The sequence below is a fragment of the Xenopus laevis genome, chromosome 9_10L (assembly GCF_017654675.1).
Source record: "Xenopus laevis strain J_2021 chromosome 9_10L, Xenopus_laevis_v10.1, whole genome shotgun sequence".
Taxonomy (NCBI): domain Eukaryota; kingdom Metazoa; phylum Chordata; class Amphibia; order Anura; family Pipidae; genus Xenopus; species Xenopus laevis.
The window spans coordinates 37,660,628-37,732,716 of NC_054387.1; the positions used below are offsets into that span (position 1 = coordinate 37,660,628).

The window sequence follows — 72,089 nt, forward strand, 5'->3', positions numbered from 1 at the left end:
TTATAGTTTTATAGTTATTTGTCTTTTTCTTCTGATTCTTTGCAGCTTTTAAATGGGCGTCGCTGTCCCCATTCTAAAAAACAAATGCTCTGTAAGGCTTCTTATGTATTGTTATTGCTACTCATAACTACCGATCCTTCTATTCAGACTCTCTCCTATTCATAATCCAGTCTCATATTCAAATCAATGCATGGTTGCTAGGGTAATTTGGGCCCTATTTATTAATTTGCTTAAAATGCAAATTGAAGAGCCACTGAATAAAAAGCTAAATAACTCAAAAACCTTCAATAATAAAAAAAAAATTAAAAATTGCAAATTATCTCAGAATATCACTCTTTACATCATACTAAAAGTTCTCAAAAGTGAACAACCCCTTTAAGTAAGATGCTGGAAAGTGGGGGAACAGTAGTTTTGATATATTTAGATTTTTTCAAAGCATTTAATGCAGTGCCCCACAAACGACTGCTTTCTAATCTAAGGCTTAATGAAGTCGTTTGCACATGGATAGGAAACTGGCTACAGGATCGGGTACAGAGGGTGGTTGTAAATGGGACATTCTCTGCTTGGAGTAAAGTTCTTAGTGGGGTCCCTCAGGTCTCTGTATTGGGTCCATTTTTATTTAACATTAATAACTTGAAATGGTATTGCAAGTAATGTATTAGTACTAACAACAATTTCCAAATGCTAACAAACCCTACCAGGCTCATGTTCCACATGTATCACAGGGCAAGCAGAATAAGGCACATACAGAGAGCATAGGGCATGCAGAGTATGGCATATGCAGAGCATAGGGCAGGCAGAGTATGGCATATGCAGAGCATAGGGCAGGCAGAGTATGGCACACACAAGGAGCACAGGCCAGGCAGAGTAGGGCACACAGGGAACATTGTGCAGGCATAGCACATCACACACAGGGATCATAGGGCAGGCAAAGTAGGGCACACAGGGAACATTGGGCAGGCATAGTACAGCACACACAGGGAGCATATGGCAGGCAGAGTAGGGCACACACAGAGAGCATAGGGCAGGCAGAGTATGGCACACACAGAAAGAATAGGGCAGGCAGAGTATGGCACACACGGGGAGCATAGGGAAGGCAAAGTATGGCACAAAAGGGAGCATAGGGAAGGCAAAGTATGGCATATGCAGAGCATAGGGCAGGCAGAGTATGGCATATGCAGAGCATAGGGCAGGCAGATTATGGCACACACAAGGAGCACAGGCCAGGCAGAGTAGGGCACACAGGGAACATTGTGCAGGCATAGCACATCACACACAGGGATCATAGGGCAGGCAAAGTAGGGCACACAGGGAACATTGGGCAGGCATAGTACAGCACACACAGGGAGCATATGGCAGGCAGAGTAGGGCACACACAGAGAGCATAGGGCAGGCAGAGTATGGCACACACAGAAAGAATAGGGCAGGCAGAGTATGGCACACACGGGGAGCATAGGGAAGGCAAAGTATGGCACAAAAGGGAGCATAGGGAAGGCAAAGTATGGCACACACAGGGAGCATAGGGAGGGCAAAGTATAGCACACACAGAGAGCATAGGGAAGGGAGAATACAGTAGGAGACATCAGGACCACTCTAAGATTAACAGTTCATACTGAGATATAGAGTGACAATGCTGGTGCCCCTCTATCAGTTTGTATAAGATGTGAACAGGTGAACAGTATGGGCACTTTCAGTCTAGGTCTGAGATGTGAACAGTACAGGGCTTTAGGGGTGTGAACAGCAGGGGTGTGAACAGCAGAGGTGTGACAGGTGTGATCAGTGCAGGTGGGATACCAGATGTGAACACTGCATAAGCTTACATTCTGAATATTAGATGTAAACAATGCAAGGGCCAGTTACTCTCAGTACTGATATATTTTAAAGCTTACACAAGGTAAGCAGTCACAGCAGGCAAACTTTCATGTGGGGGGCCACACAAGGTGGGGCTTGCAGGCCACAAGTTGGATGGCTTTGATATATATTTTGTTATATATTGTTTGTGTGAGTGTATGGAGGGGTCAGTGTGATTGTGTGTGTGCTGGGTTTCATTTGGAGGGGTTGAACTTGTTGGTCTTCTTCTACCCAACTATGTAAGTGGCAAGAGCAGTTCTATGCTCCACCAAGGAGTGTGGGGTTAATTCCTGAGGGTAATTGCCAAGAGTAGGGCTCAAATTGATAGAGACCAAGGTTATATTTATTGACAGGAGGCTTCCATGGAGGTGACCAGAAAACAGAGCTATCATACCTGTAGAGAAGACTACACTTCCATCTTGCTTCCAACGGTCACATTACTTTGCTGGATCATGTTTTGCCTCATCAGTATTGTACTACAGAAGGATTTTTCCTTTACTTTGTTTGGAGTTCAAAAAATCTTCACTTAAGAACAACTGTCGCCATTTTCTTCTATTATTTCTACTAGCACAGTATCAAAAGTCAGTTGAGAAAGAGGGTCACAAAGCAACAATGAACTGCTGTCCAGTGGCTGTGGTCAAAAGTAAAAACATTTGAAGGCCCCTTTTATCAGGTATCTCAGCAGTGGGAGTATGGTATGGTAAAGCAGTATATAAAAACAGTGGAATTGCTTGAGCAGAGCTGTAGAACATCAGGGTTAGAGCATTTTAGAAAAAAACAGTAAGTACATAAGCAGGTTTCTTACCTTTTACAGAAGGCAGGCAGGTTTTTCCACCGTTATATAAGCAGCACTTGGATCCCTTAGGGCATTCACTGTCTGAGGTGCAGAAATCAGAGTGTGGCACGTGCATCAGGGAGACAGGTGCCGACCTCTCTATCAGTTACACATAGAGAGAGAAGTTAGTGATTTTTGGGAGGTTACATTCACTGTCTCGATCATAGAGAATTCACTCAAACTGTACTGCAAATTTAGATTACCACTGAGAGTGACAAGTTGCTCTTATTCTAATGAGTAGTCTCCCCATGTAATGATGCAACCCACATGTGAGACTACGTGTTACCACTGTGTTCTAGGGATTATTAGAGAGCAGACGCCTGTGGCCATTTGCAGAATGTATTGTGCAAAGTGCAAACTGAATTCTACATTTTGAATAATCCCATTATATGCACACTAGTTTTCTCTTTTAAGTTTTTAAGTCAAAATTTACCACATTTACCACCAAATTTGTCATATATGTTCTTCCCTTGATGCTGGGGGGAAAATATATTGATGCCCTCAAGCCAAGACTCAATTTCCCACAAAGACTTGCACGCTTCTATGATTCCATTGTTACACATCTTGTACTTACTTAACATGCACAGTAATGTGGGAATTGTAGACTTCTCTGGAGGGATGCCAACTAGTTCAGATGTTACATAGTTGCATAGGTACATGTAGTCAGAAACAGCAGTGCGGTGAAGACAAAGGACAGACCATGTGCTGCATTCAGCAGTACTGCAACACAACATTGTTGTTGTACCATAGGAGGCAGTACATGGACAGCTTTCCAGGTCCAGCAGGTGAAGAAGAGATGCACTTCAGGAAAAGACCCCACCAACTCACCTTGTGCTGGAGGTTTGCAGAATTTTTCACCATTGACCATGCAACATTTCTTGTTTCCCTCACATTTATAGTCAGGTTCATAGCTATTAGCTTTGGAGAAACCTATATCTACTAAAAACCTCTCAGATGGGCATCCTCCTGATCTGCCTGCTGTTACAAATACACATAATATATATTATTAGAAAAAGCACCATGTCACCAGAAGCTAATGTATTACCAATTGCAATGGTTAATACTCTACTTCTGTGAAAATTGAACCAACTACCGCTCTGTTTCCTATGTGGGTACAAAACCGATTCCTAGAGGCTGTACAACTTTGAAGGTGGCGGCAAAAAGGCACCAAAGAAAAGATTTTTCATCACAAACGAAAATACATCACCTATTTTAGGAAGGAAAGCATGCGTAGATTAATGGCTCATTCAGAGAAAAGATACGGTGAACATAAATTCACCTGAAACTAAAAAAGACTTAACAAAATACCCTGAAGTTTTCAAAGGACTTGGTTGTGTTCCAGGAAAACATCATACATATGTAGACTCTACAGTGCAACCTGTCATAGATCATGTAGGAAAATTCCCTATGCCATCATAGACAGATTTAAGCAAACGCTTTCAGAACTTAAAGAGATAGGAGTTGTGAGTTCAACCCTGGGTGAACAGTCTTGTAACAACAAAAAAGAAAAATGTAAACCTCAGAGTCTGCTTGGATCCCAGAGATCTTAAAGGGGAACTCCACAAAAACATAAGCTGTTTGAAAAATAAACATAATTTCAAGCAACTTTGCAATATATATCATTTAAAAAATATGCAGACTTTTCATGATTTTTAATGGTGTCTGACAGTTCCCTAAGCCTAGCCCCGTGCACTTCTGCTAATCACTCTGACTACTTTGCTGAGCTGGCTGACTACCGTTACTTTGTATCAACAGCAATCTGTCCTCAGCCTGCATCCTCCAAACCCCACAATTCCCTGCACACAGTTACATAGTTAAATCGGGTTGAAAAAAGACAAAGTCCATCAATTACAACCCCTCCAAATGAAAACCCAGCATCCATACACACACCCCTCCCTACTTTCACACAAATTATATGTACCCATACCTATACTAACTATAGAGTTTAGTATCACAATACAAATCATACTTGCTTGTATAGTAGAATCAGCTCCCAGACTTTCTTAATTTGTGGGTCCTGCACATACCCTGACTGGCCACCTTCCAATATTTTCACAAGTATTGATTGAAGTACAGCACCACAATTTTTTTTCTACAGATAAAAATTCCTTTATTGGAACACTGGCAGGACCTGGATAAGCGACGTTTCAGGCTACACAGAGCCTTTTTTCTAGCTCTGTGTAGCCTGAAACATCGCTTATCCAGGTCCTGCCAGTGTTCCAATAAAGGCATTTTTATCTATAGAAAAAAAATTGTGGTGCTGTACTTCAATCAATACTTGTCCAAGAAATCATCCAAGCCATTCTTAAATAGAGATGGCGCGAACTGTTCGCCGGCGAACTTGTTCGCGCGAACATCGGGTGTTCGCGCTCGCCGGAAGTTCGCGAACGTCGCGCGACGTTCGCCATTTTGGGTTCGCCATTGTTGGCGCTTTTTTTTGCCCTCTCACCCCAGACCAGCAGGTACATGGCAGCCAATCAGGAAGCTCTCCCCTGGACCACTCCCCTTCCCTATAAAAACCGAAGCCCTGCAGCGTTTTTTCACTCTGCCTGTGTGTGCTGAAGAGATAGTGTAGGGAGAGAGCTGCTGCCTGTTAGTGATTTCAGGGACAGTTGAAAGTTTGCTGGCTAGTAATCGTTTTGATACTGCTCTGTTATTGGAGGGACAGAAGTCTGCAGGGGTTTGAGGGACATTTAAGCTTAGGTAGCTTTGCTGGCTAGTAATCTACCTTCTACTGCAGTGCTCTGTATGTAGCTGCAGTGGGCAGCTGTCCTGCTTCTGATCTCATCTGCTGACTGCTGCAATAACAGTAGTCCTTGTAAGGACTGCTTTTATTTATTTTTTTGTTGTTTTACTACTACTACTACTACTACTATAAGAGCCCAGTGCTATTAGTCTAGCAGTGTTGGGGAGTGGGACTGGTGTGCTAATCTGCTGCTCCTAGTAGTTCAGCAGCAACAACTTTAATTTTTTTTTTTTAATATTCATTTTTTTTTATTTTACTTTTTTTTATTTTACTACCGCTGTAGTAGTGTATAAGTTGACCTTTTAGGCATTATTTGCCCTGTAGGCATTTTTTGCCCAGTGTGTTATTCAACCAACTGCCATCTAGCTGTGTGACCTTGTTCACATTCTGTCTAAATATCCATAATATTACCGTCTCCAGAAAAAACACCGGAGTGACTTTTTTCAAGCAGCCATAATATATTTTACGTAATCCGTATCCATCGCTGTATTAGTGTATAAATTGACCTTTAGGCATTATTTGCCCTGTAGGCATTTTTTGCCCAGTGTGTTATTCAACCAACTGCCATCTAGCTGTGTGACCTTGTTCACATTCTGTCTAAATATCCATAATATTACCGTCTCCAGAAAAAACACCGGAGTGACTTTTTTCAAGCAGCATTCATATATTTTACGTAATCCGTATCCACCGCTGTAGTAGTGTATACGTTGATCTTGTGGGCAGTATTTGCACAGTGTTTTCTTCAAACCGCCATCTAGCTGTGTGAGCTTGTTCACATTTTGTCTAAATATTGATAATATTATCGTCTCTAGAAAAACCACTTGAGTTACTTTTTTTCAAGCAGCATTCATATATTTTACGTAATCCGTATCCACCGCTGTAGTAGTGTATACGTTGACCTTGTAGGCATTATTTGCACAGTGTTTTCTTCAAACCGCCATCTAGCTGTGTGAGCTTGTTCACATTTTGTCTAAATATTGATAATATTATCGTCTCTAGAAAAACCACTTGAGTTACTTTTTTTCAAGCAGCATTCATATATTTTACGTAATCCGTATCCACCGCTGTAGTAGTGTATACGTTGACCTTGTAGGCATTATTTGCACAGTGTTTTCTTCAAACCGCCATCTAGCTGTGTGAGCTTGTTCACATTTTGTCTAAATATTGATAATATTATCGTCTCTAGAAAAACCACTTGAGTTACTTTTTTTCAAGCAGCATTCATATATTTTACGTAATCCGTATCCACCGCTGTAGTAGTGTATACGTTGACCTTGTAGGCATTATTTGCACAGTGTTTTCTTCAAACCGCCATCTAGCTGTGTGAGCTTGTTCACATTTTGTCTAAATATTGATAATATTATCGTCTCTAGAAAAACCACTTGAGTTACTTTTTTTCAAGCAGCATTCATATATTTTACGTAATCCGTATCCACCGCTGTAGTAGTGTATACGTTGACCTTGTAGGCATTATTTGCACAGTGTTTTCTTCAAACCGCCATCTAGCTGTGTGAGCTTGTTCACATTTTGTCTAAATATTGATAATATTATCGTCTCTAGAAAAACCACTTGAGTTACTTTTTTTCAAGCAGCATTCATATATTTTACGTAATCCGTATCCACCGCTGTAGTAGTGTATACGTTGATCTTGTAGGCATTATTTGCACACTGTTTTCTTCAAACTGCCATCTAGCTGTGTGTATTATCGTTTCCAGAAAAACCAACTGAGTTTTTGTTGTTGTTGTTTTTTTAAAAATAATGCCAGGCAAAGGCAGGCCGCCACGCAGAGGCCGTGCTAGGGGCCGTGCTGCTATGCAATCCTGTGGCCCTAGCAAATTGCCCAGTTTTAAAAAGCCAATGACCCTGAACTCCCAAAATGCTCAAGAGGTAGTTGACTGGCTTACACAGCACACCCCATCCTCTACCGTTTCTAACTTTACCACAACATCCTCCTCATCCTCCACTGCTATGGCCACCCCACGTAACACTTCCTCCACCACCGGTGCCCCTTCTTCACTGGAGTCAGAGGAGTTATTTTCCCATGAGTTTCTTGAACTGAGTAATGCGCAACCATTATTGCCAGAAGAAGATGAAGGAGATGAGGACGTTACACCAGATTTAATTCTGGCAGAGAACACGATAGAGATGGACATAATGAGTGATGAGGAGGAGGTCCCCGCTGCTGCTTCCTTCTGTGATGTGTCAGAAGAAATTGATGCATCTGAGGAGAATGATGATGAGGAGATTGATGTTTGTGGGTGCCTAGTAGAAGAGAGCAAGAGGAGGGTAGTTCAGATGGAGAGACGGAGAGTCAGAGAGGCAGTAGGAGAATAAGACTTAGAAGAAGCAGGGAGGACAGCCCGCAGGGATCAGTAGGGCAACAACATGTATCGGCACCTGTGTTCAGCCGGCCAACGCACCCGCCATTGCCGCCAATGCCGCCAACTTCTACTGTTACCGCCAGATCGCACACTTCCAAAAAGTCAGCAGTGTGGGATTTTTTTAATGTGTGTGCCTCTGACAAAAGCATTGTAATTTGCAATGAGTGCAGTCAGAAACTGAGCCTTGGTAAGCCCAACAGCCACATAGGTACAACTTCTATGCGAAGGCACATGAGCGGCAAGCACAAAGCACTTTGGGAGCAACACCTCAAAGGCAACAGGCAAACTAAAAGCCACACTCCTTCTGGTCCAGCATCTTACTGCTCTACCTCTGCTCTCCTTGACCCGTCTGAACCACCCTCCACTCCGCCTTCCACCTTGACCACCTGTTCCCATTCCCAGTCATCTGCCACCAGCCAAGTTTCTGTGAAGGCCATGTTTGAGCGTAAGAAGCCAATGTCTGACTGTCACCCCCTTGCCCGGCGTCTGACAGCTGGCTTGTCTGCACTCTTAGCCCGCCAGCTTTTACCATACCAGCTGGTGGACTCTGAGGCCTTCCGCAAATTTGTAGCAATTGGGACACCGCAGTGGAAGGTACCCAGCCGCAATTTTTTTTCTAAAAAGGGAATACCACACCTGTACCAACATGTGCAGAGCCAAGTTACCGCATCTCTGTCACTTAGTGTTGGGCCAAAGGTCCATATGACTACTGACGCATGGTCCTCCAAGCATGGTCAGGGCAGGTATGTCACCTACACTGCCCACTGGGTGAACTTGGTAATGGCTGGGAAGCAGGAAATGGGTAGCTCAACAACAACAGTGGAGTTGGTGTCACCGCCACGGATTGCACGCGGTTCTGCCACCACCTCTACTCCTCCATCGCTCTCTACCTCGTCTTCTTCCTCTTCTTCTTCTTACTCTGCTGCTGGGTCCTCCTTCTCCTCCTCCACACCTGTGCACCCCCAGCTCCCCCTAGGCTATTCGACGTGCCAGGTACGCCGTTGTCACGCTGTCTTGGGGATGACGTGCCTGGAAAGCAAAAACCATACCGGATCTGTACTCCTGTCATCTCTGCAGTCACAGGCCGATCGGTGGCTGACCCCACACCAACTGCAGATCGGAAAAGTGGTGTGTGACAATGGAAGCAATCTGTTGGCAGCGTTGAGACTGGGCAATTTAACACATGTGCCCTGCATGGCACATGTGTTAAATTTAATAGTCCAACGTTTTGTCTCCAAGTACCCAGGATTCCAGGACGTTCTCACCCAGTCCAGAAAGGTGTCGGCCCATTTCAGACGTTCCTACACAGCCATGGCACGCCTTGCTGACATTCAGCAGCGCTACAACATGCCAGTCAGGCGTTTGATTTCTGACAGCCAGACTCGCTGGAATTCAACGCTCCTTATGTTGGAACGTCTGCTGCAACAACAAAGGGCCGTCAACGAGTACCTTTTTGAACTGGGTGGTAGGACTGGATCTGCACAGCTGGGGATTTTTTTCCCCCGTTACTGGGTGCTTATGCGCGATGCCTGCAGGCTCATGCGACCTTTTGAAGAGGTGACAAATATGGTCAGTCGCACCGAAGGCACCATCAGCGACCTAATACCCTTCGCTTTCTTCCTGGAGCGTGCCGTGCGACGAGTGACAGATGAGGCTGTAGACCAGCGTGACGAGGAGCTGGAAGCGCGCGATTTCTGGTCGGAATCACCAGAACGAACCCAGGCACCTGCTGCAACGCAGGGAGAGGTGCCAGAAGTGGAGTCAGAGGAGGAAGGTGGCTTTGTGGAGGAGGAGGAGGAGGACCAACAGGAGCAGGCTTCCCAGGGGGCTAGTGGTGACCTTTTGGGGACCCCTGGTCTTGTACGTGGCTGGGGGGAGGAGACCGTGGATGATGCAGTCCTTGATAATGAGGAAGCGGAGATGGATAGCTCTGCATCCAACCTTGTGAGAATGGGGTCTTTCATGCTGTCATGCCTGTTGAAGGACCCCCGTATCAAGAGGCTTAAGGAGAAGGACCTGTACTGGGTCGCAACGCTACTAGACCCTCGGTACAAGCATAAAGTGTCAGAAATGTTACCAACATACCACAAGTCCGAAAAGATGCGGCATTTACAAACCAGCCTGCAAAACATGTTGTACAATGCTTTTAAGGGTGATGTCACTTCAGGAACTCATCAACATTCCAGGGGCAGAGGTGCCAGTAATCCTGCCACGAGCACACCTGCAAGGACAAAGCCCTTTGGCCAGTCTGTAACGTCAGACATGCAAATGTTTTTCTGTCCAAGGCAGCGCCACAACCCTTCTGGATCCACCCTCAAAGAACGCCTCGACCGGCAGGTAGAGGACTACCTGGCATTAACTGCAGATATCGACACTCTGAGGAGCGATGAACCCCTGGACTACTGGGTGTGCAGGCTTGATCTGTGGCCAGAGCTGTCACAATTTGCCATGAACCTCTTGTCTTGCCCAGCCTCAAGTGTGCTCTCAGAAAGGACCTTCAGTGCAGCAGGAGGGATTGTAACTGAGAAGAGAACTCGCCTAGGTCACAAAAGTGTCGATTACCTGACCTTTATTAAAATGAATGAGGGGTGGATCTCGGAGGGTTACTGCACGCCGGAAGACTTGTTCTGACTTCTATGCAGCTGTCCTTCTCTTCATGCCTCATGACTCCACACACAGCTGTCCTTTAGCGTCCTCCTCCCTCCGCCACCGTTACAAACTAGGGTGCAAACCCTACTGGTTTAATTTTTTCTGGCCTCTGTGCTTCAGTGGCTGCAACCAAAAAAACTGGGCAAACAATGTCTACAAGGTCAACGTATGGCAAAAAATGACTATTTTCAGCATTTATATGGCATATTTTTTCTGGCAACTGTGCTTCAGTGGCTGCGTCCAAAAAAATGCATATTTTCTGCATTTATATGGCATAATTTTTCTGGCCTCTGTGCTTCAGTGGCTGCAACCAAAAAAATGCATATTTTCAGCATTTATATGGCATAATTTTTCTGGCCTCTGTGCTTCAGTGGCTGCAACCAAAAAAATTTATATTTTCAGCATTTATATGGCATAATTTTTCTGGCCTCTGTGCTTCAGTGGCTGCAACCAAAAAAATTTATATTTTCAGCATTTATATGGCATAATTTTTCTGGCAACTGTGCTTCAGTGGCTGCGACCAAAAAAATGACTATTTTCAGCATTTATATGGCATATTTTTTCTGGCCTCTGTGCTTCAGTGGCTGCGTCCAAAAAAACTGGGCAAACAATGCCTACAAGGTCAACGTATGGCAGTTGTTTAAAGAGAACAGTAGATTACTAGCCAGCAAAGCTACCTAAGCTAAAATGTCCCTCAAATCCCTGCAGACTTCTGTCCCTCCAATACAGAGCAGTATCAAGCAGATTACTAGCCAGCAAACTTACTATCATCTGTCCCTGAAATCACTAACAGCTCTCCCCCTACACTATCTCTTCCAAGCACACACAGGCAGATTTTTCAGATACATTTTTGCCCTTGATCCCCCTCTGGCATGCCACTGTCCAGGTCGTTGCACCCTTTAAACAACTTTAAAATCATTTTTCTGGCCAGAAATGTCTTTTTTAGATGTTAAAGTTCGCCTTCCCATTGAAGTCTATGGGGTTCGCGAACCGTTCGCGAACCGCTCGCATTTTTGCGCAAGTTCGCGAATATGTTCGCGAACTTTTTTTCCGACGTTCGCTACATCCCTATTCTTAAAGGCATTAACTGAATCAGCCATCAGAACATCACCCAGCAGTGCATTCCACAACCTCACTGACCTGACTGTGAAGAACCCCCTACGTTGCTTCAAATGAAAGTTCTTTTCTTCTAGTCTAAAGGGGTGGCTTCTGGTAGGGTGATCCACTTTATGGGTAAAAAGGTCCCCTGCTATTTGTCTATAATGTCCTCTAATGTACTTGTAAAGTGTAATCATGTCCCCTCGCAAGCACCTTTTTTCCCAGAGAAAACAACCCCAACCTTGACAGTCTATCCTCATAATTTAAGTCTTTCACACCTCTAACAAGTTTAGTTGCACGTCTCTGCACTCTCTCCAGCTCATTATACCCTCTTAAGGACTAGTGATTTCAATAAGGAAAGGAACAGTGCAACACATTTTGGCTTACTGTATGTAGTTCCTGCATGCTCTCTGTAAGCTGTGGAGTACAAGTTGTTACAGTGTTTTAGTCCCCCTGCCAGGATCTCAAATGATGTCAAAAGAGAATAAAGCTCCCCATAGATGCATTTTTGAGAAGTCCGACCAATCCTTCGAAATTATCATGCGGTTAGTGGGATTCGAATGATCCTACATCAGTCAGGAAATTGATCGGCCAGGTTAAAAAATCTTTGTCGGTCCCAGTGCAATCTATTTATGTTTGCAGGGCAGCAAGCAGGCAGCTACCCTTTGTTTTCCTGGCAAATTGGTCTTTTTAGTTGATGGACAAAAAAAAGACCAAAATCTCAACATCTATGGCCAGCTGAACTGTTAAACAGCTGGATTCAGCATAGAAAATGGCATTTGTTCATACTTTTTGAAGAAATAGGTAACTGATGGATATATTAGGGGTTTGTGTGTTATGTGGGCCTCTTTATCAAATTTTGGTTTGGAAGCCAGAGTTCCCCTTTAAATACATGGGCCACAACATAACTTCAGATGGCGTCAACCCTGATGATCGCAAAATCTCAGTGATACTAAATATGCCTCCACCACATGATAAGAAAAGTCTAATGCAATCGCATTGGCATGACTAGGTATTTAACACAATACATTCCTCAAGAAGCATCCTTGACTGCACCTTTGAGAATGCTCCTCAATAAAGATATTGTGTGACAATGGGGGCCAGAGCAGGACAAAGCCCTAAATTCACTAAAGAGCAGCCTGACACAAGCTCCAGCTCTCACCTACTTTGAGCCAAACAACTGGAAATACAAGCTGATGCATCAAAAGATGGACTCGGAGCATGCCTCATGCCAAAACGAAAACCAGTCATTTATGCAACCAGAGCACTATCATATGCAGAACAAAATTATGCACAAATTGAAAAAGAACTGCTAGCAATTGTGCTTGCAACAAAGAAATCTCATTAGTAAATCTATGGGGCCAATGTGAAAGTATGTTAGTGCAGTTGTAAAAATATAACATATCTGTATCATACACTAGCAAAACTGATGGCTATTGCTGACACACTATCCAGAGCAGTTGATACCAAAAGTACAGATAATGGAGAGGAACTTTTTTATGAAAAAGTTATTTACTCAATGCAGTCCATAAAAGCATTAAGTCCCGAGCTGCTACAAATACTAAAGTTGGAAGCACAAGAGGATGATACCATGAAAGCAGATAAAGACATGCTTATGCAAGGTTGGCCACAGTAAAAGAAACAAATGCAATCAATCCTATATAAATATTGGCAATTGGTCATACATTTTCAGTAGTTGATGATCTTCTTATGTCTGGACTCTGGAGACAGAGTTGTGATACCAAAAGGCTCTCGAGCAGAAATGCTAAAACAAATTCATAGTGCACACCAAGACATACAACACTCCAAAGCAAGAATGATCATGTGTTGGCCCAGTATGTCCAAGGACATTGAACAGATACTGTGCAGTCTGTCAAGAAAATAGACCACCCAACCAAAAATACTTTATCACATTTTTTTATTTGAATGTGGACTATTTTCCCAAATATCCAGAAATCACAAAACTTCCGGATAAAACTTCACACTCCATCATTGCAAAACTGAAATCTGTGTTTGCCAGACATGGCATCCCAAGGGAGATGGTTTCAGACAACATGCCTTTCTCCAGCAGAGAGATACATAATTTTGCATCCCAGTGGGGAATTCAACTGACTCACTCTAGTCCTGGACATCTAAAGGTCAAGCTGAGAGCTGAGAAACTGTTTTATTTTTCAAAAAATCGTTCAGCACTGGAGCTGATCCACATTTAGCACTTCTATATTTAAGGAATACTCCTATTTCAGGTACCAACATCACTCCTGCTCAACTACTAATGGGAAAAGTCCCTGAGAAAGCTCACAAAAAAGAAGCTACAAAAATCTCAAGGACAATACAATAACAGAAATGCTAAAGATTTATCAATCTTTCAGAGGGGAGAGTGTATGGGGTGCCGTTTGTCCCAAATACATTCTGTATACAAAACTATCCCTAATACACAGAATTAATGTCTCTCATGGTATATAAGTGTGAAAATACACAGAGAAAAAAATATACAAAAGACTTATTTCTATTAAAGAATGAAAACAAAATCTGGTTAGTGCACAAAAGGATGTCATTATATCATAAACTCCATTCTGTACAGTTTAACAAGCAATCTGTCACACAAATGTATAATCTCCATGTAACGGACGCACTTATGTGCAAAGTTACTTACAGAATGAATTATGTAAAAACAAAGTTGGACATAATATATACAGTAATAGTGTAACTAACTAGTGCTTGTCAAGCTAGATTTGACTGACAAAATAGATATCTGTGACAGAAAGCAAGATTTTATAGTACAGAATTCATTCTTTCCACAAAATGACAGTTTTGTTTCACAAAACAGATAAAATAACCATTCTGTGAAGCAACACTGTCAGTCACATTCCTGAACCAATAAGAACAAAGCTTATTGCCATATACAAACAAGATGAGAAGTGGCCAGCTCTGCTCCACATGGCTAAGGCAAAGTATCTGGCCTGCTATAGACAGGAAGAGGAACAGGAGTGAGTCATAAGATAATGGCAAAACAGCAGGAATGCCCTTAACCAAAATGGCCACACAAGCAGGTTATTACAATAAGAATAGCCATATCACCTAAAATGATCATATTTATATAAGTTTTGCATACTTTTCTTTCTCTACAATCATTATAAGTGCAGCATTATATTTCTCAGCCATTTGTAAAAACTTCCATTTATGAACCTGTAGTGTTTAACAGCAGCTCTTTCAGGAAAGGTTTGTTCATGTTTATTACTATGCAGCACAGGGGACATTAGAGGGCACCCTCTATAGCAGGCCAGATACTTTGCCTTAGCCATGTGGAGCAGAGCTGGCCACAGCTCTGCTCCAATAAGCTTTATTCTTATTGGTTCAGGAATGTGACTGACAGCGTTGCTTCACAGAATGGTTATTTTATCTGTTTTGTGAAACAAAACTGTCATTTTGTGGAAAGAATGAATTCCGTACTATAAAATCTTGCTTTCTGTCACAGATATCTATTTTGTCAGTCAAATCTAGCTTGACATGCACTAGTTAGTTACACTATTATATATTATGTCCAACTTTGTTTTTACATAATTCATTCTGTAAGTAACTTTGCACATAATTGAGTCCGTTACATGGAGATTATACATTTGTGCTACAGATTGATTGTTAAACTGTACAGAATGGAGTTTGTGATATAATGACATCCTTTTGTGCACTAACCAGATTTTGTTTTCATTCTTTAATAGAAATAAGTCTTTTGTATATTTATTTTCTCTGTGTATGGTCACAAATACTTATATAAAATGAGAGACATTCATTCTGTGTATTAGGGATAGTTTTGTATACAGAATGTATTTGGGACAAACAGGATTCAGACTTCCTAAAGTTCCTAAGGATGGAAACCGACAGTCATTGTGAAGCCCACAGCAGAATCAAGATCATATACGGTAATGACACCAGGCGAAGCTCGATTCCGCAGAAATAGACATTATTTGAGAGGTGACACTACTATTCCAATAGCTGAAGATGAGGTGCATCTACAGGCAGATATGAACAATACATTTGCCGTAAATCCAGTGGAATCTCAAATAGCACCAACTGTGACTGATGTCTCTACAGCTAATGAGCCAATCTCATCAGGTCACCAGCCAACAGGAGAACAAAGAAGCACTCACTTTGGAAGGACTGTAATAAAGCCTGTTAAGTTACAGGACTATTTTCTGAGTTAGAGTTCCCTAGCAAAGTCCTTTACAACAATCATTTTATAATAAAGATATAGATTGTATTCTCACATGTTCTCTCTTCTTCCTGTTCCTGTACTGAGAGTGTGTTGAAGACTAAGCCACCATTTTGCAGTGTGCAGTTATATGTTGCTGCGTTAACCCTTAGTAAAAGTTATTCTCTACAAGACCAGTTCATGTGTGTGCCTGTGCTCTGGTTCACGGTCTTATCCACATGCTTCAGAGTTTCCTGCAAAGCCAGTGTAAGGAGCCTGAACAGATTTAATGAGGGACAAGACATAGAAGAAAGAACCCGGCCTCTTACTCTATGCGCTATAGTCCTGCAGCGGGTCGGGTCCCCGCGGGATACCTGCAAAAACCTGCGGAACCACGCGGGTTGCATGTAGGAGTTCCCGGGTGTGGGTATAGACGCGGGTCGGCGGTTCGGCGGTTCTGCGGGTCTTCTCAAAAGAGATTTTTACTTCTGTTTTCTGATCACGCCTACTTCCGATGATGTCACTTCCGGTTTACGACAGCACTTCCTGATTCTTGATGGTCAGCGGGTCGCGGATAAGGTACTTGCAGGTCGGGTCGGGTAGCGGGTCCAAGTGGGTAAAAATGCGGGTTGTGGGTCCGGGTTGCGGATTACAGGTTGCGGGTTCCAAAAAATGGACCCGTGCAGGATTCTAGCACGCGCACTGGCCAGGGGCCAAACCCAAGGCCTAAGAAAACAAATAAGATCAAGATGTGGCGTTCCTATAGAAGCATCCAAACCAGCGCAGTTTTCAGCTATCAAGAGCACCAGCCCGAAGTCTCCTATGTGATTATAATCACTGGGGAGTGCCTAACCCTTTGGCACCTCACAATAATTATAACTATTATTTTATCAGTAGCAAAGTTATGTTTTCTCTCTATTGATATTTATCTTAGCATTGAACATAAGCATCTAGCTCCTGGCCCAGGCTGGTTGTACATACCTGGTACTGATGTGATTAATACAGCTGTGCAGAGCAGCAGCCCAAAAACACAGATTTGTGATGTGATCATCAGGAGATCAGTCTGTGCTGCACTAGGATGGTTCAACTTAATTTATATCCCAGTTCTAAACAGTACATTAAGCAAGAGCTATGAATTGTACTATACGCCCAGGCCTAACTTCACTCCACAGGGTCCTAGTGCCTGCCAACTTCAAGCGCAATGCCCTGCCCCCCCCCAGGATTGTGCGCATGCTTAGAATGAGCTTCTGGCAGGACGCCACGAAACGCGTTAAGCGGGCAGCCAGGGCTCACTGCTACTGTAATTTGTTTTTATATGTATACTAAATAAAATTTCATTTGTTATACTTTTACTGGACTCCACGGTGCTCCGCTGTTTTTGCTTTTTCTTGGAATGAATTGACCGCATGGGATGGCGGCAGGGTGTGCAGCACGATGAGTCCAGTGTCCGGTAAGTGCTCCCTCTAAACTACAACAATTTTTCTGGAATGCTTAGAATGTGGCTGGACAGCATGCTGCCACAAATCCCAGCCTGTATTCGCCAAAAACAATCATAAAGCTTGTACCAAAATAAAAATTCCAAGGTTGCATCTTTATTGATTGGTTTTAAAGGGCTTTCAAACTAAAATTTGATAAAGAGGCCCACATCCCACAGAAACCCCTAATATACCCATCACGTTTCGTCAAAAAGTATGAATAAATGCAATTTTTCTATGCTGAAAACAGTTCTTCTCTTTCTGCATCATTTGAAATCCTGGCAGGGAATGAGGGACTAAGACACTGATGATACAAATTGTAACAACTACTCAACAGCTTACAGACAGCATGCAGGAACTACATAACCCACAATGCATTGCACTGTGATGGTTCAATCCATGTTGAAATCACGTGTGAAAGGAATTGTGGGGTTTGGAGGATGCAGGTTGAGGACAGCTGGCTGTTGATACAAAGTAGCAATAGTCAGTCAGCTCAGCAAAGTAGTCAGAGATCAGCAGGAGAGCAGGAGGCTAGTCTTAACTGTCAGAAACCATTAAAAATCACGAAAAGTCTGCATATTTTTTGATTGATGTATGTTGCATGTATGTTGCAAAGTTGCTTAAAATTATGTTTACTTTTAAAAAAAGCCTAAGTTATGTTTTTGTGGCGTTTCCCTTTAAGCAATCTTAGGTAAATCAGGTAACCTTAGGTAAATCAGCAACCTACTGCTTTGAAGTCACCTGGTGAATGCAAGAAAAGGACAGGAGCATCTAATTTTGAGTTTGGAAATCTAATTGCTCCCTAATGGGACCAAACCTCTGTGTTTTATAATATTGTAGCAGTCATATCTTTAATTGTGTTAGCTTATTCTTCCCTACAGCTGATATTAATAGTGGCTGTTTGTGTTAGCAGTAGATTTTAAAGTGGTTCCCAAACTATCCAGGCCATTGCTCGGTGAATCAAGGCTAAATGCCTTGGTAGAAGATATTTTGGCAAATGTATATTTTTTGGGGGGTGTTATAGTGAGACAGGGAGTGCTGATTGGCCAATGTACTTTGCCAGTCCCAATATGACCGACTTGTGATGTCACAGACTGTAGGTCTAGATTAGAGATCATAATATTTGTATCATGTTAAACTCCCATGTTACACATTTATTTGTGCACGTGGGTACTATTCATACTAGTTGTGGTTCAGCATTATTGGTTCTCATATTGAAATATTAGTGGTGTTTGGATTAATTCCTAGCAGCTCGAATATTATCACAGTTACTGTATATGTAGTCTTCAGGAAAATGTGGCTGGCAATGTTTTGATGAATTGGTAGTATTTAATCAAAGCCTTTTTAACGTTACAATTTTTTAGGATTTGTTACTGTTTTGACTATTCAAATTCTGTCAATTCCTTGGGAAGCTCAAGTTTAGTTTCTTTTGGACTGTTTGTGAGCACGGCTGTCCGCAGAAAATTTTCCAGGGTTGGGGTAAGTAATCTAATATTACATGGGGTAGCATCCCACTGAAGATTATTCTATTCATGACAATGCAGTAGATATTCTAATACCGTAATATGGTAATAAATGAATACACTCCTAGCTAAATTAATTTTCATTTATGAAAACATTGATTATTGTTATTTAATGCTACTCTGCACTACTCCACATTGGTGGCAGACTCCGTTTTAATTAGTCACACACTTCCTCCATCCTAAGCCCTCCCACAAACAAGGGAGCCGACAATGAACACTCCCTACTGCCTGTATGTCCTAAGCTCAGCCAATCCAAATGCTAAAAGTAAGCTGTTGCCTAGCAATTAACTTTATCACTGGAACTGCAGGTTTCCCATGAAATCCTCCTTAGTCCCTTCTGATATCAATGTGTGAATAAAATATGATTAAGGCTTGCCTTGGGGTGGAAATTATAAAAACACTTTTGTGTTGTCGGGAATCAAATTTACAAACAATTTCTTGGAACTAGCTGTAGAAGTCATTATGGGTCAAGTACCCCCCTCTTGCCCCCTTATGAAAACCCCCCGGTTTGTCAGGCTCTGGGCCAAGTAGTATTGATGTCCACAGAAAAACTACTAGACCTCTTGCTTTGCCTGCCCTGCTGCTTCATAAGGTTGAATCTCTACCACATGCAAAGCTTGTGCCCCATTATCTCTATACGCATGAACCCCCATGCTGCTTCTCCCACACCTTTCCCATCCAACTGCACCTCCCGAGTCATTGATCCTCTGTTACAAACAGTAGGATCCATTAGCTGTAAATCTATTACCTGGAAAGCTTGGGACCTGGGGTTTACAGGATAAGGGGTTTGTTGACAAGGATGTAATAGAATTAAAACATTAGGAAGCAGGGACTCAAAGGCAATCTTCCACCAGGCAGATAAATTCAAAGTGAAACGTTTATTGGGTCCACAGCCTTATGCTTTTCGTGATAAACACTAAATCAAAAGCCCAAAGTGTTTATCACGAAACGTGTAAGGCTGTGGACACACTAAACCTTTCACTTTAAATTTATCTGGTGGAAGATTGCCTTCATTGAGTGCCTGCTTCCTAAAAGTTTTTCTGGTTTGTCCGCTCCCCGTGCTGAGGGCTCAGGGAGGTGCACCTGGGCCTCTTCCACAGTGTGGTGAGTAATCAATTTCTACTTGCAGACCCTAAACTACAGATTTACTATAAAAATTAAAACTTTAAAGTTATCTGCTCTGGAAATTTGTCACCTTTGTTGGGGAATATGACCAATAATGTATAAATGTTTTTAGATTTGTTTAAGAACTGAAGTGGGACCCTAACATTTTTTTTTATTTCTACTTTACAGAGTACAAAATATTTAGTTTTTCACGTAATAAGCCAGAGAACTTCTTGTTTACACTTCACCACTTTATTTTTCATTGGCGTACCCCCAAGCGCAGAATAATACATATGGGGACTGTAAGTGTACCCAGAAACCCACAGAAGCAAGAACTTTACAACATGTAAATGCACCCACAGAAACATCCTTTATATGTGATCAGTGACATGATTCTTATTACAAGAACTAGATCATGTTCTAGAGGCAAGTAAAAAGATGGATATTCTGGTGTTATTATACCGCTTTCTAGAAGGAAAAGAAAGAAAAGAACACAATAATGAACATCTACATATTTCTGTGTAGTATGCGTCTAGGTAATAGAGATATATTTCCTTTACATAAATGACATCTTATTCCTATTACATATACATCATGACTACTGCCAAAATTAGCCTTATTTATCCTTTTATTGTCCTCTGGATTTTTGATCTGGGGCACAAATGCTTGTTAAGGGAGCACTAAAGGGTGTGCGCTTAAATCCCAGGGAATGAAAAATTACCTCTGTAATCCTTAAAAGTTGGAGCTCAGACATATTCTTTAATAAACTGCCAACGAGTGCTATTTTCCATATATTTTGTAATACTGTATAGCTGATTAACCGTACCCTTGTTGGTGTTCTTGTCAGGACTTCTTTACAAACACAAAAGTATGCCATCTCATATTTCTAACACTGTGTATCATAGACTTTTGTGGAATGCCAGGAGGTGACGCTAGTATACAGACAACAAGTATAGTTCTGTGTGCCACTCTCATTTCTATAATGGTTACTCTACCACTGGTAGGCATTATTATACATATAACCCTATCATGCACATTATCTAACAGCAGTAAGGTCTAGTCTGGGTCAGAGGAGGCAGAATTAATACACCGAGTGATGTGCCATCATGGCATGCTGCACAACATTTATATATGAGCCCCTACGTTTCCTATATGATCTTTACTGAAGTATGCATTCACTTTATTTTATTCTTCCATCTGAACTACATACCAGGCATTCTCTGTGACATCCAGATGGACAGCATTTATAATCTCCAGGACACGTGGAGTCAGATGTACAAGTGTTCCTCACCGGAACAAAGCAATAGATTATATTTCTAGGAGGACAGGAGCCCATCTTTTCTGCAATACATTAATGGATGTAAGAAAGGCAGTGAATATAAAAGGCAAAGTAATTCAGAGAAGAAGGCATAGCCTATAAAGGGGAATTAACTGAATGATCGCAGATATTTAAATCAATACTGGGACCCTTCAGAGCCTATATATCTATTATATGTCTATATCTATTCATATAGTAAAACAAAAACCAGCAACAAGGGTGCTTTGTTTTATCAAAAAGCAAAATATTGTTACATAGTATGTACAACCGACGTTTCAACGGGGAAAAAACATCGGTTGTACATATTATGTAACAATACATTCTCTTTTTTTTGATATAGAAAGACCATTGGTTCTGGTGTTTTATTTTTGTGTACATTGGATTTCCATGCACAGGGAGCGCGTGTGTGTGTTTGTGTGTTTGTGCGTGCGTGTGTGTGTATAACAAACAAGGGAAAGTTGTGTCACCACTAATTTTTAAAACCATTAGGTGGGGGTGCAATGAGGCCGTGACCACAAAATACATATAGACAAGAAGTCCTCTGCACTCAACCCATTATCAATATATTTAAGACAGAGACATTTTGTGCATACTGCTACTGAAAAATGCCTTATCCTTTAAACAAAACAGGGATTGTTTGTCCATATATTGCAATATATTTAAGCTGGCCAACTACGTCAAAGTCATCCCATATCTGGCAAGTGCTACGTTCAATGGGGGGGGGTGTGGAATGGACTGTATAATGGAAGTGCTAGTTTTAATGCACATTCCCTGGTCCCCTGTCTCAAAAGTAAGTTTACAAAACAGGGGTTTTTAGTTGCAAAGTTATGATCATAAAGTTGAAAAGCCACCATACCACGTCAAGGTAAACCCTTGACGTGGTATTCCAACTTTATGATCGTAACTTTGTAACTAAAAACTCCTGTTTTGTAAACTTACTTTTGAGACAGGGGACCAGGGAATGTGCACATCCCCCCCATTTTTGTACATTACCTGCTGCTTTCATAGTAAAACTCCCACATCTGGTAAGGGCAATTGAGGTGAGAATCATTTTTGTTTAAAGCATTTTTAGGTTTCTTACCTTTTACAAAAGGCAGACAGGTCTTTCCACCATCATTGAAGCAGCATTTGGATCCATCAGCGCATTCACTGTCTGAGGTACAGAAATCAGTAGCACGTGGCAGATTTGTACCATAGGGACAGGTGCCAGGCCTCTCTGTCAGTTACACATGGACAGTTAGTGACTTTGGGGAAGCTGCACTGGCTGTTTGTGACACAGTCATAGAGAATTAATGCAAATTGTACTGCAAATTTAGATTATCACTGACAATGACTAGTTGCTCTTATTCTTATGAGCAGTCTTCCAATGTAATGACACAACTCACACAAGACTGTAATTAATGGGGCATCTACAGCCGACATTTGTACCCCAGGGCATGCTGCTCTCTGCACCAAGTGGAGAATCAAAAATCCAGTACTGTACAGGTATGGGATGTGTTATCTGGAAACCCATTATCCAGAAAGCTCCACAGTATAGAAAAACTGCCTCCCATAGACTGCATTTTATACAAATTTTTAAAAGTGATTTATTTTTTCTCTGTAATAATAAAACAGCACTGTACCTTATATTTGATCCAAACCAAGATCCAATGAATACTTATTGGAAGCAAAGCCAGCCTATTGGATGTAATAATACATGTTTGTCTAGTAGACTTAAGGCATGAAGACACAAATTATGGAAAAACCTTATCTGGCAAACTCCAGGTCCCGACCATTTTGGATAACGGGGCCCATACCTGTACAATCTTCTGCAGAGAGCAGCATTAGGAGTTACAGCACAGCTTTGTCCTTATAGAAGGAGAGGGCCCTGGTAGGTTGTGTCACATGAAGCTCCACAACTTGCATGTCAAAATGGAGCACAGTTAAGTGTACATGTAGTGCATTGGCAGCAGCAGGAGAGGGGGGCTACATGCAAGGCTCAGTTTCCCACAATGGCTTGCAGCAAGACGCAATTTCCCACAATGGCTTCCACACTTCTGTGACTCCTGTTGTCACAGGTGCTGTACTCACAGAACATGCTTAGTAATATGGAAATTGGAATCTTCTCTGGAGTGATGCCGACTAGCGCTACATTGTTCCATTGGTACATGTGGTCAGGAACAGCAATGGAAAAAACCTATACTGTATTCAACAGAAGTAACATTTGGTTTAAATGCTAGACAGGAATATAAACCTATGGTCTACTTTTTAGGGTCAATGATAATAGCAACCATGTATCAGTTTGAATATGACTAATGCACATCACCTAATAATGGATCTCAGGCTGCAGAAGCTCTTCTGGTCCCAAAGCAGTAAAAACTCTTATAATCCTAGCCACAGGTGGCTGCTTTGATTGCTTTAAAGCCATAAAAAGAGGTCCATAGCAAGCAGTCTCTAGATAAAGTGAAGAAACCTCTACAATACGGACGGATACATTTTTATCGTGCCAAGGTTCTCAGTAGTTGGAAACTCCCTGCAAATCTCCCAAAGTGAGTTACCGTATATACTCGAGTATAAGCCGTCCCGGGTATAAGCCGAGGTACCTAATTTTACCTCCAAAAACTGGGAAAGCTTATTGACTCGAGTATAAGCCTAGGGTGAGAAATGCAGCAGCTTCTGGTAAGTTTCAATCAAAAAATTGAGGGTTTCTGCTCCCATTGGAGGTGCCAGCGTCTCGTTTTTGGATGCCGGCGACCATTCTTGGATGCCGGCGAATATTCTTGGAGACTATTCTTGGATGCCGGCGACTATTCTTGGACGCCGGCGACTATTCTTAGATGCCGGTGACCGTTTTTGCGCATGACCCGAGTATAAGCCGAGATAGAGTTTTTCAGCATATTTTGGGGGCTGAAAAACTCGGCTTATACTCGAGTATATACGGTACTCCTGAGCAAGCCTCTAAGAAGGAAAAAATCAGGGGGACATGTCTGTAGGTCCAGCAGGTGAAGAAAAGATGCACTGCAGGAAAATTCCCCAAAGACTTTCTATATGCCACAAACTTACCTTGTGCTGGAGATTTGCAGAATGTATCACCATTGTCCATGCAACATTTCTGGTTTCCCTCACAATTACTATCAGATTCACATCTTATCCCGGAGTAAAATGTTTCTGCCAAGAACCTCTCAGGTGGGCATTGTCCTGGTTTACCTGCTGTTACAAATTTACATATTATAAATGCACCATAAATGCTCTGTAAAATATATTTTTGGTGCTGTCTAAACTGTGCTTAGTAAGGTCACCAAGGTCAGTAATGCTCTTGAATTCCAATATCTCCGTATTTTAATCTTCGTATTTTATGAGTACCTCAGTACCACCACCACCACATTTTAACCCTTTAAGTGCCAGCAGAATTTCACATTTTGGTTAAGCGAAATGCCAGCCGTTTTTGAAACATTTTGTGCTCTCTCACTTTAGGGGCATTTTCTGAGGGGAAACCTATAGTTTACCTAGGAAAACTATACATTGTTTTTTTCGGTAGAAACTGAGCTTTCTAAATCTGCCTGAGTTTTCATGTATTTCCACCTGTGCAAAAAAATTTATAGTGCTAAATACCAAAAAAAATGAAAAATTACCATTTTTCATCGTATATCAATTTATACCAGAAAAATATTTCATTTTAGGGATGAAAATCCAACTGATTTGGAAAGCCTTATGTCTCTCGAACGTGCCAATACCAGATATGTATAGTTTTAGGGAGATTTAGGACTTCTGTACAGCAAAAACTCCCGGCAGTATAGTACCGAATTTTGAAAGCACTAAGGCAGAAAACGGCATGCTTTAGATTCCAAGGCAAAAAATCCTGAAACCGTAGGTTTACCCCAGAAAACCATGTCTGAACATAGCTGTTTTTCAAAAAAAAAAATTCTGAAAAATCATTTCAAAGGTTTTATTTTGCTGCTCCGCATATCCCAAACTATATTAGGTACCAAGAAAAAGCACCTGAAATATGATTGCCAGGGGTCCACTGAACAGTTTGATACCCATTATGCATAGGTTTACCAAAGTATCTGGCATTTACAGACACCAATATGAAGTTAGCACATCCAAATTGTTCAGGACTTTACTTCAGCTACTGAGAAATCAACACATTGACTGCATTTTTTGTGGGGTAAAAACACAGAAATATATGTTTACCCCCCAAAACCATATATTTTTGGAAAGTACACATTCTACAGAATCTAAAATGGGTACCCATGCCTTTCTGCTCCAAACTACGGAGTCGCAAGGCTTTCCCACAATTGTCGGTTTTGGTGAAATATCTGAAAATTGCCTCAAACCTTCAACTTCCCAGCACCATATCACCCATGTATCGTTACGCACCAAGAAAAAGCACCCTAAATATGATTGCCAGGGTTCCTCCAAACAGTTTGTTGGCCATTGTTCATAGGTTTACAAAAGTATCCGGCATTTAGAGGCCTCAAAATGAAGTTAGCGCATACAAATAGTCCTGTGGGTAACTTCAGCTAATGAAAAATCAACACATTGACTGCATTTTTGTGGGGTAAAAACACAGAAATATAGGTTTACCCCCCAAACCCATATATTTTTGGAAAGTACACATTCTACAGAATCTAAAATGGGTACCCATGCCTTTCTGCTCCAAACTACTGAGTCGCAAGGCTTTGCCAAATTTGGCGGTTTTGGTGAAATATCTGAAAATTGCCTCAAAACTTCAACTTTCCAGCATCGTATTGTCCATGTATCATTACCAGCATAAAGCATCCTAAATATAAACATAGTGGTCTATTAAACAGTTTGATGCCCAATGTGCATAGATAAACCAAACTATGTGGTGCACAGAGACTCCCAAATGACAATATGTATAGACATTTTCACGGCTGACGCGCTGGCTGCTGCAATATAAGCACCTGGTGTGTGTATTATGTGACATTAGACCCCCCTAACAGTACAGAGACCCCAGAAAACCATATATTTTCAGAAAGTACACATTCTGACGAATCCAATATGGGTAAATATGTGTTTCTACTGCAAACTGCCAAACTGCAAAGCAATGCTGAACATAACGGTTTTTATCAAATTTCTGAAAATCGTCAGAAAGCTTGAATGTTACCCCATTATATGCCCCACATTTCGTAACGTATCAGCATAAAACATCCTAAATATGAACCCAGGGGTCTACTGAACACTTTGATGCCCAATATGCATAGATATACCAAACTATGTGGCGCACAGAGACCCCCCAAATGGATATATAGTAGATAAAAATTACAAGGCAAAACAAAATAAGGCAGTAAAGAGTGAAATGCAAAAAAATCCAATAAAACCACAAAAATCAATGTTTTTTTTCCAGACTAGTGTTATCGGCCGTCAGAATCACAGTTTGAATATTTTAGCTGGGCCAAACAGGTTATACGGCTAGAAACAAGTGCACACAACACATGCAGGCTAAAAATTCAATAAAATGGCTAAAAATGCACCAAAATACCCAAAATTGCAATATAATCACCGAAATAACATACAAAAGGTATTGCACAGTACGCTATTCGTAATGGCAATAAAACATTTTTTTCAGCCAAAAAAGAGACAATGCCATGTATGTGCGTGTGCATGTGTACAATTGGTAAACTACATGTTATGTGCGCGTGTGTGCCTGTGCAAGTGTGTGTGAGTGCAGTGAGTGTAAGTGACCCCCCCAATACCCAAAAATGTATGTGTAAGTGTGTGTAAGTGTGAATCTAAGTGTGTATTACTGTAATAAGTGTGTGTTGGTGTGTGTAATTGTTGCACTAACGTGAAAAAGTCGCTGGAGACTGTTGCAGGCGATCTGGAAGAGCCCCAGGAAGAGATCTGCGTCGTCATCCGTGTCCCTGTGCTGTGGGGGCGGAGCTGATCGGCGCAGTGTAGGCTGCAGCAGCAGGACATGTAAGTAATAGTGCCTGCTGCTGCTTTTGGGCCCCTGGGCGATCGCGCCCCAGGGGCCACTTGATCCCCTGCTCTGCTTGTTGCCTAGGGGCAGGGGATCGAAGAGGAACGGAGCGAGCGGCTCTAACAGCCGATCCTCTGCTCCAGAACCCGGAAGTGCTGCAGAACGTAGAATCTACGTTCTGTGGCATTTCAAGTTACTTTTCCACAGAACGTATATTCTACGTTCTGTGGCACTTAAAGGGTTAATAGCAGTCTAATGGTGTTTGCCAACATCCACTTATTTTATACTTCATCTCTTTTCTCTATCTTAATTAAATATATGCATCTTCCACCCAGGCTGGTGGTACATACCTGCTACTGATGTGCTTAATACAGCTGTGCAGAACAGCAGCAGCCAAAAAACAGATTTGTCCTGTGATTATCATGAGATCAGTCTGTGCTGCTTTAGAATGGTTGTTAATTTATATCCTGGTTCTAACCAGTACAGTGGGTAAGAGCTGTACATTTCGAAATCCACCCAAGGGAAATCGTAAAACTTGCGTAAATGTAATAATTTCCAGGCTACACCTTATTTAAAGGTTTTAGGTAAAGTTCATACTAAACTATGAAATCTTAGTGTAAGCTATTATTATATAGTCACCTGGTGATTGCATCAAAAAGACAGGCACATCCAGTTTTGTGTTGTAGAAAATCAAATTACTCCCTCAAAGGAACCCCCACTTTATGTTTGATAAAGTTTTTTAGTCTTTTCACTTTAACATCACCCTCACCTAATCGAAGGTAGGCCCTGTTAGACCAAGAAACCCAAGGTTCAGATAACCAATCCCTTTAGCAAGATCGGTAGGCAAGCTGCCGAGAGATGGGTGTCCTGCCAGATTGGCTGATGGTAATTACTAGTCTGGCAAGACTGAACACAGCATAGGACAGGCAGAGTATGGCCCACACATGAAGCATAGGGCAGGCAGAGTATGCTACACACAAGGAGTATAGGGTAGTCAGAGTATGGCACACACAAGAAGTATAAGGCAGAGTATGGCACAAACATGGAGTGTATGGCACACACAGGGAACATAGGGCAGAATATGGCACACACAGGGAGCTTAGGGCAGGCGGAATATGGTACACACTAGGAGCATAGAGAAGGCAGAATACAGCTGGAGACAGGGAAACCTATCAGGACCACTCTAAGATGAACAGTTCATACTGCCCTTCATAGCGTGGCACAATGTTGGTGTCCCTCCAGCAGTTTGAGGTGTGAACAGGTAAACAATGTGGGCACTTTCAGTCTGGGTATGAGATGTCAACAGTACAGGACTTTAGGGGTGTGAACAATAGAGGTGTTACAGGTGTGAACAATACAGGGGGCTTACAGTTTGAATTTGAGGTTTAAACATAACATTTTACATAATGAAAGAAAATGGTTTTCTAAGTAACTTTCCATGAAAATGGAATGGAATGCCAAACAATTTTCCAATATACATAATTTTTTTTTTTTTTGATTTTAAAATAATTAGTAAATATAATTGCAATTGAAAGCAGTAAATACATGTATACCTGATGGTCCTTAGTACATATATGGATGCCCTCGAGCAAAGATTACATTTCCCACAAAGTCTTGCACACTTCTGTGGTTACACTCGAGTATAAGCCGACCCGAGTATAAGCCGAGGTACCTAATTATACCTAAGAAAACTGGGAAAATATATTGACTCGAGTATAAGCCTAGGGGTGCATACATTTTAGGACATGTTCAGCAGAACACACGCTCCTGTGTGCACTCTGTTAGGGAAGAACTGGCACTTCAGGAAAAGAAGTTTAGTGAAGATCAGATGAGTGTCTTTGGTGTTGCCCAGCATCTTCGTTGACAATAATAATCCCATAATGTTTTACACTGTATTGTACGGTTTTGTTTTACAATGCAAATCAGCAAGCTGTCTTCTAAAAAGTATACCGGTATGCATGGGTGTCTGCAGAAAATTTTCCAGGGGGGGGCAAGGAAGATAACATATCACTCAAATTATAAGTACCCATATTTTGATTTCCTAAGGGTAGGGACACTTCGGAAAACGAAACGCCGCGTGTGATTAGCGCAGGCGATTTTTCATTTTAGCCAGGCGCAGAGCGAGGGGAGGCATTCGGGGAAGATTGGTCGTGGAAAGTCGCTGCGATCTCCCCAAATCGCCCAGTGTGTCCCTACCCTAAATGGTTAACCTGCCTGTCTTGCAGCACTTGGATCCTGACTCCTAAATTCATTTCTGGCCAAGTGCTTGCCTCCTGCCTTTATCTCACCCGCACCTCCCCCTCCTCCCTCCTGCTGCTCCCTCTCCCTGTCATATTTCAACTCACCCCGTGTTTTATTCTTTCTGTGTCTCTCCTATGCTCCCTCCTTATCTCTCAGCACTTTCTTCTCTTTCGCGCTGGTAATCTCAGGCAGACAAGTCTCTGGCCGAGCCTACTGGGACGCAACACATGCTGCGCATACCATTTTCAAAGGAATCCCTAGAACAGCCAGAGGTATAGAGCAAGAAGCCGGTAAGGGTTTTGAACAGACTTATGAGTCTGTGTACCGGACGCTTCATAAAATAGCTTGAAATGTAGGGCAGCTAAAGAAGGGGACAAATTCCTTGCCATATTGCTTGATTCTGCTTCCTTAGCCCTCGGCCCCTCCCCTCCGTGCTCAAAGTTGAAATGAAAATGCTAGCTCACAAATGCAGAGCACGAAGGGTTAAGAGGGGGCTGAGGAGGGAGGACTGAGTTACGAGAGCTGAGATGGGAGGGGCTGAGGGCTAAGGAAGCACGGAGAAGTCACTGCTGTCTTCGGATCAGTAAGTAAGCAGCAACTTTAACTTATCAGTATACGTTTTAGTTCTTCCCTAGTAGCTGACCCGAGTATAAGCCGAGGTAGACATTTTCAGCACATTTTGGGTGCTGAAAAACTCGGCTTATACTCGAGTATATACGGTACTTCATCACACATACTTTACTCACATAAGCTGCACAGTAATGTGGGAATTGTAGACTTTTTCTGGAGGGATGCCAGCTAGTTCAGTTGGTACATAGTTGCATAGGTACATTTAGTCAGAAACAGCAGTGAAGTACAAAGGACAGACCATGTGCTGCATTCAGTCTGTAACACACCATTGTTGTACCATAGGAGGCAGTACATGGACACCTTCCCAGGTCCAGCAGGTGAAGAAGAGATGCACTTCAGGAAAAGACCCCCAAGACTTTCTATATGCCCCAAACTCACCTTGTGCTGGAGGTTTGCAGATTTTTTTGCCATTGTCCATGCAACATTTCTTGTTTCCCTCACAATTATAGTCAGATTCACATCTTTTAGATTTGGAGAAATCATTATGTGCCAATAACCTCTCAGGTGGGCATTTTCCTGGTCTGCCTGCTGTTACAAATACACATAATATATATTATTATAAAAGCACCATAAACGTCTTGTAAAAAAATGTTCTTTGTCTTGTCTTAAGTTCAAAACTGTGCCGAGTGAGTGTTACGATTTAACACCACACTTTAAAATATGAAGTTTTTTTTTTTACATTTTAATAAGAAGCAATATACATTACAATAGTTTGCGTTTTATAAATCTGTTATTAAAAGACTGAATGCTACAATAATATACATTCAAGATGAAGTGATAGGAGATCCATGTGCATTACAGTTAGATTCCAATTAAATGTAAAGAAAGTGGGGTTTGTTTAAGAAGACAGAAAGGGCATATCACTGGGGGTGCCAAAATGTTAGTTACATTGCAATAATTACAATTCTTTAATTGATATCCCCAGACCAGTGCTTCTGTTCACCAAAATGGCACCAGCCCTAGGAACTACTACAAGAGCTCCAGGCCACTATCTTCATTTTCTTCTGTTCTGGTCCGGGTGCTCATTTGCCATAGAGAGGAAAGAAGCCGGCTTCATACTCTACTGTGCATGATCTAAGAAAACACATAAGATCACTATGTGGCGCTCCTAAAGAAGTATCCCAAACCAGTTTTCAGCTCTCGAGAGATGTCTCAGATATGTGATTATAATCAGTGGGGATTGCCTAACATTTTGGCACCTCCCAGTAATTATACATTTTCTTTAATGTCTATTTATCAGTAGCAACGTTATGCTTTCTCTCTATTGATATTTATCTTAGCATTGAACATAAGCATCTAACTCCTGGCCCAGACTGGTTGTACATACCTGGTACTGATGTGCTTAATACAGTTGTGCAGAGCAGCAGCCCAAAAACACAGATTTGTCTCGTGATCATTATGAGATCAGTCTGTGCTGTACTAGGATGGTTCATCTTAATTTATACCCTGGTTCTAAACAGTACATTGGGCAAGAGCTATCAATTTTACTATACGCCCAAAGCAAAGCATAAAGCTCTCACCATAATAAAAATTCGCAGGTTGCATGTTTAATGACTGGTTGTGGAATGTTAGAGCAACCGTTTGCTTTGTAGTCACCTGGTGATTGCAAGAAAGTGACAGAGCATCCAATGCACATAAAAATATGGGTTTAGAAATCTAATTGCTCATTAATGGAACACACCCTTTGTGTTTCATAATATTGTAGCAGTCATATCTTTAATGGTTTACTCACTCTTCCCAACAGCTGACATTAATAGGGGCTGCTTAAGGTAGCAGTAGATTTTTAGCAGGTGTGTCCTTTCATCCATTTAAACTAGTGGTTTCCAAATTGTCCAGGCCAGAACCTTGTCTGGGTGGGTCCAGGCTAAATGCCTTGGTAGAAGATATTTTGGGCAAATGTATATTTTTTGTATGTTTTCTACCTAAGATATGGGCATATTTACATGCCTGTGTGTAAGAGACCGTTTTATACTTACTTGCATGTACTGTATATTTGCAAATTTACTTATAACTATCACTGAATGTCTAATAACGTGTCCATAGCCTTGTAATGAATTAAGCAGTTCCTTGGCCAAATTTCTCAGAGGGGGTCTTGGCCTGAAAATATGTGGAAATTGCTGCTTTAAAGGGGTTGTTCATCTTTAAATTAACTTTTAGTATGATGTAAAGAGTGATATCTGAGACAATTTTCAATTCATTTTTATTCATTAGCTCTCCAGTTTACAATTTCAGCAATCAGGTGCTAGGATCCAAATTACCCTAGCAACCTAGCAAAGATTGCATTGATTTTTTTTTTTTTAAATTTTTTATTTTCAGGTTTTCAACAGAAGAGAAAAAGAGAAGAGAAAGATAGAGAGAGAAGGGAGAAGAGAGGAGAGCGAAGGCAATGGGAGCAGGTCAAGTGAACATGTCTAGCAATCAGGAGCAGCACAGTTCAACAATTCACATTTCTCAGCAGATTAACCGGGTTTTCCCTGTAGGCCAGCCACAAGCCCCATATATTGGTAAATTTGTCCGGACAGCCCCGGGAGAGGTATGTCAGTTTCTGGTTAGACAGGGAGCTGTTAACTAGATTCAGCCAGAACGGTAGAGACGGAGGGGCAGTAGATTTCCAATTCAGTAGAATGGCTTTCTTTGCGAAGTAGAGAAGTTGGAGATAGCAGCTTTTGGAGCAGCGGTCCAGATCTAGGTCCTCGAATATGCCAAGTAGACAAACCAGGGGGGACACAACACGGGGCATGGCTACTGCTTCAGAGCAATAAAACACAATGTCCTTCCAAAATTTCTGAATGGTGGGACAATACCAAAATACATGCATATATGAACCAACATCACCCCCACATCTAAAGCAAACATCAGACACATTAGGGAACATTTTACTCAGCCTATAGGGAGTCAGATAGACCCGGTTTAGGAACTTCAGCTGAATGTACCGATCCCTCACAGGTATAGTAATCTCAGGGATCTGCCTGAGGCTGTCCTCCCACATGTCATCGGACAGTTCAGGAATATCCCTTTTCCATTTACCCAGGACGGAAATTAGTGGATCAGGGGAGGCCAACCCTAGCAGTGTGTATGAGTGGGAGAGAGGTTTGGTTAGGCCCTCTTTACGTAAATATTTTTCTATAGCAGTGTCTGACATGTGCAATGGCCTCTCAGGGAATTGGGAGCGAAAGGCATGGGAAAGCTGGAGGTACCTGAAATACATACCCTGGGGCAGATGAAATTCGTCCTTTAGAGCTTGGAATGACTTTAAGTCCCCTTCCCTAATTACATCCTGTAATTGTTTGACACCACATGCAGCCCAATGAGAGACATCCGGAATAGTGAGAAACTGAGGAAGATAGCCGTTACCCCAGAGAGGTGTCCACTTGGACCATGTTGTTCGAGACCCATGTGCCAGTTTGAGTGCTTTTTGGTAAGCCGCCAGTACTGTTCGCATGGGGGTTGTGGTAGCGTGTCTTATAGAAGGACCCCTATAAAGAAGGTGTGCTAGGGCTTCCAACGACCCCACAATGTTGGCTTCTAGGATTGTAGTGGTGTTGTCCCGACAGGGAACCAGCCACCAGTGCGAGTATGTCAACTGGCCTGCAAGAAAATCATAGCTTAAGGTTGGGAAGGGCTAGTCCTCCTCTAGCGACTGGGGCTTGTAGGGTTTTAAAACTTAAACGGGGGCGATCCCCAGCCCAGACAAGTCTCCTGATAAGCCTATCCACATATTTGAACCACTGGGATCTGGGTGTAATGGGGGAGTTGTGGAGGGCGTATAAGAATTTGGGGAGGAAAATCATTTTAAAGAGATAAGGGGTAGTTGCGTCCATACATCAATTTTGTTGGCCAGCGCCTTGGTTATTGGGGACAAGTTGGCCTCCTCAAAACCCTTGCAATCCTTCGTTATGGTGATCCCTAAATATTTAAAGGACTGTACCACCCTAAGGCGGCCAACGCTAGCAGCAAATTCAGCAGGGAGGGGATCTATAGGGAAAATCACAGACTTCTCTCGGTTGACCTTTAAGCCAGAAAACCTCCCAAAGTCATCAATGAGGTCTAAGGCAGCATGGAAGGCTCCTCTAGGATTAGCCAAATACAATAACATGTCGTCTGCGTAAAGGGAGACCTTTTCCTCAAGTCTGCCTATTTGCAACCCAGTTACAGTCGGGGAGTCCCTAATCTGTATTGCAAGTGGCTCAATTGCAAGTGCAAAGAGCAGGGGTGAGAGGGGGCAGCCCTGCCTAGTTCCCCGTTCCAGCTGTATGGCATCAGAGAGGTTGCCATTGACCATTACTCTAGCCTGAGGCTTTAGGTACAAAGCCTTTACCCAGGAGATGTAACGAGGACCTATACCGAAGTGTCGGAGGACTTCCCAAAGATAGGTCCAAGAGACCGTGTCAAATGCTTTCGCAGTATCAAGGGACACGACTAGCCTACTCCCTGCGTTGTCATGGGGGGCATCAAGGTTATTAAAAAGGCGCCGGATGTTTATATCCGTGGCATTGTTTGGCATAAAACCTGTCTGGTCTGGGTGGACTATCCCCCGCACCACTCTCTTAAGCCTATTGGCCAGCACCTTAGCAAAGATCTTAACATCACAGTTGAGGAGCGAGATGGGGCGGTAAGAGTCACAAAGTTCCGGGGACTTGCCTTCTTTATGAATGAGGGTGACATGCGCCATATAGCACGTATCAGGGAGTGGGCACGTCTCAGAGGCGTTGTTCAGGATGGGCTGAAGCTGGGGGGTAAGGATTTGGACGTGCGCCTTGTACCACTCAGCTGGTAGGCCATCCGGCCCTGGGCACCGGCCGGACGGCATGGCCGCTACAGCTGCCCCTATCTCATCCTCCGTGATATCAGAATCTAGAAAGAGCCTCATGTCTATGGGGATGGATGGAAAGTCTATTTTCCCCAGATACTCCGAAAGGAACTGGTCAGGCAGAGGAGGAACGGCAGCATACATTCCCTGAAAGTACTCCCCAAATCTCTTAGTGACTTGGGCCTTATCAGTGAGAAGAACCCCAGATTGATCTCTGACTCCTGCAATCGCTAAGTGGGGGGTGTCATCTTTGGCCAGAATGGCGAGAAGCTTCCCATTTTTGTCTCCCTGGCTGAACCATGCCGCTGACTGGTATAATTCTTTTTGGGAATATTTGTCTATGTGTATCAGGTCTACATCTCGTTGTGCAGCTGCCATAACCTGTTTAGCTTCATCACTGGGGCTAGCGGCTAGAGCCTGTTCTGCCTCACCTAACTTTAGCCACTGTCAGGTCCGCCTCAACCTCCCTCCTGGCTGCAGAGATCAGTGAGGTGTACTGGCCTCGAGTATGTGCCTTACAGGCGTCCCAAACTGATTGGTCAGGGGCTGTGTGCGCATTAATCTCCCAATAACTTTGTAGCTGGGCAACATATCTATCTTTTACCCTAGGGTTAGAGACCCACTTTGTAGGAAGGCGCCAGGTTCGGGCATGGGCGGTCTCACCAGTCTCAATAGTCAGCAGTACAGGGGAATGGTCTGAGCATACCCGGGTGCCAAAGTGAATATTCGAAACCAATGCCAGAAGGTCTGAGGTGGTCAGAATGAGATCAATTCTAGATAGGGCAGAAGTAGCAACTGAGTAGCAGGTATATTGACGGAGGTGTGGATATTTCCACCTCCACACGTCTACATAGTGCGCGGAATCTAGCCAGTTTCCAAACACCTGGGAGTCATTGACACTTGGCTTTAGCCTATCAAGGCCAGGGTCGGGTACCATATTAAAGTCACCTCCCCAAATAGTAGGATAGGGTCCAAGGGTGGCCACTTTTTGGAGAATTTCATTAAGTAGAGTAGAGTCTGCAGGGGGGGGGATATATACAGTCACCAAAATGTACAGCAGGCAATTCAGCCTGCATTTAACAATGACATATCTGCCCATCCGATCAGTGATCACCCGTTCTAGCACAAAATTAAGGGATTTCCTAATTAAGACCGCCACACCTCTTGAGTAGGTAGAGTATTCCGAGTGATATACAGCTGCTACCCAGTTACGTTTCAAAGCTAGCACTCGCTGACCTATAAGATGTGTTTCCTGAAGCAGTACTATGTCTGCTCCAGATTTCCGAAGCTGGCCCATCACTACAGAGCGTTTTATCTTATTATTTAGCCCCCGGGTATTCCAGGACAACACCGTGAATTTCACAGACATAATTTACTGTATAAAATAAACCAGCACCGGTGGGGGGTCCCCATCCGGGAGCCGCTACCCAAAGGCCCCGTCGCTTCATGTAAAGTGTGGCAAACAGCCATAGGTTTCAGGCCCAGGGCAGGTCGCCCCCACGGTGCGTGCACATCATAGCATTCACCTATAGTAGACCGAAGCATGACAATCATTACCTGCTCCCAGAAAAGAGAAAGAAGAGAGAAAAGAGAAAGCAAAGAAAAATACATACATATCACCCACATTAACCCCCCACCCCGCATCCCCCCCCCAACTTGGGGATACCTGTATCCCATAACAGAAGAGAATTCCAACTCAGAACGTGGTCAAAGCAGTTCCAGTCTCTAGTCCTTCGTCGAACAAGGGCGTTACAACTAGAGAAGAAGCCTCTAGGTGCTCTCATTATAACAGGCTCCATAAAAGCCGGGGTAAAGCAGAGTAACAGGCCGCAACGGCTGTATCGTGTGCTAGAAAGGGGAGGCAATAAACTAGGAGGCCTTCGGAACGCACAGCAGGCCGTTCAACTGGGACAGTATCCCATCCGGAAAGCAGGAGAATGACGTATCCCTGGGCCCCGGGGTCAGTTTAGGTAGAGCCTGCGGCGTGCATGCAGCAAGAGTGCAGAGCCTCCAGAGCGTGATAGCAGCCCAGCATCTAAGGTGTCACTCATCCAGGTTCCAAATACTGCAAATAGTGCAGAAGGGGCTAGCCGCACCAGGATCCGCTGCCAGCGACAGTGTCGCAACCCCGTGCGGTGAAAATGGGCCCCGCAGGATACCCCCGTGAGAGAGGGAAACCCTATGCACATCCGGATGAAAAGTAGGGGTAGAAAGCCATGAGCAGCAGTGAGGCCAACGCAGCCATGTCACAAAGAAACGGGTACTCACGGATCTCTAGGCGGGCGGTTCCCACCGGGCCTGGCTTCCAGCCACTCCTGGGCACCCGCTGGGTGGTCAAAGAACAGGGATCTGTCACCCTCCAGCACTTTCAGCTTGGCCGGGAACAGCATTGCGTATTTGAGGCCCAGATCCCTCAGCTTCCTTTTGACTTCAATAAAGGAGCCTCTTTTTTTCTGCACTGCGGCGGAGAAGTCAGGGTACAGCGATATACGGGCACCCGAGTAATGGAGGGATTCCCTGTTGCGAGCCTCCCTTAGGGCCGCGTCCCGGTCCCTGTAATTCAGTAGCTTAATCAGGAAAGGGCGTGGTGGCGCTCCAGGTGGGCCAGGCCTAGTAGGGACACGGTGCGCCCTTTCCACCACAAAGTGTGCCGAGAAGGTAGCCAGGCCTAGGAGATCCCTGAGCCAGGCCTCCGCAAATTGTTCAGGGTTGGACCCCTCGCTCCGGCAGGCCCACCACTCTAACATTAGACCTGCGCAGCCTGTTCTCCATATCATCGAGGCGGTCTGTGTTGGCCTGTACCTGGCGGCGCAGAAGCCTCAGATCCTCTGGTAGAGAGGCAGTGCGGTCCTCCAAATCACCGATTCTGTTTTCGGCCCTGCCGGTGCGCTCGCGGACATTTTGTAAATCCTGTTTAATCAGGGAGAGATCCACCCGCAGCTCTTCTATCTTGCAGGTAAAGGTGGTAGTCAAGGTGGTCTGACATTGCAAAATAGCCGTCATTAGATCAGACGGTGTAGGTGCTGGCTGCGGGTCTACCACCAGTGCATCTGTGTCAGATGGCTGACCCAGTGAGGGTTGTTGCGCGGGACTTCGCGAGGGCCCACCGCCATCTTGGGCCTGCTGCCGCGCGAACTGCTCCAATTTGGAAGCGGCCTCTGAGCGCACCTTCTGGGTATTTTTCCCCATATCCTCGTCTAGGCAGACCAAATAGTGTTGGGAAGAGAAAATGAGCCTCTTGCAGCTTTTCAGAGTAGCTTAAAGTAAAGTTCAGGATGTAGTAAGTGCAGAGCACCTAGCGCGCACGTCTTGCTAGGGTGCCATCCAGACCACGCCCCCAGATTGCATTGATTTAATAAGAGGAGTAATAAAAAGCAGCAATATCATGTGTAACGTGTAGCATTACAGAGTATTTGTTTTTAGATGGGGGTCAGTGACCCCCATTTTTAAGTTGGAAAGAGCCACAATTTCACACTTTTTTTTTAACATTTTGTGCTCTCTCATTTTAGGTAAATTTCCTGGGGGGAGGGTTAACCTAGGAAAACTATACATTGTTTTGTTTTGGGAGAACATGAGCTTTCTAAATGTGTGTATTTCCACTTCTAGAAAAATATTTTATTTTATGCACAAGAATTTAACTGATTTGAAAAGCATCAAGTGTATTGAACGTGCCAATGCCAGACATCTACAGTTTTATGGGACAGAGAGAGAGATATTTAGGCCTTTTATATTTTAAAGTAAAGGCTTATGTGAATACAATGGAGCACTTGAGAAGAGACAACAGCATTTAAAGTATTTTTAGTTTTCTTACCTTTTACAAAAGGCAGACAGGTCTTTCCACCATCATTGAAGCAGCATTTGGATCCATCAGCGCATTCACTGTCTGAGGTACAGAAATCAGTAGCACGTGGCAGATTTGTACCATAGGAACAGGTGCCAGGCCTCTCTGTCAGTTACACATGGACAGTTAGTGACTTTGGGGAAGCTGCACTGGCTGTTTGTGACACAGTCATAGAGAATTCAAGGTGGGTCCTCTAGCACTTGCACCCCAAGCATGCTGCTCTCTGCACCAAGTCTCAAATCGAAAATCCAGTTTTGTACAGGTATGGGGTCTGTTTTCCAGAAACCCATCATCCAGAGGCCGACTCTCAGAATTTTATCCACATTTTTAAAATGATTTCCTTTCCAGTAAAACAGCACTGTACTTTATACTTCATCCAAACCAAGATCTAATGAATGCTTTTCTGAAGCAAAGCCAGCCTATTGGATGTAATAATACATGATTGTCTAGTAGATTTAAGGGATGAAGATCCAGATTATGGAAAAACCGTATCTGACAAACCCCAGGTCCCGACCATTTTGGATAATAGGTCCCATACCTGTACAATCTTCTGCAGAGGGCAACATTAGGAGTTACAGCACAGCTTTGTCCTTATAGAAGAGGGCCCTGTTGTAGATTGTGCCTTATGAAGCTCCATAAACTTGCATGTCAAAATGGTGCACAATTAAGGGTACATGTAGGGTGTAGGCAGCAGCAGGAGGGGGCCTACATGCCTCCCCAATGCATTAGAACTCCATTTCCCACAACGGCTTGCACACTTCTGTGACTCCTGATGTCACAAGTGTATTCTCAGAGCACCAAAACTCTTATAATACCAGCCACAGATGGCTGCTGTGATTGCTTTAAAGCCCTAAAAAGAGATCTCACATCTCTGGAAGTGAAGAAACCTCTACAATACGGACCGATACATTATTACCGTGCCAAGGTTCTCAATAGTTGGAAATCACCAATACTCCCAGGCCTTTAAGAAGAAAAAAAATCAGGGGGACATTGCCAAATGTCTGTAGGTCCAGCAGGTGAAGAAGAGATGCACTGCAGGAAAAGACCCCAAAGACTTTCTATATGCCCCAAACTCACCTTGTGCTGGAGGTTTTCACCATTGTCCATGCAACAATTCTTGTTTCCCTCACAATTTTCATCAGATTCACATCTATTATTGTAGGACAAAAATGTCTCTGCCAAGAACCTCTCAGGTGGGAATTCTTCTGGTTTGCCTTCTGCTTCTAATTTACATCATACAGATCACCCTAAAACACAGCAATATTTTTGGGGATTTTCTTTTTCTGAAACAATATCACAGTCATAAAGTCAGAAGTGAATTTGACAAAATTACTTCAATAAAAATATTCAAATGAACCCCGATATGAAAGAACAAGTTCTCCTGAGTAAAACTATACCCCGTATGTATGGGTGCACCTAAAGATGCGGCCCCCAAACACCCCAAAACAGGGGCAATACATAAGGGAAATTTCAGGTGGAAAGTTTGGAGCTGCGCTCTAGGTGCACACCTTGCAGTTCTTCAGTCTAAACCCCCCCTTACCTGAAATACCCTCACAAATTATATATTCCTTGAAAGTGCACACCTGCAGCTATTCAAAAGCGCCATCCTTGCTTTCCTGCATGCAGATCTGTGGGCGCAGTTATCCATAGAAATTTGCAGTTTGGCCTGAACAAGGAAATAGTTAGATTTCTCCACAAAATTGCCACGACAACTAAAGAAAACCTGCTAAATATTAATCTGCAACTTCTCCGGAGCACTATGATACCCTGCATGTATGGGAGCACCAAAAGAAGCAGCCACCAAATACTCTAAAACAGGTGCAATAGGTAAATTTGAGGCTCAGATCACACCCTGCAGATTTTCCCCTTTTACCTGTGAAACAAGCCACAAATTGGACAAGTACTGAACATATAAAGCTTCACTTAGGAAAATGTGCATTTCTGTGAAGAATAGCTTCCAAAGCTGAACAGGAGAAAAAAAAACAGATTCAACTTTATATTTCTAGCCAATTCCCCAAAGACAAGTAAAAACTTACTGAATATTCTACTTACCTATATCTGTATAGTGGAGCTTCTTTGGACCCTTTTGTTTCATCCGCACTCATGTCCTCGGGCAGTGCTGCTTTTTCTTATTTTTTTTTTTAGTTTTTGAACACTAAATAGAAAATCTGCACATTTATAGGAAAAATATTTTGCCACCAAATATTCATATGGTCAACACAAAGCAACCTACCTCGATAGGCTGTGGTCTAAGACAAAAAAAACATAGCTGTGTCAATCTCACTTCTATAAAAAAAAAAGCTGAATGCCTTTACAAAGAACAAAATATATATTGCCCAGAAATAAAAATAGTGTCAGAAACTGCACAGAAAGCGGAGATATTGAGTTTTCAGAGCAAGTATAATTTCTCTCCAAAAGTGATGTAACAAACTGCTTAAGTAAAGAGTAAAGTGGCAATCGAGGAAGCTGATCCTAAACCTAGTCTAAAGGTTTGTAATGCAAACTGTCCCAATCTACCAGTAAACCATAACTTTCTTTGCACAACTGCAAACCCTGAATGCGCCAAGATTTTTAGGCACCTTTGTCCTTCACTTACACCTCAATTGCTTACACCTCCCAATGCAGCGGGGAAAGAAAAATCCAAACTAAATACTAACATAAAAAATGTATTATTGCCCTGAACACAAAGCATAAGCACAAAATAAATTTTGCAAAGTGGGATACCAATTCTTATAAATCAAATCAGTGCACAAAACTATTTCAATAGTGTAACTGCGTATGGTATATTTCAAATCATGGTTTGGAACATAACCCAGGGTTGTGAGGGCACTTTGGGCAACAGTACTGTGTAGCTCATCTGACACCCCTTTTGTGGCAAATTTTGCAAGCTTTTTGGGCGAATCGCTTGCCAGGAGTGGGTGGAAGTGTGTCTATAAAATGGTTCCCCTGTCGCTAGCAGGCATCTGGGGAATCTCAGTGCCACCAAACAACAGGGCAGGAAGTATCTGCAGCTGATATTTATAATAGGACAATTTGGGGCCTGGTACTGCTGCCTTATATCCAACATATGAATTTCGAAGGGCCATTTGAATCAAATAAATGCCAACTTTCTTGTACCAGGCCTTTGTTTGCCGGGTGGCATTGTAACAGTTGGTCAGTTCTATAAACATCACCCATGTACTTACTGTACTCCTTGCAACAGAGAGGTATTTTTAAGGGGTCTACCAGGTCTCTATACTGCAATTACTGACTTGTTGTGGATTGAGGTTAGCATGAATACATTTTTTTGTGTCACAGTATTTGATGTCAAAGAGCTCATCAGGTCTCAGGGCATACATTTTTCCACTACTCAATTTTTTGCTTACAAGATCCCTGGGCAATCCTTTTCGGTTGCGATTTATGATGCCACAGGCTGGGGTGTCCAAGGTTTTGAATAAGGGGATGCTTGTGTAAAAGTTATCCATATATAAGTGGTAACCTTGGCCCAGAAGTGGAATTATGCGCTCTCATACAATTTTGCCACTGACAAGTCAAATCAAGGGGACAACCATAGTTACATAGTTAAATTGGGTTGAAAAAAGACAAAGTCCATCAAGTTCAACCCCTCCAAATGAAAACCCAGCATCCATACACATACCCCTCCCTACTTTTAGTTAAATTCTATATACCCATACCTATACTAACTATAGTGCTTAGTATCACAATAGCCTTTGATATTATGTTTGTCCAAGAAATCATCCAAGCCATTCTTAAAGGCATTAACTGAATCAGCCATCACAACATCACCCGGCAGTGCATTCCACAACCTCACTGTCCTGACTGTGAAGAACCCCCTACATTGCTTCAAATGAAAGTTCTTTTCTTCTAGTCTAAAGAGGTGGCCTCTGGTACGGTGATCCACTTTATGGGTAAAAAGGTCCCCTGCTATTTTTCTATAATGTCCTCTAATATACTTGTAAAGTGTAATCATGTCCCCTCGCAAGCGCCTTTTTTCCAGAGAAAACAACCCCGACCTTGACAGTCTACCCTCATTATTTAAGTCTTCCATCCCTCTAACCAATTTAGTTGCACGTCTCTGCACTCTCTCCAGCTCATTTATATCCCTCTTAAGGACTGGAGTCCAAAACTGAACTGCATACTCCAGATGAGGCCTTACCAGGGACCTATAAAGAGGCATAATTATGTTTTCATCCCTTGAGTTAATGCCCTTTTTTATGCAAGACAGAACTTGCTTTAGTAGCCACAGAATGACACTGCCCAGAATTAGACAACGTGTTATCTACAAAGACCCCTAGATCCTTCTCATTTAAGGAAACTCCCAACACACTGCCATTTAGTGTATAACTTGCATGTATATTATTTTTGCCAAAGTGCATAACCTTGCATTTTGAACCTCATTTTCCAGTTTGCTGCCCAGTTTTCCAATTTAGACAAATCACTCTGCAAAGTGGCAGCATCCTGCATGGAACCTATAGTTCTGCACAATTTAGTATCATCTGCAAAAATAGAAACAGTACTTTCAATGCCCACCTCCAGGTCATTCATAAACAAGTTGAAAAGCAAGGGACCTAGTACAGAGCCCTGCGGTACTCCACTAACAACACTGGTCCAATTAGAAAATGTTCCATTTACCACCACTCTTTGTAGTCTATCTTTTAGCCAGTTCTCTATCCAGGTACAAATACTATGTTCCAGGCCAACATTCCTTAATTTAACCAGTAACCTTTTGTGTGGCACTGTATCAAATGCTTTAGCAAAGTCTAAGTAAATCACATCCACTGCCATCCCAGAATCGAGGTCTCTACTTACCTTCTCATAAAAAGAAATTAAGTTAGTCTGGCAAGATCTATTACGCATAAAACCATGCTGGCACAAACTCATAGTATTATGATTTGCTATGAAGTCCTTTATTAACCCTTCGAAAAGCTTTACTATCACTGACGTCAGACTAACTGGCCTATAGTTTTGAGGCTGAGAACGGGATCCTTTTTTGAATAGAGGCACCACATTAGCAATTCGCCAGTCTCTTCGCACTATGCCAGATCTCAATGAATCCTGAAAAATTAAGTAAAGAGGTTTGGCAATCACAGAGCTAAGCTCGCTAATTACCCTAGGATAAATACCATCTGGCCCCGGACCTTTGTTAATCTTAACATGATCTAGTCTCTTTTGAATTTCATCATGTGTGAACCATGCATCATTAGTTGTATTACTAGAATTGGGACTGTTAAGAAGGAAACCTTCACTTACTGGTTCCTCATTTGTGTAGACAGATGAAAAATATGAGTTCAGAATCTGCGCTTTTGTTTTGTTTTAATAAACCAGCTGATAGTAAGGGTCCTGCTTCATTTTTTTCCTATTAACATATTTAAAAAATAATTTTTGATTTTTTTTACTGCTTGCTGCCATATCCTTTTCTATATCAATTTTAGCTTGCCTTATAGCTTCTTTGCATGATTTATTGGCCTCCTTGTACCTTATAAATGTTTTGGCTGTACCAGCTAACTTGAAAGCCTTAAAAGCACGTCTTGTCTTACCCACCTCAACACCAACGTTTCTATTGAACCAAAAAGGTTTTGCTTTGCAACGACGTTCCTTGCTTACAAGTGGAATATACTGACAAGTATATTTATTAAGCAGCATTTTAAAGACGTCCCATTTTTGTTCTGTGTTTAACCCTGTGAAAAGCATTTCCCACTTAATATGTTGCAGAGATGCCCTTATACTGTTAAGTTTGCACGTCTGAAATTTAGTGTTTTAGTTACTCCCTTATAGAATTGCTTCTGTAACAGAATCTCAAAGGAGACCATGTTATGATCATTATTCCCTAAATGCTCACCCACACAAATGTTAGAGATGAGTTCAGTATTGTTAGTTATTACAAGGTCCAAAAGAGAGTTATTCCTAGTAGGTTCTTGAACGAGCTGGAATAAAAAGTTGTCATTCAGCATATTTACAAACCTACTAGCTTTTTCTGTCTTAGCAACCCCATTACCCCAGTCAATGTCTGGATAATTGAAGTCACCATAGCAACAACTTGACCCAGCTCTGAAGCCGCTTGTATCTGCAAGAGTAGCTGGGCTTCATACTCGACATTTATACGCAGGGGCGGAACTACCGGGGGAGCAGGGGGTGCGAGCGGGCCAGGGCCCGCACCCCCTCAGGGCCCCCTGGCAGTCCGCCCGCCGCATGTTCGGCGGCCAGTTCCGGGTTTACGGAGGGGGCGGGGGCCCGGCTGCGATTCCTGCGCCAGGGCTCGCCCCCCTCTAGTTCCGTTTTTGCCTATACGAGGTGGTTTATAGCATTATATGAGGGGGGACTAATTGGGAGTCCTTGCCCTCATATATCATGAAAAAGCTGGTGTATGCCGAACTGCTTTCGGCTGTACCAGCTAACTTGAAAGCCTTAAAAGCACGTCTCGTCTTACCCACCTCAACACCAACGTTTCTATTGAACCAAAAAGGTGTGATTTGTGAATATCTGATCAGTATAACACAATTATGCAACATCAATTTCATGGGCAAAAAACAAGTAATCAACTGCAATAGCAAACTGAATATGCTGTAAAATGCTGATCACTAGTGAAATATAACTAAAGCAAGCGATAAAAAAAAAAAATAATAATAAAGAGCCACACAGAACTGAAAATTCAGTAAATACAATCAAGAGATCAATATAAAGCAAGATTAAGAACAATCCAGAACAAGCAAAAGCAAGTAAATAAACCGCAACACATAGCTAAAACTGTAATGCAATAACTGAATATGCGATAAAACAGAAAAAGGGATTATGGCTAGTGATGGGCGAATTTATTCGCCAGGTGCGAATTCGCGGTGAATTTGCGCGATTCGCCACCAGCGGATAAATTCGCGAAATGCCCGTGAAAATTTGCGGCAAAAATTTGCCGGCGTCAAAAAAAAATTTCCCGAAAAAGCGGACGCCGGTGTCAAAAATGGGCGCCGGCTTCAAAAACTAGACGCCGGCGCAGTTTCGCAAATTTTTCGCCGTTAAGCAAATTTTTCTGCGAAACGGCGCAAATTCGCCCATCACTAATTATGGCGTCTACAATCAAGAACAATCAAGAAACTGCAAGAATAAGCAAAGGCAACAACAAGAAACACAAGAACTGAAAACTCAATACAATCACAAAAAATACAATAACAATTTTTTATGTCAAAAGCAAGGGAGAAACTGGAAAATAAAAAATAAAGGCAAAGTAAAAAATATGTATGTGTGTCCACTTACAAAAATGTTTGTGTGTGTATGAGTGTGTATAAGTGTTTATAAGTGTGTGCAAGTGGGCCTATGTATGAGTGCACAATAAGTAGACAAGTGTAAACCAGCAAATAAAAATATACAAAAACTTAAAATATACAGTAAGTGTATAGAGTATTTATAATAGGTGTGTAAAAGAGGTACTTGGGAGCAGGCAAGGTAGATCTCATGGGCACAGGATACTGGAGGACCGCAGCTGCCAGCAGGAGGGCTCCATGAACATTCACTGGCACAAGGAAGTGAGAGGGAGGTGCTGCAATATCTGGGTTATGTACCCCTGTAGCAGGCACATGGTGGTGACATCAGGGGGTTGCCCTGGGGGCGATTGTTGGTGCAGAGGGCATGGCAGGTCTTTATACACATTGCCCAGGGGGTATGCTCATTTACTAGGGGATATGCTCGTTGCCTAGGGGCAGACAGCTCCTATGCGTGATCGGTTGGTACCGATCATGCGCAGAAAAGAAGAGTGCAGCAGTGTCGCCCTGGAGACTATCGTTGGCATAAAGGGACTTGACAGTTGAGTATACTTGTTGCCTAGGGGGTTGTGGTGCTGGAAGCTCCTCTGCGTCAAAGCTGGTTCTAACCAGTACATTGGGTAAGAGCTGTACATTTCACAATCCACCCAAGGGAAATCATAAAACATGTGTCAATGTGAATTTCTAGACTACACCTTTATTTAATGGTTTTAGGTAAAGTTCATACTTAACTATGAAATTTTAGCGTCGGGGATTATTTTGTATTCATCTGGTGATTGCATCAAAAAAACAGGCACATCCAGTTTTGGGTTGTAGAAAAAATTACTCCCTGAAAGGAACCCCCACTTTTATGTTTGATAACATTGTAGCATAAAGCAAGGAGTCTTATATTATGTTCTTTCCACTTCAACTTCACCCTCACCTAATCAAAGACAGGTCCACCCTAAGGTTCAGATAACCAATATCTTTAGCAGGATGGGTTGGCAAGCTGATGGGAGACGGGTGTCCTGCCAGAATGCCCGAAGGTAATTTAGGCACTAGTCTGGCAGGACTGAACATAGTTGCTGCAGGTTGTGTTTCCAAGTACAGTGGTGGAAGAGCAAAGAATAGCCAATAATGGCATACATAGCCAAATTAGACAACTGTGAACAAGATGAGGAACCTGAAAGATAGTACTCTATGGAGAACACCCTTAAGATAAATCTTCGTCATCCAAGTTGGGGGTGCAGGATGGAAGGATGTCCAAGCCAAAACTTAGCCAGGGTTTTCAGGATAAGAGATTAGTACTAGGTTTGAAATATGGCAACAGGCAAGATGCAAGACATAGCTTCAGAATTATAGAAATATAAAGTACAATTTGAAGCCTTGTTGGAAATATAGCAGGGCCATCAATAAAAACTGTCATACCCCAAGTTAGAGTGGCTGTATCCATTATGTAGCAGGATTTGGTGCCAGTAGTAAAGAAGATCATGTTTGGCTTTTGCAGAATAAGAATTAAGGGTAAGTTCTTGATTATGACTTGCATTTATACATAGGCACCCACAGATGATTCAGAAGAGATGATTATATTCATCTTCTACAAAGATCTAGAAAGGATTTATGACAGTATTAAAACATGATGCTTTTATAATCCTAGGTAAACTCAGTGCTTACGTAGGTACATCATTATCACATAGCAGGACAGCAAGGATTGCATGATGTCCATTTGGAAAGAGTATTTTACAGTGAAAGATGTGAAATTGTGGAATTCTCTCCCATAAACAGTGGTACTGGCCGATACATTAGATAGCTTTAAGAAGGGGTTGGATGGCTTTTTAGCTAGTGAGGAAATACAGGGTTATTGAAAATAGCTCATAGTATAAGTCAGGGGTAGGCAACCCGAGGCTCCGGAGCCTCATGCGGCTCTTCATCCTGCTTGCTGCGGCTTGGTCTTGCGGCTTTGCCTGTCATGTCGTCTATACAGCCCTTGCACCTGCTTGCGGCTTCTTGAGTGTGCAACCGCGGTAAGCTAACTGTTGGCTTACCGTGGTCGCACACTCAGGAAGCCACCAGCAGGTGTGAGGGCTGTATAGATGTCCCAGGTGTGACAGGCAAGACCGAGCCACAGCAAGATGATTCTTAATGGTCCTAACTGTGGCCACACACTCAAGACAAGAGAGGAAAGATCAGCATGGAGCTTCAGAAACAGAAGTCACATTAAACAGACCAGAACACTTGCATCTAATAGTGTTTAATGTATTTCAAAGTAGGCCTAAACATACACACTGTACTTCTGTTTTAATTAAAAAAAGGTTAAAACTTTTAAAAGTTTATAAGCTGTGTTATGTTTTGCGGCTCCAGACTTTCTCTTTAGTGGAAGAGGGGGCAAAATGGCTCTTTTGATAGTAAAGGTTGCTGACCCCTGGTATAAGTTGATCCAGGGACTAGTCTAGTCTGTCATTTTGGAGTCTGGAAAGAATTATTTCCTCCTCCGAGGCTTCATAGGCTTTTTTTGTTTTCCTCTGGATCAACTAGCAGAGAGGCATGTTTTATAAAGACAGAAAAGGTTGAACCTAATGGACATGTCTTTTTCTAACTTAACTTACTATGGTATTATATCACAAGCCCAAATGGAGAAAGATTATGTAATACTTGCTGAAGCTGAAGGCCAGCTATAAGCAGCACTTTATGAATATAAGAGAATACATTTAGGGACATGAAAAATCCAAAACCATAATTCAGATTATTTTTGGGAGACAGCAGCAATAAAACTAACAAATCTCAAAAGTGCTAAATAAAAGCAAGAGATGAAATTAGAGATAAATTAGTGATATTCTGAGACAATTTGCGTTCATTATTTTTTTATGGGTTTAGAGTTATTTATCCTTTTATTCGGAAGCTCTGCAGTTTGCAATTTTAGCAATCGAATTGCTAGGGTTCCACTTAGCCTGATTTTAATAAGAGCATTGAATATGAGACGGACTGAATAAAAAGTGAGTAATAAAAAGCAAATAAATAGCAATATCAATAAATATGTAGCCTTACAGATCATTTGTTTTAGATGGAGGCAGTGAAGAAGGCAAATAATTTAAAAACTAAAAAGGAAAAAATTAAGGCCAGTTGAAAAGTTGCTTAGAATTGTCATTCTATAACATACTAAAAGTTAACTTAAAAGGTGAACCATGGAAACATTCCAAATTAAAGTTGATGAAAAACTTTAGGAAGACCACATGGTCATTCGTATAGAAGACAGTTGGGCTCAACTTATGAAAGCAATCACTGGAACAGTTGAGAAAGTAACAGCAGTTAAGAAACAAGGACTAGTTCAGTAGATGTCAGCAGATACGAAAAACAAAGCAATAAATAAACATACTTTAAGCAATAAGATCCAATGCAGAGGCGTATAAGAGAAAAAAATTGTTCGTACACAACGAAAAATAAACACCAAGACAAATGAAACTTTTAAATAGCAAAGACTTTATTAAGAAATAACTTACAGAAAGTCCACTTCCTGTCCTCTTCAGAAACGGCGAAAAGGCAACCATCCATACTGCAGCGATCGATTTCTCCTCCCTGGCTATTCACTGAAAAGGCATCATCTTCATCCTCCTCCCGTTGTCCAGCAGCAGCAGTGTCACGGGCTCTCCTGCAATTTCCCGGCTCCTTGTGTGACAGCGGCATCAAGTTTGTTCCTGTGCTGGCGCGATCAACTAACAGCAGCGGGTCCTCTCACTTCCCTTCCACTAGAGTCTCCCGATGAACACTTGTTCCTGCTAGTAGCTGTAGTAGCTGTAATAGTGCTGCCAGGACAGAGCGCAAGACTTCCCCGGGCGCAGTTTAGTTCCAGCCGGGTGCAGTCAGCCTTTCCTGAAGCTGCTTTGCTGCCTCTCCTTTCAGTCTCCTCCTCGCCCGAAAATCTAACTGATCTCCACACACACAGGGTTTGCTTATTTTGTGCTTATTTTAAGGGCTGTTTCTTGTTTGCAGCAAAGGGTTAATCGGTCACCTGACAAGGAGAAGCCAGAAGCAGCCAAAGTGCGCTGAACTGGAGCAACCCCTGGCGCAAGACGAGAAAGCGGGATGTGTATTCATTAGTTTATCATCTGCCTCTTCATTCATTAGGGACAAGAGAAAAAAAACGAGAGGAGAGGCAGCAAAGCAGCTTCAGGAAAGGCTGACTGCGCCCGGCTTGAACTAAACTGCGCCCGGGGAAGTCTAGCACTATTACAGCTACTACAGCTACTAGCAGGAACAAGTGTTCATCGGGAGACTCTAGTGGAAGGGAAGTGAGAGGACCCGCTGCTGTTAGTTGATCGCGCCAGCACAGGAACAAACTTGACGCCGCTGTCACACCAGGAGCTGGGAAATTGCAGGAGAGCCCGTGACACTGCTGCTGCTGGACACCGGGAGGAGGATGAAGGCGATGCCTTTTCAGTGAATAGCCAGGGAGGAGAAATCTATCGCTGCAGTATGGATGGTCGCCTTTTTGCCGTTTCTGAAGAGGACAGGAAGTGGACTGTTATTTCTTAATAAAGGATTTGCTATATAAAAGTTTCATTTGTCTTGGTGTTTATTTTTCGTTGTGGACTAACGAATTTTTTTACATTTTTTTTTGATGTTACTGGTCCTTTAATGTGTAGGGCACAGAGAAGACAAATCTCAGAGGCAGCCAATAGACTGATTGCAAAGGAATTATACAGAGAATGAAAGTTATTTTAACAAATTTGAAGGAAACAACTAAAACCTTCTGCCCAATAAAAAAAAAACTGCCTTATTGAAGACAGCGAGTCCCTTTTATAAAAAAGGGGAAATTAACAGCTGGTGTCAGAACTCTAAAGAACCATGGAAATAAGTGAGGAAGAATCAAATGTGGAGAATCCAAAGGGTAAAATACCTGATCATAATGGAACAATTACATCAAAAAATAAAAGTGGTTTAAACTAATACAAACATAATGCTGTGTTGACCCGCACTGGTAAAACTGCTGCGTTTGCTTCAGAAACACTACTATTGTTTATATCAATAAGCTGCTGTGTAGTAATGGGGGCAGCCATTCAAACGAAAAAAGGCTCCAGTTACACAGAAGACAGCAGATAAGCTCTGTAGAACATAATGGGGTTATCGGTTATCCACTATTTAACCTGTGCCATATAGTCTTTTTCCAATTTCAGTCATTGCTACACAGCAGCTTGTTTATATGAACTATAGTAGTGTTTCTGAAGCAAATAGATCTGTTTTACCAGTGCAGGGCAACTTACATGATATTTTCATTACTTTAGAACAATTTTATTTTTTGGTATTATCCTTTAATGAATTTGAGGAAATTATAATGAAAATAAAGTGGCTGGTAGTGATAATATGACAAATTGCTAACATTTGGTGGACCATGTTTGTGGAGAAAGCTACGTGAATTAAGAGTTAAAATTTGGAATGTGGAATGTATTCCAATAAACAGAGAATGCAACAATCCTACCTCTACAGAAAAAGCACTCACTGCCACATGGTGGAGTATCACAGTCCAGTGAGTATCCGCACTCCAAGGCACACACTGTTGCGGTTTGTATAGCTGGGGTGCATGGTAAGGATATATATGACGTAGTATTCAAGAGAACCAGCAGTCCCATGTAAAAAAATTTACATGGGAGAGCTGGTTCTCTTGAATACTACTACTTCTGCTGGAACTAGCAGAAAAGAGACGCAGCAGAGGAGCAGACAAGTCTGCATAAACAAAGGGTGGTCCTGCGAGTCGCAGGACCCACGTGACCTCCACCTCTGCTTGCCCTGCTCGTTGCCTAGGGGTTTTGGAGAGCACCTGAGTCCTCTGGAGAATCACCGCTAATGCAGAGAGGAGCCCTTTACAGCCAAGAGCGTAGGTACTACATGCTTGGCAGTTGGGGCTTTTCCCTGTAAGAACTTAGTACCTACGTTCTTGGCAGATAAAGGATTAATGCAGGGCTTATTGCCACTGCCACTCTACCATGAACATTTTATATCTTCCCATTCCTCTCTCTATCTATAATTTATAGTATGCACTGGTCCTTTGTCTTGTCCCCAACCAAATCTTATGATCAGTTAATTTATGCAATTTATAAAATCATTTATAATAAAAACTAGAAGCAGTAATGCCTCTGTTCCTTCCCTCTCAGTTCTTAAAGGTGTTTTTCATATTTGAGTTAGCTTTTAGTATGATGAAGAGAATAATATTCTAAGACAATTTGCAATGTCTTTACTTTTTATTATTATTTGCAGTTGAAGAAACTCCAATTTAGAATTCCAGTAGCCATCTGGTTTAATGGTTTAAATAAGAAACTGTTGAATTGGGAAGGGCCTGAATAGAAAAATAAGCAATTTTCAGGAACAGTGACCCCGATTTGAAAGTTAAAGAGTCAGAAGAAGGCAAATTAAAAACTATAAAAAATAAATAATGAAGACCAATTGAAATGTTGCTTACAATTGGCCATGCAATAACATACTGAGGTGAATCCCCCTTAAAAGCAGAATGTTAATGGAGAATAATGTACAGTATATATTTGGGATTCCTTTTTTCAGATAAAAGTTTAATTATCTGTTGTGTTGTGTTACTGTATGGATAATAATTTTGGTTTATATAATTCACTGTGGAATGTTAAAATACTGATTAAAAATATTATCCAGATAAATTCTGAATACATGCTGTAGAACAAGTGGAATTAAACCCAGTGCTGGTTACTGGGTCTCACACACACTCCACTCATTTCTGATCTCATTCAAGTTCGGATAATGGAGGTGATGGAATAAATAGAGACTATGGAAGTATTGGAAGATCCAATGGAAGTGATGACGTCCCAGAAGAGCTTTGCAATTGCAGGCCTTACTCACCTGGAGTCTTAGAAGCGACCTGCTACACGTCATTCATGTTTATTACGCTCTCCTGTGTCCTAGGAGTAGTGGGCAATGTTATGGTCACCAGAAGAAGAAAAATAGTAAAATCTGGTTTCTGAACTTGGCTGCGTCTGATTTTACCTTTTCCCTCCTTCTTGGGCTGTATGCTCATTATATTTTCAGAGAAAACTGGCAAATTGGATCGTATTTATGTAAAATCTCTAATTATGCTTCAACGTGTAATATGTATGCAAGTGTTTTCAGCATCACGGCTCTGACTGTTGACTGTGTCTTATCAGTGGCCAAACCAATATGGCACCATAAGTATTTCTCTGTAAGGGTTTGTTGTTGGACCTGTGCAGCTATTTGGATACTAACAGCTCTGGTCAGCCTTCCAGTGTTACTATTAAGTGATGAAATTCAGTACGGTGACAAAATGCATTGCAGAAGTCATTGCTAAACTTTCCTATGCTACCCACAATATTAGTAAAAGAGAAGTGAACAACAGCCTGGGATACACAGAAGGCTCTGGCTCAGTAGCTTTAAATAAAGCCAATTTCAATGGAGTGGTAAATGGTAATGAAACTGACTCTACTCTTTGAGGAACATTTATCAAGGGTCAAATTCATGTGAGTTTTTCAAAACTCACAAAAATGCCCATATCGAAACCAATCGAAATGTATTAATAAAAACGAATTTTCCCAGCTCGGACAAATTGAAACAACCCGAAAACTCGAATCAAATTAAATTTGAATTAGAAAAACACAAATTGAATTTAAAAAACTTGATTCGAGTTTTTTTTCTCTGAAAAGAACATGTGCCAAGAAGGCTGCAAAGATCACCAAATTGATCCCTGGACCTCTCCCTTATACAGCAATTCGTCAGGTTTAAGGTGGCGAAAAGTCAAATTTGAGTATGATGCATCTCGAAATTCTAATTAAAATTCAAATCAAGTTTGGATAATTCACAATTTGAATTTAGGAGTTTTGACCAAAAAAATTAAATTCAAAATCACATTTTCACTTCGACCCTTAATAAATCTGCCCCTTAAAGTGCAGAAAATAATTTATATTGCAAATAAATTGCCACGGAAACAAAACGTGAATTCCAGAAAGCATATACCTTTTGTAAATTCTAAATATATTTCTAATGGTACATATATTTTTCGATCATTCCAAATGGTACAGCAATGATATATTGTACTGTTAATCTCAGGGAGATCAGGGACATAGCATTTTCAACAAGCTGCATTGTTATTCCGTGAATAGATCTTGGTTACTTTATCCCATTGCCCATCATTCTAGTTTCTAAACTAATCATTGCTCAGCAAGAGGGGAAATCTCAATCTGTGAAGAGTTCCAGACTATATAGAATTATAATTATGGAAGTCCTGTTCTTTTTCTTAACATGGACCCCATTGATCACAGCGCAGATTATTTTGCTGGCCACTCTTTATAGTGAGCAGGTCATACTGATGTATAAAATGTTCTGGGTGATGCCACTTGTGTTCAGCATAGCCTTTAACAACATTTGCATAAACCCTATCATATATGTATTGGTTAGTACACAGGCTAGGAAGGCTCATTCTGATTTTATGAGCACAATCCTGAGACCAAAAGCTTTGGTTGATACATTGCCTTTGTTTCTATTGATCAGCTTTTCTTCGGCAGACATATATTATTCTCTTAAAATTAATATCTATCGTTATGTCCTCCTCTGATTCACAAAAGGTCGTAAAAGTGAGTGTTATTTTTAGCATGTGTTAATTATCACTGCTTATATTTTTAGAATTAACAATCAATTCAGTAAAAGTTCACTTGTCTGACTTAAGAAGCAATTTCTTTGTTAATTTTCGGTGAGCTGTGTGCTTTGTTTTATAGCATGCAAATATTTTGTGCATTATTTTAAACCATGATATATTGTCTTATTATTTTTTAGCACCTAAGACATATGGGATGCCACGGACAGTATTCTAGTCTCCTATTCCTGGGAATCTTGATAAAATTCCCAACACAGCATGTAGTGCATTCAGGACCTGCCCAAGGCACTGTAAAAATGTGGGCTGCGACACTCCACCATATATTCCTCCAATTTTCTGGAAACTACCGTTTGAGAAAAAATGAAGGGAGCATAGAAGTTTCACCATGCCAGGGACAGTATGGCTTCTGTGTGTTAGTGGCTGTAGGCAAGGCTCCAACTCCTCATAAAGGCCATAAATTGCTGGCCTACTTAATCGGTAGCGTCTCACTACTTCCTCAGATAATCCATCTAGAGTTAATCTTTCCCGGGAAAAACTTGAGATTGCATCACTCTATGGCGATCACAGACTTGATTCTTTTCCACAGATTCAAGCAAAAATCGGACTGCAAACTTCATCTTGTCAACACAGATAATTACCAATTTGGTTGCTAGGGTTCTAATTTCCCTAGAAACCATGCATTGATTTGAATAAGAGACTGGAATATGAATAGAAGAGGCCTGCATAGAACAATGAGTAATTAAAAGTAATACATGTGTAGCCTTACAGAGCATTTGTTTTTAGATGAGATCAGTGACCCCATTTGAAAGCTGGAAAGAGCCAAACGAAATAATAAAGAATGAATAATAAAAAAATATATATACAAAAAAATAATGAAGACCAATTGAAAAGTTATTTAGAATTAGCCACTGTAAAACACAAAGCTAACCAGCCCTTTAAATGTTGAGAGAATCAGACAGGGGAGAGATTGGCACATGGCTAGACTGATTCACTGGAACTCAAGATCGGAAAGCAGAGACTGGCAAATGGAGAAGTGGTCATAGGAGATACCGGGGCATACAGACATAGTGATTTGACCATAAGGAGAGGGGACAGAGGGGAGAAGGAGGAGACATGGAAAAGGTGTAAAGAATGGTACATATAAAAATAGGATAGAATGATGGATAGAGGAGGAAAAGTAACAGAGAATGGCAATTTGGTAAAAGAAGGAAAGATTGCCACAGAGAGATAAAATGAAACATTAAAAAGAAAAACCGCAGGGAAGAGATATGGAAGGGGCACATAGGAAGAGTTATTCAAGGGAAAAAAACAGAAAGAAAAATGGCATTTGAAGAAGCAACCATGAAAAGACCAGATAAAGCAGTGGTGGAAAGATAAATGAAAAAAAAAAATGTACCCAGTGCAATAGACATGTTCCTCATGGCCAGTGCAGTGCCTGAGCTTACACCTCCTATGAGGAGCTAATTGGATAAGTCATATGTGGTACTAAATTCTCAATACATTACCTGCATAAAATATTACCAAACATTATTCAACATACAGTACTCTAGTAAGTGCATTTATCTTGAACACAGTGTCCCATTCAAGCAGAGAAACAGAGACTAAACAAATGAACAACTGTATCACCAAGTGAACTAATAAATTAATAACTAAAACACACACACATATTCCCAATATTTGTGGGAAACTTGGTGTAACAAGGGATCAAGGCTCCTGCTATCTTATAGCCCAAGCGAGGACTCATCCTGCCTGACCATTCTGTGAACTCTGCCTGTACCGACCCGGCCTGCCTAACTACGATTTATCGTTTAATCCACGAGAACCTGGTGTTCCATCCTAAACCTTGGAAATGAACGTGCCCCTTTGCTCGTTCAGAACATCTTGTTTGGTTCTCTCAAGTTAAAACCTGGCGGCATCCGAGTAGCTGAAGGGCTCCTCCCGAGGCCAAAGGAGGCTGCTACAGGTGGAAGATTGAGCCGTGACCAGGAAGCCTAGCGCTTGTTCTGAATTTAGGGAGCAGTATGTGATGGCCCAGAGGCCAAGCATCTGAAGTAGTGATGGGTCACACGTCAACATTATTCAGACGCCCTTTGACTTTCTGCGGGTGTCGAAATTGACACGCGTTGATGTGGGCATCAAAATTTGTGTTTCGCAGGGTTATGAGAAATCCCAGCACACAAAGGTTAAGAAAGAGCAGGTGCTTATGTTTAAAAGGTAGGTCAAAAAGGAATAGCGAGTTGATTAGGGCGCAGCAGAAATTGATGCTGCAACAAACCAAAAGGGTAAAAACGCCGAAAAGGCATTTGATAGAGTATCATGGCCCTTTCTAGAAGCAACCCTGAAACAGATAGGCATGGGGAATATAGCTCTAGCAAGGATATTGTTTTTTTATAAAAATCCATCAGCTAGGCTTAAAATTAATGGGACCCTATCAGAACGATTCCAAATTAGAAATGGGACTAGGGGTGCCCTCTCTCGCCATTACTATATGTGATGACAATGGAACATCTATCCAATGCAATAAGAGGAAATCCTAACATCAGAGGAATACCTCAAACAGGAGCAGAATACAAGACAGCAAGCTATGCAGATGACCACTAAACCACTAACTTCACTACCAGAAATAATGACAGAATTGGAAAGATTTGGGGCGTACAGCAACTTTAAGTTTAACATCACCAAATCAAAAGCAATGGCCATAACCTTACAACCTAAAACACTGGCAGATCTAAAAAATAACTTCCCCTTTATATGCTCGCAGACATACATTAAGTATCTGGGAGTCATGGTCACTAAGAAGGTGGTGGACATGTATGCTTTGAACCACAATAGGTTGTTGCAAGAAATAAAGGAAGACTTAGAAGACTGGGGAAAATTGCAGCTTTCCTGGTTCGGAAAAGCAAGTGTAATTAAAATGAATATACTTCCCAGGCTTCTATATATAATGCAAGCTTTGCCATGCCAGATCCCAAATGTATTCTATGTGGAAACGCAGAAATTGATTACGAAATTTCCGGGAAGAAGATCTAGCAGAGTCTCGAGAACAATTTTGGTGAGACCAAAAGCAAAAGGTGGAATAGGACTCCCAGATATTAGAACATACTCTCAAGCCATAACAATGGGCAGGATACTGGACTGGAAACACCATCAACACAAAAAGGACTAGGTACAGATTGAACAAACTAAGGTTAAAACAATGTTGGCAGCGCTCCTATGAATACCCAAGCTAAGCCATAAGGCCCATGACAAATATCCACTGATAACACGGAGCATATTAAAGTACTAGGACCAAATAAGAAGACAACATAAGAAAATCATAAATCTAGATGGCCCACTTATGCCAATAACTGGAAATCCCCAGTTCTTAGCAGGCATGACAACCAGAGATTTTCTAAATGGGACAAAAAATAAATGTATTAGAGCGTGTTAAATGAGAAAGGACTGATACCCCTAAATGAAATAATATTGTTACCAGATATGATGGAGCTTTAAAAGGAAAGGTTGTAATTAAAATGTGACGCCTTTTGAGAAGTTGCTTCAGGCTACTACTCCGCCAATACATACAGTAGCACTAGGGGTCAAAATCATAAATGAAATAAAATTCAGAACACGACCAGCATATACCAACATGGGAGAAAGGAATCGGACGCTCCTTTACAGATAATGACTGGCAAAATGTCTATACCCTTACACATAAGATGAGTATAGCAACAAAAGCCCAGGAAACCAATTTCTAAATTCTCACTAGGTGGTATCTCTGTCCATCCAAACTAAAGAAAATGTATCCTGCAACCACAGATCAATGCTGGAGATGTAATAGGGAAGTAGGCACTATACTTCACATCTGGTGGTCATGCCCGTGTATTAAATAAATTTGGTAACAAATCATCAAACATCTGAAACAAGCTGCAGGGGTAGATCTACCCGCAACACCAGAAATAATGCTAATATCCATGGTACAGGATCCATGAAGAATGCCAAAAAAGGCTTTATAAGATTTGCACTACAAGCAGCTGTAATACCCAGGCGCTGGAAACTGAGACAACCTCCTTCCATAGAAGACAGAAAGGAACACCAAGAGCCCCAATAGTGTAATATGTTTTTACAAGGAGTAATAGTAGAGTAAACAAATTAATACTCACAAGCCAGGGTTACCGATATACCACTGTATAGGCAGGTGGGGAGATTATCCTGACCCCACTCAGGAATAAAACGTCGCTCTCTGTAGAAGAAGAAAAAGGAGATGATACCCCTCCACTCGGGGTGGACTCGATATAGTAGTAAGACAAAACAGAGGCGCCAAAAGGATAAAAATAGCTAAAAGCACTTAAAAACCCAATGGGTAATTCAGAGGAGGTAGTAGTGAACTTACCTCCTCCAAGCAGACACCAACGAAAGTGGTAATTTTCAATAATAGTTTATTCACAAAACAGTACTGGGTTAATGGGTAAAGGATATTGAAAATATGTGTGTAATGAAAACGGAGTTTCCCCCCTATTTGTTGTATATTTTTAATATGAAAAACGGAAAAAAAAAAAAAAAAAATACACTTGACCAGAAAAAAAAACGAGGTTTAATAAATAATCCCCTAAATGTACCAGTCATCCAGTGCTTAACACTCATAACCGAATGTTATTACAAACTTTCCCTAATGTCTCTTTCATATACTCCCTGAAACCTCTTTTGTGGGCCTTGCTTTTCTCTGTCATTACTTGCTTGCTTTATATCTGCCACAGACATCTGAATTAAGTAATAAATGCAGTTATTTAAGCCAAACAGCTTTCAAAACTGTGAGTGCCTTAGTGTCAATGGAAATAAGTAATGGTAAGATAATGAGTCAGTACTAGACAGTTAACGGATCAATTTTTATGTGACTACTAAGGGCAGAGACACTCAGGCAGATTTGGGGAGATTAGATGCCCAGTGACAAATCTCCTCTTCTTCAGGGCAACTAATCTCCCCGAACTGCCATCCCACCAGCTAGAATGAAAATCGCCAGCGGGATTGCACTCAGAGTGCTTTGTTTTCCTTAGTCGCCCACATTTAGCTCACGAGGCAGACAACTTGCCCCAGAATTTACTTAAGCTTCGGAATAATCATCACATTTACTGCATTTTTTGCAGGGTAAAAACACAAAAAATATGTTGACCCCCCCAACCCAACAATTTTTGGAAAGTACACATTCAGAAAAATCTAAAATAGTTAACCACGTCTTTCTATTTCAAACTACTGAGTCGCATGCTTTCCAAAAATTGTTGGTTTTGATGAAATAGCTGAAATTCACCTCAAAGCTTTCACGTTCTACCATCTTATCTCCCTCATAGCATAAGGTACCAAGAAAAAACATCCTAAATATGAATACCAAGGGTCCACTGAACAGTTTGATGCCCATTGTGCATAGGATTACCAAAGTATCTGGTGTTTAGAGACCCCAAAATGAAGTTAGCGCATGGCTAAAACATGCATGGTGAATTCTTTGGACTTTCACAACCATGAAATACAAATCTACTCTGATCGGCCACTAGTTACCCTGGGTAAGAGGAGGGAGTTAAGGATAGTTACTGCATTAAGTGAATGCAATATTCCCTATCGCTAGGGATTCACCTTTAAATTGGTTATAATCTATAGGTGTCAAACACACACTGACTCATCCGCATAATGGTGCAAAACTATTAGCCCTTGGATTAAAACCTAATGAAACCACCAGAAAAGGTCTGACATCAACTTGCAAACCTGCGATGAGGCCGCAATGGTCCAGAGTACCGGGTTCCCCTCAACTTTCCGTCCTTGCTCTATCTCCCTCCCCACAACAGGAAGATTTGCCACATGAAAACTACGAGGTCTCCTTACTTTGCTTCACATTATATGGCTATTTGGCCCATACCTCTACAAATTTTCCTGTTTTGATCCTTTCCGCTCAGCCTCTCATTTCCATGTTAAAAAATTTTCTATGCCTCGACTTATAACCCCCTCCCCATGGGAGTCTGGAGCCTCCTTTTAGACCCACTCGCCTAGATCACCACGGTGAATGGATCTGGTTATTTCTTATTTTTGACTTTACAAATCGTGCTTCTTTGGCAATGAGGAGTCTACCAGCACCTCCCCTCAAAATTAACCAAAAGTTATATATAAAAACTGTTGTTTCATCATTATTTTTTTCAAATTTTCTTATGGTTCAAAGGTTACTTTACTTGGCTATACTTTTTATGGTTTATTTTTATGGAGAAAAAATTTTGATGTTTATTATTTAAGGAATCACGGGTACCAGGTAGTAGCCACGTATCAGGTTGGTGGGCATATCGCCTAACTGGGGTAATCTTATCTGAATATAAATTAAAATATCATGGTTAGAATTATATCTATCAACGCTAAAGGTCTGAATACTATAACTAAATGATATACAGTACTAAAAGAAATTAGAAGTCCTAAGGCAGACGTGGCTTTTATCCAAGAAACCCACTTTCAGAGAGATGAACCTTATAAGTTACAATCAAGGTATTACGTTACTGCTTATGCCTCTACATCCTCTAAAATGGCAGGAGTAGCAATACTAATCCATAAAGTTTGCCGATTGGCTATAAACCAGGTGCACTGTGATTCCAATGGACAGTACATAATTTTGGTAGTTAAGTATATGGACAATCCATTAGCATTATGCAATGTTTATGCCCCCAATAGGCGCCAGATCAGCTTTTTATGATCACTACTGAATAAATTCACAATCCAAACTCCCATTTACCAAATTTTAGGAGGTGACTTTAATTTAACTTTCTCCCAAACGAGGGATCATACACACCCCTCCCTAGACAAGCAGGCACATATTCTCTCCTGGGAATTTAGGAAGCTAATAAATCATTTTGCTCTCTCGTTGACAGCTAGAGATTGGATCACCCAAAACATAGCCAATACACCTTTTACTCTCCAGTACACAAAATACATTTACATTTAGACTTAACGACACAAGCCTATCTCCGTCTGACCTATACCAGTGAAATTCACCCAATAACGTGGTCTGATCATTCCCCTATTACTTTACCTTTAGACCTAGCCAAATGACCTCCCAGAGAACTGCATTTATTCTTTAATGAAGTAATTCTACATGGCCCAGACATACTGTATGTACAGATGCAGCCACTTTGGTTTGTGTGTTTGACACAGAATAACTAAACACAGATATCCCACTTTTCCCATTTAACACAGAAAATTGCGTCACAGCATTCCATTTAATTAAAGCATTCAGCATTGTGAACAATGGTGCTTTGGTATGCTAATGAAAAGGTTAAATGCATTAAACGAGTTAAGATGACTTTAGATAACATAGTTTCTTCAATTAATCCCGAGTCATGATGCATTTAATTTACAAATCCAAGTGGCTTAATCTGTAAACAGATAGAAACTTTGCAGTTAATGAGGGCTCAGTCTAATCTCTTTCAACTTTATGGGAAGCACAATTAGAGGCCGTATCATACCACTAACTTCTAGTACAAAAAGACAGGCACGCACTAGATATACAACCCTCCTAACCCAACTGAGTAACCTTGAATCCCAATATAACAAACCCTATTCTGAAAGAATTTTATCTCAAATTTAGAGACAAGAAAACAACTTACATAACTTAAACATAAGGACACAGAAAAAGCTATTATGTAAACGAAACAAAAGTTTTATGAACAAGGCGACAAACAGTACAACCTTCAGGCTAGGAAACCAAAGAACAACAGACCCAAGCTAGGATTACTTCCATAAAAACTTCTACAGGTGAGATGACATATAATCAAGAATTGATAGGTGACACTTTCCATAAATACTATTCCCATCTATACAACCTGCATAAGGTAAACCCAGGGACCCCTTTTCCACTTCAGGATTCTCCTTTATTAGCTGCTTTTTTGTGGGAGGCTAACCTACCCAAAATATCGGAAGATGATAACGAGGCCCTTAATAGTGCCATCACCACAGAAGAATTGACCTATGTGCTTAAAAATATGGCAATCGGTAAATCCCTGGGGCCCTGACGTATCCCTTATAATTATTATAACACCTTCGTTCATATTCTTAATCCATATTTAGTAAACCTTTTCAATGAATTTTTTTAAAGGGACCCCTATTCCACCCTCTATTTTGGGATCTTTTCTCACCCTTATTCCTAAAGAAGGGAAACACTTCACCAATTGCTCTAGCTACATGCCTACAGCCCTTCTTAATTCGGATCTCAAACCATTTTCAAAAGTTTTAGGAGAATAGACTTGCCCCATACTTCAATTCTTTTAAGCCTTGACACAAAAAAGGTGTTTGACCACCTGAGTTGGTCCTACTTGTTCTCCTAACGGTCACATCTTAACTTCTTGGGTCCCTTTCTGAAAGCCATCAGAGGCCTATACAGCTTTCCTACAATTAAAACTACCTGGCAAAGCTTCTAAAGGCATTAATATACATTAATAAATGGGACCAGGCAGGGTTGCCCTTTATTCCCCCTTTTGTATGCAATAAGCATTGAACCCCTTGCCGCTGTTATTAGAAACTCCCGAGACATCTCAAGGATCTCTGTCCAAGAATTCACCTTTAAGATATCCATTTTTGCGGATGACATTTTGTCAACATTGACTAAGCCTCTGATTTCCATTCCAAACCTCCATAAGAGACTGGCGAATTGCTAATGTGGTGCCTCTATTCAAAAAAGGATCCCGTTCTCAGCCTCAAAACTATAGGCCAGTTAGTCTGACGTCAGTGGTAGAAAAGCTTTTCAAAGGGTTAATAAAGGATAAGATACTGGACTTCATAGCAAATCATAATACTATGAGTTTGTGCCAGCATGGTTTTATGAGTAATAGATCTTGCCAGACTAACTTAATTTCTTTTTATGAGAATGTAAGTAGAGACCTCGATTCTGGGATGGCAGTGGATGTGATTTACTTAGACTTTGCTAAAGCATTTGATACAGTGCCACACAAAAGGTTACTGGTTAAATTAAGGAATGTTGGCCTGGAACATAGTATTTGTACCTGGATAGAGAACTGGCTTAAAGATAGACTACAAAGAGTGGTGGTAAATGGAACATTTTCTAATTGGACCAGTGTTGTTAGTGGAGTACCGCAGGGCTCTGTACTAGGTCCCTTGCTTTTCAACTTGTTTATTAATGACCTGGAGGTGGGCATTGAAAGTACTGTTTCTATTTTTGCAGATGATACTAAATTTTGCAGAACTATAGGTTCCATGCAGGATGCTGCCACTTTGCAGAGCGATTTGTCTAAACTGGAAAACTGGGCAGCAAACTGGAAAATGAGGTTCAATGTTGATATATGCAAGGTTATGCACTTTGGCAAAAATAATATAAATGCAAGTTATACACTAAATGGCAGTGTGTTGGGAGTTTCCTTAAATGAGAAGGATCTAGGGGTCTTTGTAGATAACAAGTTGTCTAATTCTGGGCAGTGTCATTCTGTGGCTACTAAAGCAAATAAAGTTCTGTCTTGCATAAAAAAGGGCATTAACTCAAGGGATGAAAACATAATTATGCCTCTTTATAGGTCCCTGGTAAGGCCTCATCTGGAGTATGCAGTTCAGTTTTGGACTCCAGTCCTTAAGAGGGATATAAATGAGCTGGAGAGAGTGCAGAGACATGCAACTAAATTGGTTAGAGGGATGGAAGACTTAAATTATGAGGGTAGACTTTCAAGGTTGGGGTTGTTTTCTCTGGAAAAAAGGCGCTTGCGAGGGGACATGATTACACTTTACAAGTACATTAGAGGACATTATAGACAAATAGCAGGGGACCTTTGTACCCATATAGAGGATCTCCGTACCAGAGGCCACCCCTTTAGACTAGAAGAAAAGAACTTTAATTTGAAGTAACGTAGGGGGTTCTTCACAGTGAGGACAGTGAGGTTGTGGAATGCACTGCCGGGTGATGTTGTGATGGCTGATTCAGTTAATGCCTTAAAGAATGGCTTGGATGATTTTTTGGACAGACATAATATCAAAGGCTATTGTGATACTAAGCTCTATAGTTAGTATAGGTATGGGTAGATAGAATTTAATTAAAAGTAGGGAGGGGTGTATGTATGGATGCTGGGTTTTCATTTGGAGGGGTTGAACTTGATGGACTTTGTCTTTTTTCAACCCAATTTAATTTAACTATAAGGTTTTAAACACATTGGGGCAATCAGAGACATAGAATATGTATATAATTTCCAAAATCTACCAACTGCTTTCTGAACCTCAGGTTGACCCACCCCCCAGACTGAAATATATGATAAAATGGGATGCTCATTTTACCCAACAGTTACTGGACCAACACTGGGCTGCAAGGAAGATGTCAACATGTTCAAGGCAAAAAACATTTATAAAATATTAATGTTCTGGTACCATACTCCAACCAAACTCCATACGCTTTACCCAGACCATTATGCCGGAGAAATTGTAGTGAAATAGGCACCCTTCCACATATATTTTGGACCATTCCCCAGAGTGAGCAAAACCATTCAAGCTTTGATAAATCATATTTTGACTGCTGCTCGAATATCGATAGTGTCCCATTGGAGATCTAATATTTTGCCAACCCTGGGGGAAGTTAAACGCAGAGTTACGGCTCATAAGATTTTTAATTATGGCATAGCCAAAATTCCCAATAATATCCCTCTCTCTTTAGAGGTATGGGCACCTTGGGAGCTACTAACCTTGGAAGACTGAACTTTGACAGTCCCTCCTCTATAAACAGTAGACCTGGATTATCTTATTTTCTTCTCCACCATAACTCCAATCTTGTATGATCACCATTAAGGTCAAATTTATAATAGTGATGCTATGTTTTTCCTTATTTTTTACTCGTTTGTTTTCTTTTCATATACATAAAGCAACTGCAATGTACCAATGCTTGTTTTTATCTGCTGTAAAACAACATTGTTATGACTAATAAAAATCAAATCAATAAAAAAAAATCCTAAATATGAACGACACAGGTCTACTGAACACTTTGATGCCCAATATGCATAGATTTACCAAACCTATGCACAGAGACCCCCAAATGGATATATATTAGATACAATTTACATGAGTAAAATGAAGTAACAGAGAACAGTGTGAAATTTAACAAAACCACAAAAATCAATGCTTTTTTTTTCAGACTAGTGTATTCAGCCATCAGAATTATATTTTGAATATTTTAGGTTGGCCAAATAGGTTTTACTTAGAGAAACAAGTGAACAACATCTATGCAGAGCTAATGCAATAAAATGGCTAAAAATGCACCAAAATCACCAAAATAGCAATATAACCACTGAAACAACATACAAAAGGTATTGCAGAATATGGTTAGGGAATACAGTATTTGCAATGGCAATAAAATGTTTTTTTTTTCAGTGAAAAAAAATGTACGATGCGATAAGAAAAAAAAAGCCACAATCCAGTGTACGTGTATGTGCGTGTGTACCATTGGTGAATTTGAATGTTATGTGCATGTGTGCGCATACAAGTGTGTGCTGTGAGTGTGTGTGTGACCCCCCTGATCTCCAAAAATGTGTGTGTGTGAATGTGCGTGTGTATTAGTGTAATAAGTGTATGTTTTTGTGTTTAAGTGTGACACTAACCTGGGAATAGGCTGCAGATAGTTGTGAATGGGCTGGAGGGCTCCCAAGAAGACACCATGCGACTCTGGCTAGAGGCACGTGCAGCAGTAGGACACATAGAACACATGCTTGTAGCTACATTTGGGGCATGTGGGGCAATCGCACCCCAGGGGCGACTCAATCCCCCGCTCTGCTAATTGTCTAGGGGTGGGGGATCGAGGAGAAACAGAGCGAGCGGCTCTAGAAGCCGCCCCTCCGCCCTGAAACCCGGATGTGCTGCAGAAAGTAGAATCTACATTCTGTGGCACTTCAGTCCCTTTATCCACAGAACATAGATTCTACATTCTGTAGCACTTAAAGAGTTAAACTATTAGTATATCATAGAATGGTCAATTCTAAGCAACTTTTAAGTTAGTCTTTATAGACTGTTATTTTATAGTTTTTCAATCATTTACCACCCTCTTCTGACTCTTTCTATAGCTTTCAAATTCGGGTTACTGACCCCCATCTTAAACCAAATCTAAAAAGACTACAAATTTGTTATTGCTATTTTTTATTACTCATCTATTCTTTAGTACGCGAATACTTTCTATCCAGGCTTATATTACAGTTTATTATTCTCTTATGCAAATCAATGCATGATTGCTAGGGTAATTTGGACTCTAGCAACCAGATTGCTGAAATTTCAAACAGGAGAGCTACTGAATAAAAAGCTAAATAACTCCAAGAAAATGAATAAGAAATAAAAACCAATTACAAATTGTCTCAGAATATTACTCTCTACAGCATACTAAAAGTCAACTCCTTAACGAGTTCAGTGCAGCTTGGCTGGCCTTTATAGACAGGTTCAGCAGACTTGCATCAACATAGGATTAATATCCTACTTCAACACACAGTTTGGCATGCATAATCCAGCACTAACAGCATTGAAAGCAACAAGTCTCAGAAGTCTCCGTTAGAATTTCAGCACACAGTCTCTTAGGAGGGATTTCTCTGTTCCTCTCTCCAGTCACTTGGTGCTATATCACAAAACTGCTGCTCAGTGTGGTAAACAGTCTCCTCCCCAGTAACTCACTCACACACACACACTGGGAAAGCTGATTAATTAGCCCACCTGAGTGCAAGAAAACCTGGCCCGGCTACATGGCCTGGAACCATTCTGGGATAAACATAAACTGCGTCCAGGACTTTCCCAGGGATTCTGTCAGTCATCCTCTTACATATCCCCCCTTGTTTCAACCCCATGACTGGAACACATCCACCAAAGAAGGAATAGAGGGGTCAGTTTACTAAAGTTTGTAAAAATTGTCTATAACCCATCGCCAATTATCGCAGAGAATATTCTTGCCACAAAATTAACACTGCTTGCATGTTTCCTAACTAATGTGTGATGAGAAATTTGTCTTGCGATAAGTGGCGTTAATTATGAAATTGTAGCAGTTAATTTAATCGTGATTACTGGCGAATTACACGTTTTTTGGCGCTCATTTAGGTTAACTGCATAATCAGTTTTTTGGCACCACTGCCAATGGCCACACTAATGAATATATATATAGATATATATTCACAAATTTTTGTTGCTTATTTCTAAAAAAAATTCTGTCTTTTTTCACATAATGACACTCTTTGGGTGGTGATAAAAGATGGCGTCAGTTTTGCCTATATTTGGAGATAATTCTGGCGATAATCTTTAGTAAACTTTGCGAGACAACTTACGTAGCATGAAGGTGATAATAGGTGCTAATATTATATAATGGATATTCACAGTGACAGAAGTGCTCACACACTTTAGTAACTTCGACCGTATGGATTTACTGGTGTTTTCTCTGGTGCAGGTTATTATCTCTGCTCTGCACCTTAGTTAACTAATACCAGAATCTGGACTTAGTCCACATTACCTATCTGAGAACCTGCCCTCTGCTTCACAGTAAAATTCTATTTCTATAAGGCCAGGAACCAGCAAGTAGCCTGTTTGTCTTGTTTCTTTTGGTACATCCATTTCAGAAGGGCATGGCCTGTTATCAATTAAGGCGATAATACCCAAGTTCCTCTAATGCCCATTTCATAGTAAGAATTTTTCCCACCATAACTTTTTTCATGATCATTTAATTTTCTGCTAATATATAACACTGGGTATTCCTCCCCATTCAGTTTAGAACTGCGCCTAAACCCACTTCTGATGCATCTACACAAACTTTTTTGAAAAATCAAAGTAAATGCCACAGGACTTTCTCCTACCTGGTAATAAATGAGGCCTAAAGTGATGATCCCCACTAATAAACAGAGTACATTACTCTAAGGGTGGTGACACACGCTAAGAGAATAGTCTTCTGGCGACTTCAGAAAATGAGTGCCATTCCACCGGCGATTTACATTCTAGCCGAAGAAGAGGCAATATGTCACTGGGCGACTAACCCCCCATGAATCTTAGCGTGTCACCACCCTAAAGCTGAATTTTATTTTACATTTGCCACAAAGACAACCATCATGAAACGCTGCTTTCCTTCCTCTAAAACATTATCTTGTCAGTATAAATAGAGAGAAACTCCACAATTTCTGCATTTCGCGAAACTGCCTTGAAAATTTGCAGGTGAATTTTGTCTGTGTCACAAAATTTTGGACACGCGTCGGAAAGTCACTTGCATCAAAACAGTCACGCGTCAACATTATTTGGATGCCCATTGACTTTAACGCGGGCGTCAGAATGGGAATACTTACCATCGAAATGTTCTATTCCATTAGTCCGTAAGGCAGCACATAAAGGGTTAATCTCCTGTGTCTCCTGGTAGGACAGGTAGTAAAATAGTTAACACAGCCTTTAAAACACCATACAGAGCCCCTCCCACTCCATGTTACTTTCCTAGAACCCAGCTTATAATAAACACACACACTCTTAATGCTTATATATATTTATTCGGGTTGGGTATATTTGTGCTGCCTTACGGACTAATGGAATAGAAAATTTTGATGGTAAGTATACCAAATTTCCCATTCCATTACGTCCTACAGGCAGCACATAAAGGGAATTTACTAGCTTCCCTAATTTGGGAGGGACATTATGAACTTCTTGACTGCACTGCTTGGAGTACTTTGCTACCAAAGGCTGTATCCTGCTTGGACAAGATGTCAAGTTTGTAGTGTCTTGCAAACGTATGAAGATTGGACCATGTGGCTCCTTTACATATATCTTCTGGTGAAACATAAGCTTTCACTGCCCATGACGTTGCCATTCCTCTAGTTGAATGAGCTTTTAAGACTTCGGGAGGACTTTTATCATCTAGCTCATAACACAACAGAATTACTTGTTTAATCCATCTTGCAATTGTTGCCTTTGAGGCTTTCTTTCCTCTGTTCCTTCCACTAAACAGGACAAACAGATGATCCGATATTCTGAAAAGTCTCGTCTTGTCCAAGTAAACTAATAGACATCTTTTTAAATACAGCATGTGCAAACTTTCTTCTGTTTCATTCTCAGGTTCCGCACAAAATGTAGGAAGATTTATTTCAGCGTTAACAGACCAAGATGTAGGCACTTTAGGTACAAAATATGGTAAGGTTCTCAAACATACCTTATCTTGACAGAATCTTATATAGGGCTCTGATGCCCCTAACGCTTGTATCTCACCCACTCTTCTGGCCGAAGTTATTGCTGTTAAAAACACCGCCTTAAGAGTCAATATCTTCATTTCAATTTGATCCAATGGTTCAAAAGGTATTTCACTTAATTTGCTCAATACAAGATTAAGATCCCAGGGAGGAACGTATGATTTTGAGCGAGGTCTCAATCGAGACACTGCTTTAAAAAACCTCATTATCAATGGATCAGCTGAAAGTCTTAAGCTTAGATACACTGACAAAGCAGAGACTTGAACCTTCAGTGTACTGGGCTGCAGACCTTTGTCAAACCCTTCTTGTAGGAACTGAAGTATTTGAGGTATTGTCTTCTGTGATGGAACTAGTTCTTTCTGAATACACCAGTTATTGTACCTTTTCCATATTCTCTCATAGGTAATTGATGTAGATTTATTCCTGGCTAATAACATAGTCTCCACCACCTCCTGCGACAACCCTTGCTCTAGCAATGTCGTGCGTTCAGTAACCAAGCCGTTAATTTGAGTTTGCTGAGCTCTGGGAAAAATATGCCCATCTGTGAAATCAGATCCGGCTTCAATGGTAGTATCCAATAGTTCCCCTTCGAGAGATACAATAGTTCCGGAAACCAAGCTCTCCTGGGCCACCATGGTAATATGGCTATTACCTTTGCTTGGTCCCCTTTCACTTTCTTTATCACTCTCTGTATGATTGGGACTGGAGGGAATATGTATGCTAATTGGTGATTCCAATTTATCGAGAAAGCATCCAAGTGTGCCGGTCTGTCTTGTCTGTAAATTGAACAGAACTTCTTGCATTTGGCATTCTGTCTGGTTGCCATCAAGTCTATTTGAGGATGACCCCATTTCTTTACTATTTGGCAGAATATCTTCTGATTCACTGACTAGTCGCCGGGCATAACTGTCTGTCGACTGAGTTTGTCTGCCCATTTGTTGTTTACTCCTCTGATGTGTAATGCTGATATGTGTATCAGTTCCATTTGGGCCCACTGCATCATCTTCGCACATAGCTTGACCAATCTTCTCGATCTGGTACCACCTTGGTGATTGATGTAAGAGACTACAGCCATATTGTCCGATTGAATCAGGACATTTCTGTTGATGATCTCTTCCTGGAAATCTTTCAAAGCTCTCCACACGGCTTTTAACTCTCTGTAATTCGAGGATGCTTTCTTCTCCCGTGGAGACCACAGTCCTTGAGCCAAAAGATTTCCCACATGGGCACCCCATCCCCGTAAAGATGCATCTGTGGTTACCACCACTGGAGGGGGAAGATGAAACGATAGGCCACTGTTCAAAATGTGAACCTTTGTCCACCATATTAATGACTTCTTTAACTTGCTTGACACCTTCGTCATTTTGTCCAGGCCTGAACTCTTCCGATTCCATGCCAACAGTATTTTGTTCTGAAAATATCTCATCCGTGCTTTTGCCCACGGAACTGTCTCTATTGTCGCTGTCATGTGACCAAGAACTCATGACCTGACGAATCAAGATTACTTTGGTGAGAAGTGTCAGGGAGCCGGGATGCTCCCACCAGGGAGGTTGTCAGGATCAAGGAGGAAGCCCACAAGGGAGTCAAGGTCGCGGTGTCCAACAGGGATAAACCAGAAGAATAATCAAAGTTCAGGCAAGGGTTCAAGGGCAGGCAGAATAATCAGCAAAGTCCAAAGTTCAGGCAAGAGGTCGGCAACAAACAGGAACAAGATTAGTCACAAAATAGCAGACAGGAAACCCAGGAAACACACAGGAACGAATCCTATACTTGGGCGCCATTCTGGCATCTTGGTAGAGCTTTTATATTTGAATTTGGCGCCAAAGTGACGTCATCGGCGTCCTTGCGCCGACGTCGACGCGCAGACTTCATCGCGCCGGCGGCCGCTACCCACGTGGCGGCCATGGGCGCCGCCATTTTGGGAGCGACGCCGGCAGCAGAGGACACACCGCCCGGAGCTCCTGGACCTGCTCCGGGCGGCGATCGTGACAAGAAGTAACCCCTGAATTTCCTGAATCATCTTGTCTATCTTTTCTTTTGGAAGACTTATCTTTAATCTGACTCTAGTCTATGACCAAACCCAAAAATTTTACATAAGTGGAGGGTTGAAGACTTGACTTTTCTTTGTTTATAATCCATCCATGTTTCTTTAGAAAAAACATTGTCTGCTCCAGATGATCTCTCCTTTCTTCCTGACTGGATGCCTTTAGAAGCCAGTTGTCTAGATAAGGAACAATAAATATCCCTCTTTTCCTAAGAGCTGCTGCTAAGACCACAATTAATTTGGTAAAAACTCTTGGCGCTGAGGTTATCCCAAAGGGCAGAGCTCTGAACTGCAGATGTCTTAACTTGCCTCTGATATTCACTGCCATCCTGATAAATTTTCTGCAGTTGTGATGAATTGGGACATGCAGATAAGCATCCTTCAAGTCTATTGTGGCCATCAATCTCCCTTG

At 41.6% G+C, this 72,089-nt stretch overlaps 1 protein-coding gene, 1 long non-coding RNA gene and 1 pseudogene across 5 annotated transcripts; 2 read left to right on the plus strand and 1 right to left on the minus strand.

The window, feature by feature from the left end:
• Window positions 1–20,063: 20,063 nt before the first annotated feature.
• LOC121398156 (WAP four-disulfide core domain protein 5-like) lies at window positions 20,064–31,396 on the minus strand. 3 transcript variants are annotated; one of them, XM_041576862.1, is made up of 6 exons: window positions 31,291–31,396; window positions 30,342–30,491; window positions 24,209–24,352; window positions 22,248–22,382; window positions 21,059–21,189; window positions 20,064–20,316 (listed from the first exon to the last, which is right to left on the minus strand). In XM_041576862.1, exons 1-6 carry the CDS (start codon window positions 31,394–31,396, stop codon window positions 20,305–20,307), a joined length of 678 nt encoding a protein of 225 aa, XP_041432796.1. In that variant the 3' UTR covers window positions 20,064–20,304. The 3 variants fall into 3 exon arrangements, with proteins under 3 accessions (XP_041432796.1, XP_041432797.1, XP_041432795.1); XM_041576863.1 differs by lacking the exon at window positions 31,291–31,396 and adding an exon at window positions 30,866–30,953 and having other exon boundaries at window positions 20,068–20,316; window positions 24,209–24,355; XM_041576861.1 differs by having other exon boundaries at window positions 20,069–20,316; window positions 24,209–24,355.
• LOC121398157 lies at window positions 29,423–31,195 on the plus strand. Of its 2 annotated transcripts, XR_005964133.1 has the most exons (3): window positions 29,423–29,623; window positions 30,246–30,353; window positions 30,889–31,195. It is a non-coding gene; the product is annotated as an uncharacterized LOC121398157 (long non-coding RNA). The 2 variants fall into 2 exon arrangements; XR_005964132.1 differs by lacking the exon at window positions 30,889–31,195 and having other exon boundaries at window positions 30,246–30,492.
• A 15,443-nt stretch (window positions 31,397–46,839) lies between the features above and the next one.
• LOC121397947 lies at window positions 46,840–54,424 on the plus strand (annotated as a pseudogene).
• Window positions 54,425–72,089: the final 17,665 nt, after the last annotated feature.

What these genes read in the sequence shown, in the direction of transcription:
- LOC121398156 (XM_041576861.1), bottom strand. Translation starts at nt 31,396, where the DNA reads ATGAACCATCCTAGTACAGCACAGACTGATCTCATAATGATCACGAGA. An exon ending in ATTAAGCACATCAGTACCAG is followed by an intron (nt 30,492 to 31,290) that starts GTATGTACAACC and finishes TATTTGTAACAG; the next exon opens with CAGGCAGACCAGGAAAATGC. An exon ending in CTGTCTGCCTTTTGTAAAAG is followed by an intron (nt 21,190 to 22,247) that starts GTAAGAAACCTA and finishes AATGTATTGCAG; the next exon opens with AAAAGATGGGCTCCTGTCCT.